Below are 68,862 nucleotides of genomic sequence, written 5' to 3' on the forward strand. Positions count from 1 at the left end.
TTTTTTATTCTAGGATGCACTCAGGAGAGTTTTCCCTGTGTATTTGCAAAGTTTACAGCCTGCCGCTAGTACATATTATTTTGGCATATGTAAGTGATTTTTTACAAAGATCTGTGCGTCGTAAGTTTAACTACCAATCACATAATGGACTGACAGATGTACATGAAATATGAATAATTAATATTTGACAAATGAAAAATAAACAATAAGTGATGTAGTAATAATTCTTCAGTTTCATTTTTATCAGATAATCTGATAATTACAAATAAACAAATACAAGAAATATTACATACAAGAACAGTAGTATGCACATTGTGTTCACTTAATTATCAATCGATCAGAGTCTCATTTTTATATAAGAATTTTCCGAGAACACATCAAAGTCATTAGTTTTGGAAACTTGATTTGGTCCCGATTGAACTGTGTCACACATCATGATATCTTGATATTTAAAACTATTTGTATGTGAACAGCAATAAATTTGAAGAATGGTGTTGTTATATTTTGAATAAACATAATATTTACTGTCAGAAGCCACGTTGATGTCAATTAATGCCAATTAAGATAACTTCACTCTTGACTTTGAACTCGTAGTACCCCTACATGTACCTGATCAATTAACAGTGGCCTTGTGGTTAAGGTGTCTGCCTCTCAACCCGGAGATCATGGGTTCGAGCCATACTCGGGTTACGACCATGTTTCTTCATATGACACCAGTACTGGCTGTGATTTTTTTTCATGCATTTTACAGCTGAATCAAGGCTGTTTCCCCTAGCCCTAAATAGGTATATTTTCCCCTTAAAATGCTACTATTTATCCCCTAAAATGCCCTTTGCACATTTTTCACTAGAGCCATGACTTAACAGCAGCTGTGTTATATCAGCTTAAGACAGAACGCCGTCCCTACAGATAGCCCTTGCATGTATCATGGAATCATGTTAAATTGAATTGAAATTGAATATTCTAAAACATGTGTAGGTAAACCATTCTCAGTTGTTAGAATTTGATTTTCCCCTTTTCTGATTTATCGCGATATATTTTCCCCTTCAGAAAGCCACAGGTTGTTTTAACAAGAGCTGTCGGTAGGACAGCAATGCTCGACTTTTCTTAGTGCTTGATAGTAAAAAAAAAATACTTGATACAGTTACCTCCTCCTGTTTACAGGTTGGGGTCATGATGGTGAACAAGTGTGCACAGTTTAAAAGCCATATGTCAATGGACTTTGAAAATATTTGAACTATTACAAAAACTTTAACGTAAATTCTAAGTCGAAAAAGGGGCATAATTCTGTCAAAATGCTTGATAGAGTTACCTCCTCCTGTCTACAGGTTGGGATCATGATGGTGAACAAGTGTGCAAAGTTTCAAAGACATATGTCAATGGACTTTGAAAATATTTGAGGTATTATAAAAACTTAACTTAAACGTAAATTCTAAGTCGAAAAAGGGGCATTATTCTGTCAAAATGCTTGATACAGGTACCTTCTCCTGTCTACAGGATGGGGTCATGATGGTAAACAAGTGTGCACAATTTCAAAGCCATATGTCAATGGACTTTGAAAATATTTGAGGTATTACAAAAACTTTAGCATAAGTGGTTACGCAGACGCCGACGCTCAGGTGACGTAAGCTCTACTTATTCTTATCGAGCTAAAAATTATAGAAGAAAAATCTCATTCATGTATAATATATTTATATTTAAATATTTTCTGATAAACATTAAGTACCGTGTTATCATAGAACCCCGGGTTAGAGTAATTGTTTAAACATTTACTCTAAAAATCTCATATTGGTGATGAAATCAATTTGAAAATTCACAAAAAATTTACGAAAGTGAAAGTTGAGAGGATCTAATAATTTACCACAGTGTACAGAACAACATCATGTATGAAGTATATATATTAAATAAGTCATAAAAACTATGTTACCATCTGTTGTAAAAATACTATCACTTTTGTACGTAAATATTGATAAAAAAAGTCTTCAATTTCCATGAAAAAAATCACTGACAAACTCCGCGGGTATCGAACGCCACTAAAAAGTTGTTTTATAGGTTGAACACCATCAAATAATTTCATTCTGCATTTCATATATGTACAGTAGATAAGGAACATCTGGGAAATTCTAGTTTGAATGCCCTTCACAATGACCCAATTCCAGGTAAATAATACTTTTGAACAATATATTTCGAGACGACATGGAAAAGGTTGGTCAGTTCTATTTCTGTGATAAAATCATCTCAACATCTCTTACTGCACTGGTACTAATGCCTGCAGGACAGGGCGGACCGTGAGACAGGGCGGACCGTACCAGGGCGGACCGTGACTCTAGACTAGGCGGACCATATTTTGGGACAGGGCGGACCGTCACTCGAGACTAGGCGGACCTTGATTTAAAAAAGTATTTATATGTGTACTAATGTAATAATATGACTCGCCATTAAAACTGGATCGGGTTCCTCCCTGGGAAAAAAAAAGAAATCTGCATGTTAAATGTTGACTTCTTTAACATGGACGAGTAATAATTTCTGCTCCATTTGTTGTCCGTGGGCAATTGGCAAAAAATCATATTTCCAGTTTACCACACCCCTGGCTTTTTCATTAATGGGCTGAGAAACGTGCAATTAAAAGAACTACGCACGTTTATCATGGATATGCAACAAGAAAATACAACAAGGATCAACAATGCTAAGTAACATTCAGAGAATGCAGTCCCCACACTGGACTACCGCAAAGGCACTCAGTAGGGTACCCAACAAAAAGCAAGAGAGGGCACAAAAGCCGGAACATAGAGTATAGTCGTGCAAATAAATGATAAGATTTGAACAGTACAGAAACCACTAAAATTTTAAAGCCGTATAAAACATTTTAAAAGCAAGTGAAATAACACAATGGTATAAAATTGTCAAGGAAAAATCTGTGACTAATAAATATGATCTTCGTTGAATCCTTTAAATAGCAGTTTTATATTTGACTAAAAAAGTAAGAATAAGTTTGCAACCGGAAAATTAATGCTTGAAGTACAAGTTTGCAACCAAAATGTGCTTGAGCAATATACTTTTTAGTATAAAACCTTTGTTAGGAAGCTGAGACCCAAAACCGAGAATGTCAAAAACATTGTCTTAAGGAATAGACATATTAATATTTTTCAAAAGAGCATACAAACCCACTTTCCTGTAGAAAATATGTGCCGGGGTTGTAAATATCCATTACTCGATAACCATTTTGTCAAATTTGCAACTATTTTTTCGCTTGAGCCAAGTGTGCAACCACTTCACGTCCTGCCCCTTGAAATTATACCAATAATTAAAGTACACAATACAGACATAAATTGTTTTTTAAAAGAAGGATTGGGTCCGAAAGTTGAATTTATAAAGGCCTTTTTACAGATTTACAATGAATAAAATACTGTATGACAGCATATGTGACTTGCTTGAAATATAACTGAACTTACATCCTTATTTTTAAGTAATTAAAATCAAAATTGTTTCTAATCTGGAGCAAAAATATAAACAAAGTAAAGAAGAATCGATAGTACAAGAACCTATCATTCTGTTAAATAGAATTAAAGGGAAATAAATTAAATAAAGAGAGAAAGAGATATATAATGAGGGAGAAACTTTCAGAAATATAGAAAAGAAGAAATAACTTAAATGTGAATAAGTCAGATGTATAGGAAGCAACTGTTCGTAATTCAGTTAATGTGACAATGCCACGAAAGGTTGAGGTCAAGATGTTTGTGACTGCTGACGACCGATTACCCCAAGCAGCTTTCAGCTTAAAGAGAAGATCTTCGTGTTCAACTTTATCAAAAAGCTTTACTTATATCAAAGAGTACAGCTGTAATTTCTAGTCCGTCAAATAAAGTTATACAGAATGTGTTGTACAAGACTGTTTACTGGTTTACCTTTGATTCAGCTGGTCTGATTATACAGAAGAAAGAAGTTGTTATCTTCAAGAAAATTGAACAAAAACTTAAATATAATTCGTTCAAAAACCTATGCCGAGGAATCATTCAAAGTTACAAATTAGATTTTATGGATTATTCAATTGGTTGATAATTAAAAATGATAAAGAAAAAAACAAATGTACATGGTTTAAGAATATAAGAATAAACAATATTATATATTGAAAGATTGAAACATATATATTAGAGCTGTCATCGATATCGACAATATCGATGTATCGTTGATATTTTTTTGTCGATCAATAATCGATACACATTTTAAAAAATCGATACATTTAAATTAAATGTCTAGAAATTATACAATTCACCCAAAATATATGCAGAAACAATTATTTATATCAAATGTGATGCTTTTGTTATATAGTGGAATTATTTCATAGCAATGGTGACAAAAAATATTGTCTAGAAAAAATCATGCAGTGGACAAGACACTGTACAGAACATGTTTTTGACTGAAATCATTGAAACTTGTATGAAAGTTTATGACAGACAAGTGAGTATAGGATATTATCAATATATCGGTGTATCGTTGATTTTAGTTACTTGATATCGATATATCGCTGATATGCTTTGCACTGAATCAATGACACCTCTAATATATATACTGAACAAAAAAAAGGAAACTTTCGCAAAGTATCATGTGCCAGTTGTCAAGGGTACCACATAGATGTACACACTTGTATGTAGTAGCTCGAAAAACTCGTTTTGTTTGCACAATCGGTCAGCTAATCCCCGTATAAAAGCCCGAAATGTTTATTCAACGTAAAAATCGAGTTTCAAAAGGATTGAAAAACTGTACTAACATATCTACATTCAAACGTGGAGAAAGTTTCTTTTTTGTTTCAGTATATTAAGAGTAGTTTAAAAAAAATTCTCAAGAAATTATTTGTATCTGCGTCGACTTACGCAAGTGATAATTGGCCAATTATCGGGATATAACAATGTTATTGTTTGTATAAGGCGCTAACGCTGCTAAAATTGATAAACTTTATTAAACAATTAGACACATAAAAAAACATATTTTGTTGTACAATACACGAAATAACAATGATAACGAATAACATCACATTAAAATTATTTGCAATTCAACACAATAACAAAAAAATGAAGTGACATATTTGAAAAACAAAACTATCTTATTAAAATTTACATAATAAGCACAGACACATGAAATAAAATGAACACTGAAATAGAATTTATTAAACAATAAGACACATCAAAGAACTTTTAAAACTTACTGTATTTTATATTTTTAATTGAATATTTGAATTGAAATATCAATACGAAGAACAAAAACATCAATAATTACATTAGTCCACATATAAATACTTTTTTAAATCACGGTCCGCCTCGTCTCGAGTGACGGTCCGCCCTGTCCAAAAATACGGTCCGCCTAGTCTCGAGTCACGGTCCGCCCTGGTACGGTCCGCCCTGTCTCACGGTCCGCCCTGTCCGTAATTCGTACTAATCTATATTCAAAATAAAAAGGTCCGAAAAACTGCTATGAAATTTTGAATAAAAGCGAGAAAAGATGTTACATTCGGGCCTCCTGTATATTCCAATTAAAATTAAAGTAAAAGAGAAACGTTGAAACTATGGTAATGCTAGACAGGTACCTAACTTTGTTCTGTTTAAAAAAAGTTTTATACTCGTCCGTAAACAGATTTTCATTTCATTTGTTAAAAAGTGCGATTTTGGGTCAGAAATTGCTAGGAAACCAGTATGGCACAAAACCACAATTCTTTTTCACACCCTAAAGGAGAAAGCTAGAGCTTAGACATTCGACATGAAACCTAGACTGATAGACGGTCGTAGGACAGGGCGGACCGTGAGACAGGGCGGACCTTATATTTGGACAGGGCGGACCATATTTTGGGACAGGACAAATTGAAAATGTTCTGCGCTAAATGTAGAGGAGTTGTTGGAAAATTTCTCAGATTCTTTTAACTCTTTCACTGAAAAATAGATTTCATCCAAAGTAACCTAATAATTCTCAACACACTTTCAAAAGAGCTCTATCAAATCCTAGAGGTTATATCCTAAAAGTCCATCGATGAATACTCATTGTCATTCCAATGGAAATCTGCACTTGTAGTCCCGATCTTGAAAGGCCATGGGTCAATCCCTGCCAATTATAGGCCAAATTCCTTAACATGTGTTTTGTTTAAGGTTATGGAACACATAGTGGCCTCTTCCATTATCAAACATTTTACCAACCATAACATCCTTTACCACCTCCATCATGGTTTCAGGGGAAAAAAGATCATGTGTTACGCAACTTAATTGGTAAATGACCCAGCCACCTCAGTCTATGAGGAAAACAACAAGTATACTAGTATCTGATTCTCTTAGATTTCAGTAAGACTTTTCATAAGGTCAGTCATGAGCGAGTACTGCTAAAAATACACGATTATGGAGTCAGAGACCAAACTTTAAGAAGTATAGATGCTAGCCCAAACAAAAAAAAGATAGGAATGTATCAGTATAATAAATGATAAACAAATTTACCATTTATTCACAATTTATTATAGATGGAAATGACATGCAAATGAGCCAATACATTATAAATAAATTGTTAATAAATCAGTGAAATGAATTGGTAATGAATTGGGTCTATTTACCAACTTATTATAAATTGTTAATAAATCAGGTTAACAAATGGGTAATGAATTTGGTCCTTTTCTTGACTTAGTCAATGAATTATCAACAAATCAGGCCAATCAATTGGAAATTTCTGTTATAAGCAAGTTATGAACATCTGAAGTACAATGAATATGTTATGAATTGTATTGAATAAATCCTGGAAAATCTCTGATTAAACAACTTGTGAATATCTTAGAACTTTAAAGTGTAATGAATTTGTAATAAATGGTATTAAATGCAGTCGGAAAAAGTTCTATTACCAATAAATCATGAATAAATTGTATACATTCCAGTACAAGTGTAATGAATTTGCAATAAATTGTATTGAATATATTTCATGTTTGTAATCAATGGTTAATAAATCTGTCTTTTGTAATGAATCTATAATAAATGGGGTCTTTACTTTCCAGTAAAAGCACAATTTATGTATGATTCATTTAATGAATCATGAACAAATTGTATTAACAAATCAGGAAAACATGATTTATTCCAGATTTATTCACAATTTTGATATGATTTGTTGATGTATTTTTTTGTTTGGGAGGTTATCCCTTTTTCTAAAAGATTCACTATCGTCTGCTTGCTATCCACATAGAAGAATAAGTGACCGAACATCACGCCATGGCCATCCACTGTGTTACAGATTATTCTCAGCAACTTCAGACTATTATAAATTCTCATTTTTTCCTAGGACTTTATATGCCACTGGAACCACATACCCCCTGCAGCTGCTCTACACCATACTCTTGAGAAGTTCAGTGCAGCCGTACATTACATCAACCATGTCTCACCATAGTTTTCAAGCCCACCCCTTGTTTTTTACCATTTTCAATATTTTTCTATTATTTTCTTTTTTAACTTTGCCTACTATTTCGACGAGCAGACATGTCTAATTTCCCGTGAGGGATTTGATATTAATGGAAAATAGATTTATATAGAAATTAAGCAAATAAATGGAGAATAACCATAATGATTATTTTTGAAAATAAATATTATTCTTTTTTGATAAGATATGCGTACAAACTGCAATATTAATATAAATATAAACATTATATTTCATTCTTTTACCCACTTTCGTCAGAAAAAGTCACTTTCGTATTTTAGTCAAATATAGATGTTATTTTTCATATGAACTTATTATCATATATCTTTTGTTTTCGTATATATAATTTTCATACAGATCTTTTTTATACTGGTTGGAGAGATAACGAGCTGACACTAAATCATATATTTTTGCAATATCTTAATTATCTTCCTGTATATTTTAAATATTGAACCACCTGACCAAAGTTCAGTTCAAAGACTTTACAGTTCAAAGACTTTGCACTACAAAAATAATGTATGAAAAAAGAAACTGGTACTCCTTTAAGGTCCTGAATGAGGTATACAAAACATGGCCTTTTTACCCCACAACAGTAGATAAAGTCGACAAAAAAAATTAAGTTAAAAAATGATCGGAAAATTAGCATCAATAATTTCTTTTACATCTTTTATCTATTTTTTGTTGACAAAAAAAACAAACAATTTTTCAAAAGAATTCCCAAGTGGTCAATACAATTCTAACTACCTTATTGTAATTTGGTTAAAAGAACGTTTTGAAACAGTTTTTGCCAACGAAAAGTTTAGGTCCTTTGAAAAAAATTAAAAAGTTTACCAACTTCCAAAAAAATATCACATTCTGTCTTACTGATATACTACTGGGTGACTATACTGTATGCTTGTTTGTTGAAAAACAAAGTTATAACAATTATATTTATCAAGTGTTATCTATATATATATATATATATGTGCCGTTTTTTCATTTTACTTTTTTTATTCGTTTGGGTTGTCAGACCAAACAAATAATGGTAGCGAAATTTCAGACCCTGATGTGCTTATTTGCAAAAACCGAAAGTAGTCCTAACTCCTCGAAGCCGTTACTTCCCTTTATATGTACACTTACGCCGAAAAATTAAGGGGAGATCACTGCGTAAAGATTGTCAAATGACAGGCGCATTAATTTTCGAGCCTTCTCGGGGGAGAAAAATAGTCGCCGTTTGGATCTTGTGTTATTCTTATAGATATACATGCTTATATTAAGCTCCATGATTATTTACATCAGTGTTAAACAACAGGTTTACCGTGAACGAAATATATCGAAATTAATAAGGGTTACAAACCTTAATTTGGAATAATACGGTTTTATTCAGACTGTTATCTTTAGTCTTCCCCGTGGTCGAGGGTTTTACATGCTCGCTTAGGAAGCGAGAGGTTTGGAGTTCAAATCCAAGTTAAGGCAACTCATGTTTTTTTTTGCTTTTTTTTTTAATTGTTTAAGCCAAATAAACATTGAATTGAATATCAGTGTTGCAATTAGTCTTAAAGCCAATTTACTACAATCATAACACTACAAGATACAAGAAACTTTATTTTAAGTCGGTTTACATATTACAATAAACATTAGCTAATAAGCTATTTACCGACAATAACAAAGGCATAAAACATATTTACTAACATATAACAGTTCTGAAAGTAAAAACATATAAACTATTAGCAGCTTTAAGCATGAAATAAAAGTATCAAGGTTAAGAAGAACTTCACAATAAGATGGTAAATTAAGGCATAGTTTGATGACATGCACAGTACATGTTGTATTAAAAGTAATAACAGTTTCTAAAAGTAATAAATGATTGTAGTCTAGAAATTAAAGTATGATACATAGCAATGTTAAATAAGAATAATAGATCTTATAAAATTTAAAAATTAATAAAAATAGTAATAGTTTTAAGTTAACATCTACAATTTATAAAAACGTAATTGAAGGTTTCCTAAAAAATAAATAAATAAATAAATAGATAAATAAAACTTACTTATAAAAGTGCATAAAAATTTATGATAGAACTAATACAGCATAAAAAAGAAACAAGATAAAGCACATTCAGGATAACAAACAAAGTTAACTAAAATTAAGTTGCATGCACAGCCTAATGGAATGGGGAATAAGGAGTTTTAATATGAACAAAGCATACAGATCATACAACTAAGACTCAGCTACTGTAGCATAAATATAGGGTTTAAAGAAAATTAACACATTTTACACTTGAATTAAACAGCATTGGTGGCACTATACAAAAACAAATTGGTTTATAATCTCACAACCTTCACCTTTCCCAAACAAATTCAGCGTATTCTGTGCTTTGATTTTTTCCCATACATATCTTATTTTCGTAAAGAGGTTATTTTAACAATTGACCTTATTTTCCTATAGATCTTATATGCGTAGCCGCGGTCTTATTTTCGCGAAAATATCTAATTTTCGGTAGCCATCACCGGCCATACCGCTGCTTTATGACAGTTCGCTGAAATATCATTTTTCACAACGTAAAAGTATAATTTATCGCACCGGCATCATGGCCGAGTTTTGAAAAAACATTTTATGTAAAACACAAAAATGAGTAAAATAAAGCGAAAGGTGACAGTTGATCCTGTAAGTGGATCGTCTGATGATAGGAAAAAACCCAGCGTGTTTGAAAGACTCGGTCCTGGAGCTGTCCGACGACAAGTTGGAAGTTACGACGATTCTGATTCTGATGTGAGACTTTTTTTCTAAAAGATATTTTTTTGGAAGTGGCTAGCCGTACGGGCCCGTACGGCTAGCCAAAAGTTCTAGCCGTACGTGAGTCACGTACGACTAGCCAGGACACACTGTATTGGCTAGCCGTACGGCACTTTTCAAAAATATATGGAAGGCGAAAGTGCATATGTTAATTATGACTTTAAGCGAGGATTTTAGTCAAGAATGTTTACTTTTTAGAGATTAATCGACGTGTTGGCTACAGTAAAGAATGTACGTACTTTGTCATCACAAGACGTCGAGAAAAAATAGCGTTTGGTTGCAGTTAAATAACATCAATTGAAATAGTTTACAAAATTTTGATAATAATCATTTTTTGTTTCATTAAGTTTAATTTTTAAATTGAAAAAAAAAAACAAAAAAACAAAAAAACCACCGAAAATAATTGTTGTCGGGCTCTGATAATTGCGTCAAATACCGACGGTATAGAAGTTTGTTCATCGTCCATCATTAAGGAAAGTTTGCATTATTAAATTATTTTTCCTTTTCACCGTTTTTTTAATATTCTTTTTATTTATTTATTTATTCCCCTCCGATCATTATTTATTCGATCCATGTGCTTAATTAACAGATTTAACAATTCATCTTTCATACAAATCATAAGCATGAAAATTAAGGACGTTATAACATGCAACTTTGACACTTAATTTTCTTATTTATTAATTTTATTTTAATTTTTTTTACGCTTACTCGTATTCATTTTTTTTTGTGCAAAATTGCGGAGCATCTTTATTAAAGTGAACACACTAGGACAAATGCGGAGATTTGATTAAAATCGTCGTTTAAAGACACAAAATAACATATGCATTTTCGACTTCCATATAATTTTGAAAAGTGCCGTACGGCTAGCCAATACAGTGTGTCCAGGCTAGTCGTACGTGACTCACGTACGGCTAGAACTTTTGGCTAGCCGTACGGGCCCGTACGGCTAGCCACTTCCTATTTTTTTACACTGAAAACACCCCAGACAGTAGAGTTTTTGCTGTTCTTTGCGTATGATTTGTAGTTAATATTATATACACCACAATCACAATGTGGTGTTTATTTCAAGAGATATTTCTACATAATATGAAAAAGGCAAATAATCAAAGCGAGCTCGATATTCTTTTACCGTAAGAGTTTAAAATAATCGTTCATTTTTATTTTACATTTTCCGTTTTAAAATTGTCATTCGGTATTTTATACACTGCTTCCGTTTATTCTGGTTCTTCCTTTCTAATATGAAATTAGGCAAAGCCTATGAGTATGAGCGGGGAAGTCGTTAAAAATTCCTTTCATTCTTTCCGTTTTAAAGGTGTCATTTGGTATTATATCCCCGTACTGCCTCTTTCCGATCAGCTAACAGATTTTTCAACAATAACTGACAGTGAAATTATATATAAAATAAATTCTCTTTCAATTCTGCGAATATTATCATTTCAGCTAATAAATGCACCAACTTTTTAAAATTTCACTTCAATTATTACTATGAATCGAGGACAAATCATTACTGACCCATTTTCCAGTTCTTCAAAATTTCACAACCACTTTTCAATCAGTTAACAAAATATAAACTGTACCACATAAAAATTGTCATACAATGTTAAAATATAATTAGTTCTGTATTTTGGAGAAATTTTGACAAACTCAACTTCAGATAAATGGTAATAAACAATTTTAACCTAATTATAATGCCATTTTTCAATCTAGATATCTATTTGCAGTGGTAAAGCTGTCACAATTGGGGTATGGATGTACTTTTCAATTTGCTTAACAGAAAAAGCATGTTTTTGTGAAATATTTAGGATCTTGGGGTCTATATGACCCCATTCTAGTGACTCCTTACTGAAAAGTTATCACACTCACAGAGAATGTTTTTCCTTGGTTAAGTGACTGTTACTTTACTGATGTATTACCTTCCAATTAAAAACTGTATGGTAAAATATGTACATATTAAAATTACAGCTTTTGAAGTGTAGCAAACATAATGACTTCATGATATTGAAACAGTTGTCCAACTTAATATCCATTTCTGCAGACTGACAAAAAACTGAGTCTGTAAATCAATTATTTTTAGAAAATTATTGCGATTTGTAACTGGGTAAATAAAGGATTAGTGGAAAACACACATTTTACATATTTTGAACTAAAATGCTAGCATTTTCTTTTTTATCGCCATAATTGACATTGCTGCTGATAAATTTAGTCAAGGTGACTACAAGATGTGCTTACAGTTTGGTTACATGACAAATAAGGTCAAAAATAAAAAAATCCGAGGGATGATTGAAAAGTGGTTGTGATTGAAAACTGGCAGTATGTGGATATGCACCGCTTTCGTTTTCACTCGGAACACTCGACCATAATCATTTATCCGAAAAGTTGAGATTTGTTCCGTTATCGGAATACCCCGCCTATTATCATTGCATTACATTGTAAATGGCGGCGCCCGACTAGAACTGACACTGAAAATTTCATAGGTATAGAATTCTATATATTTTTTAATTGTTTTTTATTTGATTTTCTTTTAAATATACACGTGTAGTCTATAGCCGGGCAAGCCAAAGCCCGGACCCGCTTCGCGGGCCCGGTCTTTGACTTCCCCGTAATATGAAAAAGGCAAAGCCTCAAAGCGAGCTCGATGTACTTTTAACGTGAAATAGTATGAAATAATCGCTCATTTTTATTTCAAATGCAGTGACGAGTGCGTGTGACGTTACACGTATTGTGTTAAATATGGCTCCGCCCCTGTCGTTAAATGAATAACGAGTTTTGAAAACGTTGGTAAAACTTTGTTTAATTTATTTCACTCTATAATTTTTCAAGCAAAATAAAGATTATTAAAAGTGAAATAAATGTAAAACTTAAAACGTTTGCGACATTAAAATAGCGTACTTGATTTGTTTGTTTTGCACGTGCTGTTTGGCGCTACATTGTGACGTCACGTAAACAATACTTTAAACGTCTGTACAGCGTTAACGACTGAATAAAAGATATTGGTGTTCAAATTCATTTTCTTAGTTAGACCATTTTCTTTCATTCTAGATAGTTTTCACAACAAAATTCGACAAAAAAATGTTTTAATTTATCAGATTTTTCAAACAAAATGGCGCCTTCAATTCGATATTTTATCGACAGCTTCCGTTATTCTGGTTTCCTGTCCAATTATGGTTCCCATAGACGTGCGCGGGTGACCAGTCTACACATCCGTTTTCAGTCAGAAATCCTCAGTTTTTATCGTTATCTTTAAATTCGAAAGGTTGCGATGTGTCTAATTTGGTACTTCGAACGAAAGTTTTCAAAACCATCACTTAGCAGGTACTCGCGTTACCGTAAAGCTCGCTATTCGAGCAGGCCCTTCGGGCCAGCTCGTCGAGCTTTACGGTAACGCGAGTACCTGCTAAGTGATGGTTTTGAAAACTTTCGTCCGAAGTACCAAATTGGAAACATCACAACTTTTTAAATTACAAGATAACGATAAAAGCCGATGTACTCTGATTGAAAACGGAAGCGTTGACTGGTGTCCTGCGCACTTATAGCGAGCTCGACGAGCTGGCCCGAAGGGCCTGCCTCGAATAGCTCAAAAGGATTTCAAATGCTATTCAAGCAGGCCCTTCGGGCCAGCTCGTCGAGCTCGCTATAAGTGCGCAGGACACCAGTCAACGCTTCCGTTTTCAATCAAAGTACATCGGCTTTTATCGTTATCTTGTAATTTAAAAAGTTGTGATGTTTCCAATTTGGTACTTCGGACGAAAGTTTTCAAAACCATCACTTAGCAGGTACTCGCGTTACCGTAAAGCTTGCTTTAATAGTATGGAATCATCATATGAAACTAATATGAAATTAGGTGCTACCTATGGCGCGGAAAGCTCTTATGAATTATGATTTTCGCATAACATGTTTAGAGATCTTTCTTTAAACAAAAGAATAAATTGGTGGTGTTCAACCTATCATCGGACGCTCGGACCATTCCATTAATCTACAAACGTAAAGGGGGACCACTGCACATGCTTCTGCGTTTGGAAAATCCCGTCCGCCATTTTTGTTAATCTCTAATCACAGTAGTTGTTTTAACGTTGTTTTTTAATGGGCTAATTTATCAAAAAGGATAATTATGTTAAAGTAACTTTTTATATTTATTATCGTTACTATAGTAATTATCAATGAAATGCATGTTTACTTTCTGATTTTGCACATCATTCTTTCACCGGAAGTGTTATTTAGCATGCGTCTGCTAGCAATAGTCTAAATTATGTAGACGCTTACTAAAAGTGCTCTGAAATCTATATTTAGCTCAAAAGGATTTCAAAATGGCAGCGCCCAGTTAACTAATGATTTTTTCACAGCTCATTTAGTATAGGATATATATTTTTTTGAAATTTTCATTTACTTTTAATTTGATTTCATTTGCATTGATACGCGTCATACATGTTATCAAAGAGTGCTACAGCACACGCGGGGCCTTTGCCCCCGCTCGGAATTTTACGCATATAACAAACCTTTTTTTCCGATATGTCAAATAATGAAAAAAACTGGTGTAGCAGATTGCACCCCTTTTATTTTTGTACAAAGTATTTTCATTGGTCATTTGAAATCTCAGACCAATGGAACTACTCCATACAATGTCAAAGAAGTATTTGAAAGTTTTTAGATATATAATTTATTTAACAAATGCATAAATTGTATTGCAAGTTTGTTATATGCCAGAAAAAATTTCGGGCATATTATGTAATACCTCTGGGGTCTGTCTGTCCATCCGTCTGTCTTTCTGTCTGTCCATCCATACGAACCCAGAGGTACTTGTGTAACTTGGAGAACAATGGGTAACAGTAGATTCTCTTTAGTCCTATTCATTACGTTTTTACTTGTGTGTCTTTTTTTAAGCCTTGTGTGACTAAAAATGGCCAAAATGATCAAAGCCAAAGGAAAAGTCACATAAGTACCATTTTGTGAGTATGTCCGTCTGTCCGTCCGTTAGCAATTTGGTTTCCGAAGCATAACTTAAGTTCCATTTGGCCCACAGTATTCAAACTTCATAGGATGATTGTCCATATTGGGTAGAAGACCCCTATTGATTTTGGGGTCACAAGGTTAAAGGTCAAGGTCACTATGACCCTAAAACTGAAAATGGTTTCCGGAGCATACTTACACAGTATTCAAATTTCATAGGATGATTGTCCATATTGGAAAGAAGACCCCTAATGATTTTGGGGTCACAAGGTCAAAGGTCAAGGTCAGCATTTTTACTTACAAGATAACAAATTGATGGTGGTGCTTTGAAAACAGCAACTGTTTATATATGATGGTTCTTCAGCTATATAGGAGGATGGTAATACTGTATTTACTTCCTATGTTTTACAAATGCTTCATCCTTACTTTCGGGCTTATAATGCTCCTCCTAGCGGTGCTCTTGTTTGATATTTGTTGCGCACATGCAATATTTCAAAATAAGAATAATAAATGGACAAATGAATAGCACATTGCATATAAACAATCAATGAAGGTATGTTACTGAATTCATTATTGCCTTTTACTATTTGCAAGAAATGTATGCAAGCATAATATTCTCATAATGATGTAGTTATATATTTAGTAGATTTTTGTAAATAGTTCGCATAAAGTGCAAAATAATTTTTTAGTGTTCTCATGAACACTCCTTGTTTCAAATAAATATTCTATAAATGTTAAATGTCCATTAAATGAATACACTTAGCAGTCTAGGGAACAACATTTTCTGCATATAAAGAAAAAAATGTTGGTTTCCTAACCTGACCCACGTGGGTCAGGTTAGAGCATTTAGATTTCATGATGGTTATCACAGTGAACTACAGGAATGTAAAAAAACCTGTCAAATGAGCAACTTAGACTTGTTTTAATCTTACAATATTCACAATATCTGTTTTTTAACTTCCAGTGTTTTTTATTGTCAAATGACTTGTTTTAAAACTACTCGTTGATTCTGTCTGCGTCTTCATTTAGTTCAACATAAAATTATGTAGATTTATTTTATATTTTATTAATTTACCTGTCATACTCACATTATATTATAGTATTTATACAGGAAAAAAAACATTCTTGGACTTTTAAAAACTCCATTTTAAAGTGATTTGAGTAAATATGATAAATTTAATATTTTGTCATTCATTTGCCTGAGTTTAAATATGTATTTGTAAATGTCTCTTTATAACCATTATATTGATACAGCGTGATGAATATGTGCAGAGATGTCGTAATTGGGTCAGCACTGGCTCCTGTCCATATGGAAATAAATGCAAGTTTCTTCATGGACCATACACTTCATCATCGAAGCATAAAGGGTATTTATTGTATTTAAACCTTTAATCTGCTATAACTGAAAGTGATATGCCATTGCACAGAGTCATAGTACAGAGCCATTATACCCCTAATATTGATAATAGATAATTCTAGAAATAGGAGCTGGACAAGTCTATTAAAAAAGAGATAGAAAATTCCACTCGTCTGCTCGTAATTACGAGTAGAATTTAAGAGCACTTGATGCAGGATGAGTAGAAAAATGTTACCGCAGATTGGATTTAGAAGCTTATCGTCCTGCAGGACGAGTGACTCTGAAAATATTTTTCGATGCTTGTTAAATCAATTACCACTCAATATTGTGGGTTCAAATCCTACCAGGGCTATGGATTCTTTCATGTGGGCGATCTATTTTGCTAACTTGTGCCTGGTTGTGGTTCTACTCTGGTATATGTGATTGCATCTTCTGCCATCTTCTTTGAAATTGGAAAGTCAGCATAATACCTTTACAATGTTGTTATGACTCAATGACTTACAACTCGACCACAAAACATTTCTTTCAAGTGATTCTCAAATTTCATTTTTAATTTTTTTAATTTTTTTTTTTTTTTTTTTTTAATATTTATACCCACTCTTATTATTAGCTCACCTGTCACAAAGTGACAGGGTGAGCTTTTGTGATCGCTTTTCGTCCGGCGTCCGTCCGTAAACTTTTACTTTAAATGACATCTCCTCATAAACCACTAAGCCAATTTCATCCAAACTTCACAGGAATGTTCCTTTGGTGGTCACCTTTAAAAATTGTTCAAAGAATTTAATTCCATGCAGAACTCTGGTTGCCATGGCAACCAAAAGAAAAAACTTTAAATATCTTCTTTTAAAAAACCGAAAGAGCTAGAGCTTAGATATTTGGCATGAAACATCTTCTAGTGAGTGTCTACCAAGATTGTTCAAATAAAAGCCCTGGGGTCAAAATTGGCCCCGCCCCAGGGGGTCATTGATTTTCCCTGTATGTATATAGTAAAAACTTAAAAAATCTTCTTTTAAAGAGCTCAAAGAGCCAGAAGCTAAGATATTTAGCATGAAACATGTTCTAATGGGTGTCTACCAAGTTTGTTCAAATAAAAGCCCTGGGGTCAAAATTGGGCCCCGCCCCAGGGGGTCATTGATTTTCCCTATATGCATATAGTAAAAAACTTAAAAAATCTCCTTTTAAAGAACCCGAAGAGCTAGAGCTTAGATATTTGGCATGAAACATCTTCTAGTGAGTGTCTACCAAGATTGTTCAAATAAAAGCCCTGGGGTCAAAATTGGCCCCGCCCCAGGGTGTCATTGATTTTCCCTATATGCATATAGTAAAAACTTAAAAAATCTTTTTTTAAAGAACCCAAAGAGCGAGGCTAAGATATTTAGCATGAAACATCTTCTAATGAGTGTCTACCAAGTTTGTTCAAATAAAAGCCCTGGGGTCAAAATTGGCCTCGCCCCAGGGGGTCATTGATTTTCCCTGTATGCATATAGCAAAAATTAAAAAAATCTTCTTTTAAAGAACTCATGGAGCTAGAGCTTAAGATATTTAGCATGAAACATGTTCTAATGGTTGTCTACCAAGTTTGTTCAAATAAAAGCCCTGGGGTCAAAATTGCTCCGCCCCAGGGGGTCATTGATTTTCCCTATATGTATATAGTAAAAACTTAAAAAAATCTTCTTTTTAAAGAACCAAAAGAGCTAGAGCTAAGATATTTAGCATGAAACATGTTCTAATGGGTGTCTAACCAAGTTTGTTCAAATAAAAGCCCTGGGGTCAAAATTGGCTCCGCCCCAGGGGGTCATTGAATTTTTCCCTATATGTATATAGTAAAAACTTAAAAAATCTTCTTTTAAAAGAACACAAAGAGCTAGAGCTAAGATATTTAGCATGAAAACATGTTCTAATGGGTGTCTACCAAGTTTGTTCAAATAAAAGCCTTGGGGTCAAAATTGGCCCCACCCCAGGGGGTCATTGATTTTCCCGATATGTACATGTTTATAGTAAAAACTTAAAAAATCTTCTTTTAAAGAACTCAAAGAGCTAGAGCTAAGATATTTAGCATGAAACATGTTCTAATGGGTGTCTACCAAGTTTGTTCAAATAAGAGCCCTGGGGTCAAAATTGGCCCCGCCCCGGGGTCCTTGATTTTCCTTATATATGTGTATATCAAAAACTTAAAAAGTATTCTTTGAAAAAACCTAAATAGCTAGAGTTAAGATATTAAGCATGAAACATCTTCTAGTGAGTGTCTACAAAGTTTGTTCAAATAAAAGCCCATGGGTCAAAATTGGCCCTGCCCTGGGGGTCATTGATTTTCCTTATAAGTGTATAGGAAAAACTTAAAAAAAACATCTTTTGAAAAAAAACCCAAATAGCTAGAGTTTTAGATATTAAGCATGAAACATGTTCTAGTAAGTGTCTACAAAGTTTGTTCAAATAAAAGCCCTGGGGTCAAAACTGGCCTCGCCCCAGGGGTGTCATTGTTTTTAACTATATGTGTATAGTAAAAACTTGAAAAATCTTCTTTAAAAAAACACAATGAGCTAGAGCTTAGATGTTTAGCATGAAACATCTTCTTATGGGTGTCTACCAAGTTTGTTCAAATAAAAGCCCTTGGTTAAAATTGGCCCTGCCGGGGGTAGGGGAGGGCAGATCATTGTTTTTCATTATAAGTGTGTACATCATGAAACGTCTTCTTATAGGTGTCTTCCAAGTTTGTTCAAATAAAAGCCCTGGCCCCGTGTTCACAAAGATTTAAGGATCAGGATCAAGATCAGGATCAAATTTCAAATCTCGAATATTCTCCATTATTTATCCTCTTAGATTGAATTTCCAGTGTTAACTTGATAAAACTGGACTTGAAATAGCATCTTTATGAAATTTTAGACTGAATTTATTGTTATTTTTACAAGATATGGGTATTTTACAGTTGATCCAAATTTTGATCTTGATCCTAAAGTTGATCCTCATTTTGATCCGATTATTTTTGTATTTTTTCTCTTATTTGTTGATTTTATCCCAAAATAGGATAGTTTCTTTGCAAATAAGCAATTATTTAAAATTTGAATATGTACCATTTAATCATAGCATAGTACGATTAGTTTTAGTTTTATAAAACAATGAAAATAAAATCAGGATCAACTGATCCTGATCCTGATCTTTTCTTTGTGAACACGGGGCCTGGGGTTTAAACTGGCCCCGCTCCGGGGGCCTACATACAGGTGAGCGACCTTAGGGCCATCATGGCCCTCTTGTTTTTGTTAGTGGGTGGAAAAATTTATGAACTTTGAATAATATTATTTACATATTATTATTTTTCGAATAATGTAATACAATTTAAAGGAGGCGTGAAGATGAGGGGCAGGAAGATTTGCGACTTAGAGTGAAACAAAAGAAACACAAAGGTGGTGATAAAAGCGATTCCGATGATTCTGTTGAACGTAGCAGAAGCAGGTCAAAGAAAGACAAAATCGCGGCTTTGAAATCAGCTATCATTAAAAAGAAAGGAATGGTCGGAAGTGATTCGGAGTCGCCTAGTCAGTGGTCTGGAGACGGTAAAAATAAATTTTTTTGTTTTATTGAAATGTATAATTAAGTTGACTTTGTGGACCACAGTGAAATCTCATATTCTGAAAGTATAGTAACCACTGTTACCTTTGAATGACCATGATTTGACACCATTGGCATTTTTTACAGTCTAAGTTTTTATATACTCTTCATTTCACATTTTTCAAACCTCTATTCTAATACAAAATGGAATATAACAAATTTAACAAAAATAGCAGTGAATTTGGGACATGGATATAATGAAATCAGAAATTTTCATTGGGGATTAAATTTCATTGACTAAAGTCACTTTGTGAATTTAAGATTTTGGTGAAAATAAATGTTGTGAGGTACCGGTAGTTTTAATAGAACTGAAAGCATTTACAATTTTTAGTGTACCTGTAATCTGCATGGGAAAATAGTTAAATGTTTACTGAGTATATCAATGTAAATATTGAAAATTTCAGACCTTGACTTTAAAAAAGAACTAGAGCTAGAAAAGAGACGTCAACAGTTACAGCGAGAACTGAGCCGTCTAGAGGACGAGGAAGATCCAGCCAGGGAAAACTTTATCATAGAGAAAAAATTGATGAGACAACAACTTATGGTATTATAAGCAAAGATATGACATTTTGTTTTGTATTTTACTTGTACAGTGTAACTTCTGAAAACGGAACACCTGTGGGTCTAGCCAAATAGTTTAGATTTTGGAAGTTTCCGGAATTCAGAAGTTCGGAATTATCTGAACAAATAGAAACATTAAACATCAGCAGTTTTAGTAAGAAAAGATGAAAGCTTTAAAATTGTTCGGATTTCAGAAGTTTCCGGATTTTAGAAATTCCAGAATTCGTAAGTTACACTGTAGTCAACAATGAGTACGCAACATGTCTGCATATATGGAGTAACTACAGTATTGTCTTGCTGTACAACCACCTCCTTTTCACAACCAGTTCGCTATTACAGTCAATTTCTCAAAGAACAGATTTTTATGCCCCCGGGCATATAGTAATTGAACCGTCCGTCCGAGCAAACATTTTGGGTTTAGGGGCTATGTAATAGTAAAGAGAACAAAAGAGAACAAAAGGTTCATTCCATGATCAAAGGGTTTATGGGCTAGTAGCCCTTAAGAAAACAAAGAAAATAATAAAAAAATAGCCCCTAAACCCAAAATGTTGGTATGTCCGTCTGTCCGTACTAGGTTAACCTAGAACGGCAAGTTGGATTTTTCTAAAGTTCTACCTGTACCAATGGCTTCATAATGTACACACTTACTAATCCATACAAAGTATATGATCTCGGCAAGTAACATAACTATGGCTTCCATTTGCACCAAGTTATGGCCCTTTTCAGCACTTAGAAAATGAATAATGGTTAACCTAAACCGGCAAGTTGGAAATATCTTATGTTCTATCTGAACTAATGGCTTAATAATTTTCACACTTACTTATCAATACAATGTACATGATATTGCCAAGTTATATAAATGTGCCATCCATTTTCCCAGTAATTTCCCTTTTTATCACTTTGAAAATAGGGCCTTGTATGGTTAACCTATTCTGCCAAGTTGGATTTATCAAAAAATTTCACCTAATTACTTAATTTATGTAATGATATCTTTCATATTTGGTAGGTGGATACCTTTAACGGTCCTCTAATTATTTGTGGCGTTAGGCGTCTCTAGGTCAAGGTCACTTGTGTAAAAAAAAAAAAATCTAAACATTTGTGCTCATACAGCCTTTATTTTTAAGTTCATGTCTTTCATGTTTATAATAGTCATACCAAGGGAGGTCCTCTTCCTTTTCCTTTAGTAAGGGGTCATTTGGGTCAAGGTCACCAATGTCTAAAATAGATTTTTTACACTTTTACAGGTGTATTAAACCTTATTCTATCGACAGATGTCTTGTATATTTTGTAGGAACATAAAATTGAGGTATTCTCATTTGGATGGAGGTAGGGTCAGTTGGGTCAAGGTCACCAGTGCTAAAAATAGATTTTTTACACTTTTGCCCATACAGCCTTTATTTTAAATATTGTTACTGACAAGAATCTGAGCCGGGGGCATTTGTGTTTAACAAACACGTTCTTGTTTCTTCTTATTTCAATGGTCTTTCCATCTGAAATCTAGCCAGAGATCATTGGTTCTGAGACTATTGTGACAACCATTAAATATTAACCTCAAATTACACCAGTACATGGTAATTTCAGGTAGAAGCTCAAGAGGGGTTTAAATAAAAGGAGTTATTTTTATAACTGAGCTAGAAAATGAATATAATATTTTGAACTTTAAAAAAAATTGAATTTTGATAGAAATAAATATATCTAGTTAATAGACTAATATTGCACTGCGGGAAATGATTTGTGGGTTTTGTAATTACAGCAACGAGTCAGCAGTTCCGAGTCTGACAGCTCTGATGATAGGAGTCGTAGTCGAAGCAGAAAGGCAGGGTGAGAGTCAAACATAATAGTTGTATAAGATATCTTTTATGGCAGATTTCTTCAAACATTTGGAATTATTTGTACATAAATATTTAAGCTTACCAAAGTGTGTAGAACTCAAGGGTGAGCTATTTGGATTAGCCTGAAGTCTATGGTTCATTGTCTACATTTTTCTACAGGTTATTTACAGAAGTACTTCTTTGTGTCAAACTTCAATTAGTCCATTTTCTTGATGTGTCGAAATAAAATGCAGTCACCAATTTTTACCCTATATATTCTTTATCAAAACATTACTTGTATAAGTTTCGTTTGAGAACTTCAGGGACCTGGTGTCATGTGAAAATCAAATGGATTATTTATTATAAGCTTCCTTATTGATTAAGCTTTTTGTAAAGCATTTTGTAAACATTGACGGCTGAAAATTTTGTCATTAAATTGAGACCGATTCACGAGTCTAAGGCTCGATGTGTCAAAGTTTTACCAACTCTTTGTCTTAGATCAAAATGTCAACAGTTTTTTGGTATCTCCCTTTTATACAATGTGGAATTTTTTTCTGTCACATTGTATTTGTGTGTGTTATGCATTCAGTTTAATATAGCAAAACATAAACAGGTGTATTAGATAGGGCATCATAACATTTGTTTTTGGATGTTGTTGATGTTTCTTGCTGTTGCCATGGTAACTATATATTATGTTTTATTTTGCACATACAGAAAGAAAAAGAAGAAAAGAAACAAACATTCCAGGTCACCAGCCAAGGGAAAGGGAGGACGGAGTCCGAGCCCTGGGTACTGTATTGTTGCATAATTAAAATGTTTGAAATATGTGATATACCATTATTTTTCTGCTCATTAGATTGTTACAACCAGTTGCAAATTACAGGCCTTGGTTTAATAAAAACTCAAATGTTAATTCAATGATACTGTATTGTTAATGAGTAAAATGTTAAAAATGTTTATAATTTATGTATCAAACATTGATTTGTAGCAACTAATAGTGTATAAAGGTAATTTAAACATCACAATTATCCAATGAAAATCTTTGTTACAAATGTGGAATATTATGATCATTTATATATATGACAAAGTCATTGTATTCAAATACAGATACGAGAGTGATGAGCCCCATAAGAAACACAAGAAGAAATCAAAGAACAAGAAGCATAGAGACTCTATGTCCGACGGTGACCGGAGCCCTGAACCGGAACAAAAGACTCGTAAACTTCTCAGTCCTTTAAAATTCAAGAAATCAACAAAAGCCGTTATTTCAAAGACTATCACAGCTTTTCATTCAGAAGATGATGATGACGCTCCCCCGCCTCCAAAAATGAACTTGCCCATGCCGTCGAGGTCGCCAATACCCGTAATTCCAAATTTACCCTCGCTACAAAGGTCGAGGTCTAGCTCAAGCGAGGATGATCACCGAGTTGAAAAACGTAAAGAGAAGAGATCAGTCACACCTGTGAAGAAAAAGAAAGAAAGGAAGGTTTCTCCAGAGTACGTGAAAGAGCCGAAACCGGAAAAGGTCAAGAGTTCAAAAAGGAGGACAAAGTCGCGTTCGGTTAGTATGGATAGGTCGTTGTCATTCTCGCCAGATGGTAAGAAGTGTAAAAAACTGGAGAAAAAGAAGAAACAGAAGAAAGAAGAAGCAATGGAAAGGTCAAAAGATAGTTCATTTGAAAGGACAAGAGGTCGTGACCCTCGCGACAGAGATCTGACTCCAACGTCTGATTACAGAGATTTCTCGCCTAATCAAGAAGTGGTGAAGAAGAAGAAAGATAAAAAGAAGGAGAAAAAGAAGAAGGAACGAGATTTGTCACCAGAGCGTGAGGATGAAAGAAAACATAAGAAAGAAAAGATAAAAGAACGGGAACGATCCGAATCTCCCCCACCAACAAGGAAACAGGAGAAACGAAGTTTAGAAAGAGTGTCACGGAGGGAACTAGGTAGATATAGTTGAATTATTCAAATTATTTTTTATGTTCACAACTTACAGCTAGCTATTTAAACAGGATTTGAGATTTTGAGATATCATTAGATTTATATTAGCCTGGACTTGAATCTACGAACTTTGTGAACACATCAGAAGTATATATGCCAAAGATGAGTATACACTTTGAATTTTTGACTATTACTTATTCCTTTTTTTTCGATACCAAACTTGGACCTAAGGCTGGAAATTGATACCACTACTTTTCCTAAACATGTAACTTGGCATTGCATTTAAGTTTTGTCTAAGCAATGCTGGGAAGCATCTGTTGGTATTCCCGTTTTGTTAATGAATTAAGCAATTCTTGAGTTTTTAAGACTGGACAGGTACATCTACGATCGGAATTTTGTTTACTTAAAGTTTTGTAAAATATATTATAAAATTTGTTTCAGTTGATACAAGAACAAGATCTCCGTCCAGTAGTAAAGGATCGAGGGACACATATCAAGAACGTCGTGCAAGGTCACCAGAGCCTCCTGCCAGAGGTAAACCATTGTAAATTTAATCATTCGGCATCTTTAAAAAGATTTTTACGTTCCCAAACAGAGAGAGTATATAGTCACCATCTTGTCTATGTGCACTACCGAATATGGATAGTGGGCCATCTTACTGTAAACAGAACAATTGAGTCCATTCCTGAACAATAGAGAGAAAAAAAACTGTAATGAGCCATTGTCCCTTTATAAAACAAGATAAAATAACAAAAGAAATGGCCCCTTATGATGTTTGGATCTTGTGTACGGATGTATCGAAGTGGACACATTTTTGTTCATTTAGCCACGTAATAGAGAAAGAAGCCACAAAAGAGCTTACTAAATTAATAGCATCAAAGGAAATTTACTGTTACCTATTGTTCTCATAGACCTCTAAGTATCTATATGTTTGTATGTCCATCCCTCCATCTGTCGGTCACACTCACTCTGATGTTATTGAAACAGTTTCATTTGAGCTTTTTGATTCTTTTGTTCATTTATGGAACTGATAATTTTACAAAATTGGTTGAATGTTACAGATTAAATTAAAGTGCTATCTTTAAAAATTTGTTTGTAGGATGAAAATGATTTTTTCTTGTTTCCAGGAGAACGTGAACGGGACTTGAGAGAACCACGTGAGCGTGAAGGAAGAGATCCAAGGGAGATAAGAGACCCAAGAGAACGTGATACGAGGGAAACACGTGAGGGTCGGATAGAGTCGAGAGATAGAGAAGGACGAACTTTGAGGGAAGCTAGACCAGAACCTAGAGATGCCCGTGATCCTAGGGAACTGAGGGACCCTCCATTAGAACGGGAACTGAGGGAACGTGAATTGAGGGAAAGGGAGGGTAGAGATACTAGAGATCCTAGAGACTTGAGGGAAAGAGATCCTAGAGACTTGAGGGACCCTAGAGATTTAAGAGATCCTAGGGACCGCAGAGATCCCATTGATGACCCTCGAGAGTTGCGAGACCGGAGGGATCCTAGAGAAAGAGATGTGAGGGAACTGAGGGATCGACCAGGATCAGGGAGGGAGTTCGAGAGGGATCTACCTGTCAGGGATCCTAGAGATCCCAGTGGGGACAGGAGAGACAGATATCCAGATGATAGATATAGAGATGATGTCAGGTAATGCAGTCTATATTTTCAGTTCTTAATTTGGCATAATTCTGTGTAACGTCGAGGTTCCACTTTCAAGAAAATAAAAAATGTCCCTAAAGAATGATATCCAAGGAGGGCAGTGATGGTGTTTTCTTTTATTTGCTTAAAACAGCCAAATGAGAAAATATATGCAAAGGACAGTTCTCTTAGTCTGTTAATGATATTTTTAGTAAAGATAGTATGCAAGCTGAACAAAGTTGTTTAAATATTTTAACTGATTATGCATTGTTGTTGTATTTTTCTGGTCCTTTTGGTTCATTGATTCAAAAACTATTAGTGTTGAAGAGCAAGTGTTGCTGATTGGTGCTATGGTTCTGAGAGATATGCCACTTACTATTATCTATTCTGTACAGACTTGATGAAACAAGTCTTTGATTTACTCTATTCATATTGATCTTTATTTAAGCATTGTCCGTTTTCCAGATTTTTTACAATTTATAATTTCAATTTAAAGATGTTTAATACTTTGTCATAATTTATTTACAGAAGGGACAGTAGATATGATGACCCACGCTACCCACCACCGCCTCCAGGAAGTTTTGAAGATAGAGGGCGCTACGGTCGTGGGGACAGGGAAGGGTTTCCTGATGCGGGAGATAGGGGGCCATATGGTCGACCTGACAGGGAGCGTGATCCTGCAGACAGACGAGATCTGGGCGATCGCAGGGATCCATTGGATATGCCGTTTGACAGATACGGGCCATCACGAGGAGATCCAAGATATGGTGATGGTCAGTGGTGCATGGTCTACCCATTAAGCACTCCTTTCACTACATTAATATTCTTATAACATTCACAAAACTTCATTAATTTTCCATATTCTTCCCTATTTTCAATATGCAACCATTTAGTCTATGCTGTCTAAAAAAAAGAAATTTTTATATCACATATCCATGCCGATGTCAACAGTATATGGGTAGTACAAACATAGCATACAGTCATGCTTAATAATATGCTTAATGGTATATGGTTAGATACCTGTTTATTAAAAGAATCTAATATTTCAAGACTACATATATATACGTGTGTAGAGATGGTTTTGGAATAATCCAAATAATTATTTACACAGAATATTTAGTAGATATAGTATATATTTACAGTCATATTGGATCCCTTTATTATTTGGTAAAGTTACATTGTATTTATAATTGCCCATGTATTTTCTGGTTGCTAGGGTAGGCAGGGTTTTCATTTTCTATCTGAGGCAACAGATATGCCAACAAAAACAACCAATTTGGCCAAGAGTCCAGGGGATATTTTGATCCTCGGCTGAAAATACAACTGGTTTTATCAGCATTTCAGCCAATGATATGGATTGCCAATCCTTTAATAATGAAAACCCTGGTACCTTCAGTAACCAAATACACATCATGAAAGCCAATATTATTATTTGGTACTCATCGTTACAATGTATAGATGAGTACCTTTGTACTAGCGTTTTTAATACAAAACCGGTTTTATGTACATTCATTGTTCGCTCGAATGATTCGAGCTGTATTTAATCTGGGTTTTCATATTCGAAAATCAGTTTCTAGCGAGCAACTCTTAGGGACACTCACACATTCAAATTCAATGCCAAAATTATTTTGTGAAAAGTACAATTTTTAAAAGCGTACAAGCTTAGCCTAAATAAAATGTTTTGTTTAATTTTTAACGGAAACATAGTGTAGACACTTTACATCATTTTTGTATAAATGTTAAATGTTTAGCAAGAATGAGGCCCAATATTTGGTGGTATTTGACAGTCTCTTTCCTGTGATGGCAAATGGGCACAGGTTTCCAAGTATTTTTTCTCTTAAATAACACTGCAATCAAATCAAAAATTTTAAAAGGGGTTTTTTGTTTTGGGTTTTTCCTGGACGAGTCGACCACGATTTGCAAATCATTTATATGACAGAGATCAAATTTATTAACCAATTACAATATTTATTGCTTTATGCTATATTTGCACGTTTATTATGTCATCTTGTATATTGTCCCTAAATACAAGCGTTCTCGCATATTGCATTTGAGTGTTTTTAGTTTTTATTTGTAGAAGTTTTGTAGGAAATAAGATGGTACTGTATTTTCTGGTGTTGACAGTACTGAAAATGAAATATATGATAATGTACCAAGTTTAACTTTATGCCAGTAATTTTCAACTCTGTTGAAATTGGTATTGCTCTGCCGTGCATATATTTTGACGTGGTATCATTTGCGATATGCAAACATCGTGCAAAGACGCTCTTAGTAAGAATTACACTATCAGGGTGTCAATGAAAAATGATTCTTGTCCATTTTAAACAGTCTTTATTTTGGGAATGTGATAAAATAGAATATTAAATTCTTGTAGGTTCATTATTGAATTTATTGAACTTCCTGCATGAAATAATATTGTGCTCTCCAGAGGGTTGCATTATATAATTTTATTCAACTTGTTCAATAAATTCTGTATTGAACTTACACTCATTCAATATTCTCTATTTATTTTGCTGTTATAATGAAGATTTGTATTGCAGGTGGTGCTATGCGTGGAAGAGGCCCCTATGATTACAGGGATCAAGGTCCCGGCTGGGATAGAGGTAGAGGTCGTGGAAGAGGTAACTGGGGCAGAGGAGGCCCTGAAAGTAAGAACTTATATTTGTACCAATGTAGCTCTTTAAAAAGATAAAAAAAACTAACAATTTTATTTGGATTTTGTGGACCCCTCTATTGGTATTAGTCCTCCTGATTTCAGGTGTTTATACATAGGCAAGGGGTCAGAAGGTCAGGAAAAATTTGCATTAAAGCCTTAATTTTTTTTTCCAGTATTACAACAAATATAGAAGCAAGAATGATGAAACTGAAAAATTTCAATATCAAGAGTATAATAATCATTATTTCCGACTGTTTTGTTATATATTGCTTACTTCATATTTCATAAATGTTTTTATTATAAAATGACAACGTATGTGTGTATAATTTATAGGAGGTGGGCGATTCGATGACAGAGGTAGGCGTGGTGATTGGGATGGTCAGAGACGTCCAGATGATTTCTACGGCTCTGATCGGCGAGATTGGCAAGACCGTCGAGACGAGGGTAGACGTGGTGACGACCGTCGTGACGGACAGAGGGATGATGTACGAGAGAAACGAGACGAGAAGGTGGACTCGGAGAAGGAGAAGGATGTAAACAGAGACAAGGAAGTTGGGAGAGACATAGAGAAAGATAGGAAGGCTCCGAGGGAGGATAAACGAGATGACAAGTTAGTATTTTCTATTTAGCTCAAGTGGTATGTCTAGAGATGAGTTTTTCTCTGAACTCTTTATAATTGGTACAACTTTATTATCAACTTACCCTCAGTATTTTGTGACCTGTGGTCATATGTACGATGAAGTTAAAAATAGTTGACCTCATTCAATAAAAAATTGTAATGATAAGTTGAATTTGTTCTGCTTCATACAAAATATTTGTTATTAAAACATCAGTTAAATTCAATACAGACATACAGAAAACGTTAAGTACGCCAATGATTTGGGAGTCCCGTGCTATCAACTTTTAAAAAATAATCAAATGAAAAATATGTTTTTACAATATTTCCATAGTTTTTTAAAAAAGTTTGAGAATAAAAATGTGTATAATATTTTAAATGTTTTTATGAAAGTTGTGGAAAAGTGTTATATTCAAAATATGACAAAATTACACACCGGTTATGTACTAGATCTATTTTTATCACCATATTTCTATCACATAACAATAAAGTCATTACTAACAGATTACTGGATTACTATGTTTAAAGGAACTCCACTGAGATTTTTTGACATGATGGGACTGTAAATAATTTTTTCAGATTAATATTCTTTTTGATGTAGGGTTAGTCAGATAACTTGTGTGCAAAATTTCAGATCATTTGCTCACTCCATTGTCACTGAATAATTATTTTAATTTGAAAAATTATCCAAATGGATCTAGGAATAGCACAAAATACGATTTTCAATTTATTTCTGAGTATATTTCTTAATTATCTTTTTCCTATTTTGCTGTTTTAATTAAGTGTCCCAGCTTATTTGTAAGAAATTCAAATTTTATGTTTTTAGGCCTTTGGACCTCAGTGGAGTCCCTTTACATTTTACATTTGAAAGGATATTTTTTTTTGATGTTTATTTTTCGTACACTCTGATGCATATAAAGTTTACACATTACACCAAAATAGACTTAATCTAAGGGTATAAATTTATGAATCTACCCTTATTGACCCTCTCGGACATTCATCAGCAAAAAAAGTGTGAAAAAGTAAAAAATCATACATTACACATTCAATTGCAGGAATTTTAACTATGAATTAACTAGGTGTAGTGTTGGTATATTGATTTTTAGGCTGTAAAAGCGTTATTTTCAGCAGATATTTCAAAGATGTTTTCTTGTCTATTTTAGAGATAGAGAAAAAGATAAGAGGGAAGAAAAAATAGACAAAGAAGATATAAAGCGTCGAGACCAGGATCTCTCGGATGTGGAGAAAACAGAGAAGAAAGAAAGAAAAAGGGACGAAGAAAGATCTAGGGACAGGAAAGATGAGGACAGGAAGGATAGAACGAAGGACAAAGACAGGTCAGACACGAAGAGTAAAGATTCCAGTGGGGATAGAAAGAAGGATGAAGATAGAAGGAGAGATGATGAACCAATAGAAAGAGAGAGATCAAGGTATGTGGTGATAAGTGTTGTTTAACTAGATAGGCGAGATTCTGTTTCAACAATAATATGATTCAGCACCATCTTATTGTCGAGCTTGCTTGAGATGAGCTCGACTTAGTCGCCACTTTTGGCATAAAGTTTGGTGTATGTGCATCTGTGTGGCCGTCCAGATTTGTCTGGTCTATATCTTGCTCATTCTTTGAACATATGAGTAGCAGTAATCATCATTATATTAGAAAGTCTACAATCAAACCTGTGTGAAAGACCACTTTGAATAAAGATCACACTGTGAATTATGACCACTTTTTTAACAAACTTTCATTCTTAAAATAGAACAGAGTAACCTCTCAAATAAAAACCACTTGGCTGTAAAAGACATGTTCATTCTCTCTTTTGGATGGCCTTTGTTTACAGGTTTGACACTGTATTTGTAATCTAAAAATGATAGATTATTACAGAGTACTTAAGCACACAACTTTTTAAGTCACAAAGTTGTAAAAAAAAATCAGGTAATAAGAGAAAAATAAATTTGATTTTTGTAGATGACCTATTTATCTTTTTTAGGAAAAGAAGAGCTTCAAATGAAGGATCAAGGTCGCCATCAATTAAAAAGGCAAGGGATGGTTCCCCAGCTTTATCCACACACAGCAAGAAGTCTAGTAGAGAAATACCTAAAGAAAGGGAACCAGATATTGACAACCATAGTGAAAAGGTAATAGTAACATCCTGAGCTTCCACGGATGAGTGATTAAGGTTGTTGGCTCTGTATTGCTTTCAGCTTTTCTTACAGCTGTCATTGATTCAGTGCAAAAGCAAATCAACAATGTATCAAAATCAGATGACCAGATGCATTGATGTATCGATAATTACTTTATTCAAGAATTAATTACTTATCTGTAATTCTTTTTATATGCTTTCAGTAAAAAAGATGTTCTTTTTATACATGTGTTTTGCTTATAAATGTCCATTGCATGATTTTTGCTGACCATTCTTTTTTTTCATTTCAGCTGTAAATATGCTTTTGCATATGTTTTGGGTGAATTTCCATAATTTCTAGACATTCAATTATTAAGTCAAAATTATTGATTTTCTTAAAAGTTGTATCCATTATTGATCAACAGAAAAATATCAACAATACATTTATATTATTTCTATCGATGACAGCTTTAGCTTTTCTAAGGGGGTATTGAAGCAAATTCTGTCCATAGCTTAGAATAATTCATGATGAGGAAGGTATCTGAAGAAGGTATCTTACTACCTTAAGAAAGGTTAATAGATCTACTCAGGTGCTCACTGATGCCTGAAGCAATGCATGGAGAGGCACTTGAGGTTCTCTTTCACCAGTTAAGCGCTGGAAATTTGCCATATGTGCGTTACTGTGTAGATGTAACTTAAAGCCCATCTTACAATATATGATATTTACTTTCCTTGTTTGTGATTATGTTACATATTTACTTTTCTTGGATAAATGCCTTGTTATAGGTATAAGAATGCTAGAGAAAAGCTTGGGTAAAAAAAAAAAGGACACTGATACTGAATCAAGGTTTTGTTTGTTACTGCATGATCATGTGGTTATAAATGATATATTAATTATGAACAGTAAGATATGTTTGTAATGTCCTTTTTCATTGGATAATTGTGATGTTTATATAATCTTTATACACAACTGTTGTCTATTGAATTAATTTTTTTTCTTGCTAAAAAGTGGAAGTTTGCAGTATTATTAATTTGTTATAAAGATTTTTGACATATTATATGGCCCTATAAAAACTATTGTTTGTAAATTAAACCCAAGTCGATAGCTAATAATATAAATGGCTTAGAAAGTAAATTTCAGCATTGTTTCATTTTGTATTACAGGGAAGTGTTGCAGGCAGTGAGAGGTCAAGGAAAGCTGACAGTGAAAGGTCAAGGCCTCGTAAAAGTAGGAGAGATGTGGAGAAAAGGTCACGAAAGGGCAGTGTAAGTAATCACATTAATTTATGTTGTATTGTGATACATGAGCTAATAACTTTTAACCTTCGAAGTTAGTGTAATGGATATGCCTAGCTCTGTATTTGGAACAGTCCATTCAATGTTTAAAGGATTTCAACTATTAAAGGGACTCCACTGAGGTCCAAAAGCCTAAAAACATAAATTTTGAATTTCTTGCATAAAGCAGCTGAGGAACTGAGAACAAAAAAATATGCAATAGATAATTGTGAAATATATACTCAGATGTTATTTTGTGCTATTCTTAGCCCAATTTGAGTGAGAAGAGTTGCAATGCTGTTCATTATGAGTATTTTTCAAATTTAGATAATTATTCTGGAAAAAACAGACAGCAAATTATCTGAAAAAGTGCACACAAATTATTGGTTTAGACCTTCATCAAATGGAGCTTTATTTTCGAAAAATTATCTACGTTCCCATCATGTCAGAAAAAACACAGCGAAGTCCCGTTATAACTCTTAAATTGTTCTACAAAGGCTTAACACGTTAGATTTCGGAATGTTACAGGTTAAACTACCCAGCGATTAATGTTTTAGTTTTTTTTTCTGCATTATCACAAGTATTAAGTAAATATAATAAAATTTCTATTTTTAGGACACAGAGAGCATAGATAAGAAAAGGTCAAGGTCACGGTCGAAGGATGGTTCAGATAGTGGAGACAGCAAGCGTAGAAAGCTAGACTCGTATCAAGAAGGTGGCAAGTTTAATTTAGTATATTTCTTACGTTTACTTCTCACCTATCTGGATCTTAGCAATGTTTTGCTATCAGTTATTATTTCTATCTGGAATTAGAAATGTGGCAAGTTCTGACAACTTCACTTTTTGCATGACTTTAAAATAAGAAGATTGTTTTTCTGTTCTTTTTTCTAAGGTATTGATCCTTTACTCCGACAGGTAGCTTTTCCTACTTATCTAGTTTCCTGCTAGTGTTAAACAAAAGGGTTGGGGTGGGTTATTTAGATTTGCCCTTGTCCATCGGTCATGCTGTCTTTCTGTCTGTAGATTGTGTAAACATTGGAATGTTGGGGCATCTTTGTCCTATGGACATATTTCTGGTTTCTAAGTTTGTTTCTGTTTCCCTTCACCTGACTTATTCACTAGATCTGTCCTTTTTCAGCAACTTTCTAGTATAGTTTTTAAAGATCTGTCCTTGTTACTCTGTCAAGTTGAACTTTTTACTTTTTTAGGGCGTGTTCATATTCGACTTTCAAGTGAACTAGGTCTAGTTGCGGGTGCTCTGTTAAGGTCAACTCTTGTTCAACAAATTCAGCCTTGTTTTTAATTAAGACTTAAATTCATATTTTATACAGTTATTAGTCCCCTACCGGTTTAACCGGAGGGGACTTTAGGTTTACCCTCCGTCTGTCTGTTTGTCTGTCCGTCTGTCTGTCAGTCCGTCAGTCCGTCCGTCCACAAAACTGGATTCCGCGATAACGCAAAAAGTACTGAAAATATTTTTATGAAACTTGATATATGGATAGATGGCAGTATGGAGATTATGCACGTCTTTTTCTTTTCTTCCTATGTTGAAAATTCTGGTTGCTATGGCAACAAATAGTCTGAAAATATGGCAAATTTAACACATAAACTGGATCCAGTGATAACTCAAAAAGTACTGAAAAACTTTTTATGAAACTTAAAATATGGGTAGATGGCAGTATGCAGATTATGCACATCTTTTTCTTTTCTTTCTATGTTGAAAATTTTGGTTGCTATGGCAACAAATAGCCTGGATTTCAAGATTTCTGATTTAAATTTTTCAGCTTTTTCACTATAAGTTCTTTATTTCTTAAGGTGTTTACTTCAAACTTTAAATATAAGTTTCTGGTCATCAACCACATCATATGTGACAAGGTTTACAACTCTAGCACAAAAATTATCAGTATTACCTCCCTTGAACTTAGAATTTTTATGAAAAAAATGTTGTCTTTTTTAAATAACTTCTTTATTTCCTAATGTATCAACTACAAACTTCATATATATGTTTCTTATTATCACTCAACATTTTTGAGAAGGTTAAATACTCTAGCAAGACTATTTCCAGAATTATGTCCTCCTTGAACTTAGATTTTTTTCGAGAAATTGGTATTTTTTACTCCAACTTCTTCATTCCTGATAGGATTTACTTTAAAATCCCACATCGTAATAATATGACAAGGTTGTATAATCATAATTTCCTTACTAGGCAGGGAAACTATATAACACATTACTGTGAAATAGACAAACTAAGAACTCAAAAGATTTAAGTTCATTCATGTCATTCATTCACTGGTAAAATTGAAATCAGAATGTTGCTGGGGTTCTAACCGGTAGGGGACTTATGGATTGCTTGCAATACTATGATAATTGCTTGTTATAGTAGTTTTTTACTGGAAAGAAGGTGCATTGTTAATTTTCTGCAGTTAACATATCTCATTATAACTTAGGTTCATCATAGAAAGGAAGGTTGACATTGAAGACCTTCAAGAGTAAACATTCAGTGTATAATAACATGTTCTAAACTATCTATGTTTGGTGTACTTGCAGGTGTAGGACAGCTGGCTGGATATGTTATCAAGGACACTGTAGGCTCTGATAGGGAAGGTATGTCAAATATTACATCAACTTTATCTATTTAGTAAATTATGAATTATGTTATCCTTCTTAAAGTGACATTAATGATTATGCTCATTTTAGCTCACCTGAGCTAGCTCAGGGTGAGATTTCAGGATCGTTGAATGTCTGTCGTCTGTCCACATTTGTTCATTAACACTCTAGCGGTCATATTTTTGCCTCAATCATCTCAAACATCTCGGATGAAAAACCAGGTCACAGGAGCTAAATAAAAAAGAAAAATTTTGTTAACACTTTAGTGGCTACTGTTTTGATCCAAAATCCTGGAAATTTGTCTGAAAGTTTGTTTCGATGATTGTCACCAAACTTGGTCAGTAACAAACAATGTATTACAATGTATGTTATAAATATGTCATGGATATTTTTTGTGATATTATAAAGCAGCTAGCTGTAAGTTTATTGGTTGTTCTACATTTTGACGTTACAGATAATAACCTGGAGAATATAGAGCAGAATTTCAGTGACTGGTCGGACAACGACTCCGATGATGATATCTTAAACAGACCTGGTGAGGCGGTAAGTGTGAATTATGATGTAAATCCATATCTTAATATGGGTGAAAAGTATTTTCAGAAACTAGAACTATTTCTAATTTCTCTGAACATTGTTCTAATTTTCCAAACCTCAAAGTAGTCATAAAATAATCATGATTGTCAGCTTTTTTCTGACAGTAATCAATTAAATTATGATTAAACTAATCACAAAAAACAGTGATTAATGATTAATGCATGATTAATGAAAGAAGTAATAGATTAATAATCATGAACATCAATGATTATGATTAACCCATGTCTGGAACTATTAAAAGCTCAGAATGATGTTTAACCATTAAACTACTGAATTTCTTTATTATACATTTATTGTACTTAATTAGGACCAAGGTCTACAGCTGTTTGTCTATACATATTGTATATGTTATTTTACAGTCGCCAAAGAGAGAGAGACAGAGTTCTGGACAAGATGGAGGTCAGAGTCCACATGGCAGCGTTACTAGTAAACATAGCCACCATAGTAAAGAAGGGTATGTTAACTAAATCACTACAATTACAATGCATTTGATGGAATTTTTTGTGACTTAGATACTCATTGAGCAGCAGAAATGGATGTTGTTAATAAAAGAATTGTCTTTTCCATTGTCTATTTATTTTTTTATTGTCATATGATAAACAGTGGAAAACGGAGTTCCTAAAGAAAGCCCAAAATGACACGATTGAAAATGTTGCAGACTCGATTCGATTGGGCTTTTTCATGGACGGTAATGGAAAGTGCAAGTTACTATCCATTCCCCCTAGCACCGGCTTAAGCAGAATTAAGCAAGTTTGTTTAGAGGGTCACCTGTGGTCTTGTTTATTACAGTAAAATATGCTCTTTTTTTATCAATATTCAGTATGTGATTAGTCATTTGATTCTTTAATGTTTTTTTTTTACAGTGTGGAGAAAGAAAAAGACAGAAAGACCTCTGAAGATAAAGGTAAATTGTGTCCAACTTTCTTTTCAAGTCCAAGTATGAATGGTCCTGAAATGAGAACTGAATGAGTATTTTTCAATAAATTTCAAAATGATATCTCAAATAGGTTGAACCTGGATTTTCTTTGTAGACCTACATATATGTACAAGAAATTGGCTGTAAGATGAAATTGGCAAAGAGCACTATTTAAAAATGAAAGTTGGAATATGTAATACCAATGAAAGTTGGATTATTTCACTGCAAGCTTTTATTTCCTTTTTGCTTTTCTACCTTTTAACCTGCTTAATACTACCTTTTCATGTTATCTAACATTGCACAGAAAATTTCCATTTAACATTTCACCATCCATAGAGCCCACACATTAGCACCTCCCTAATGTTACCACACACAGACTCCTCCTTAATCCCACTAGTTCTATTTTTAGTAACTTTATAACATCTTCCATTCACAGTTCACAAGGCACAGTTTTCTTTTTTATTTCACATTCTTCTAAACTTCACCAAAATAAAAGTTCTTCCATTCATGTCCTGTAACCTCCCATATCTTCAGTAACCCATCCCAGTTACAAATTTCCTCTACAGTAATCCAGGTCTGGGTTCACTTTAGCTCCTCCCTCCCACTTCACTTTAGCCCCTCCCACGTCACATCCTGACTGAAATGCTCCTCCCATTTTTCCCCAGCAGTACATTATATACCTGTGTATTTCAGGTCCGGATGAATTGGAGACTATATCATCTGATGAAGGCAGTCTTGTCGAACCTGTTAAACTTGGTAAAACTGTTCATTGTGAAATCTTTGAATATAGTTGCCAGGGGCGTGGCCTATTTGTACGATATACTCTATTTCTCAATTAAGAACTTGAATAGAAACATGTTGGATAACTCTGACTGAATGTCATTTGATCATATTCTAGTCACCAGTGCCCTCCCCTCGTAAAGTCAACCACACTTTTCTCAAAACCTTTCTCCAATCATGTATTTTACTCTTATTATCTACCTGCAATCGCTTTATTCTTCATGTGCTGAATTTCTGTTCCTTTTTATCATTTTGAGCTGTAGGAAAAAGTTAGTTTGTACTTTTACAGAATGTTTTATAATTTTTACAAAAGAAAAGAAAACAATGTCTCATAGTTAGCTTAATTGTTGGCTATAATAACTGAATACTTACATAATAATTATCATGTTTTTTTTTGTCACTAACAGCAGCCGTAGATGCTCTTGAAATAGACTGGGCAAGCATGGTGAAAGATGAGCGTCCGAAATTGAATACAGGGTCTGCGTTACAGAGGTTCAAACCTGGAGCTCTCTTTGCTAAGATGGGTATCTCACGGCAGTTTGCCGGTGAAGATCTTTACAAGGAAGTTTTAAAAGTTTCCAGAGACTAAAGATGAAAAAAAGGTTTTTAAAATTGTTTTTTTATAGAATTAATAAAAAACAAAACGGTAAAAAAAGAAAAAAGAATTTTCATTAAAGGGTTACTTAAATTTTAATTTGCTAGGGTGATATCCCCCAAATTTCTGAGATTCTTGTCATTTCTATGTAGTTGTTTTTCTTTTTTCTCCTTAGTATGGCATTAAAATTATAACCTTTTTATTTTTTGCTATTTTTTTGGGGTCCCCATATTAGTTTTCGGTGGGGTTTGCTTTGATTTTTAACCCGAATAAGCAAAAAAATTTTTTCCCTGTTTTGACATATGTGATTTAAATTGTGAAAGTGATGTTAACCCAATTAAATCAAACCAAATATTAAAACGTCACAGGTGGCAGTATCAGTGTTTGGACACCCCACCCCTATCTGCCCCTGAACCCCTACTACAACCCTGAAAAAAATAGATAAGGGTGGGGTGTCCAAACACTTATACTGCCACCTGTGCAGACAGTGTTGTATTTGATAATTAACCGGAAATGACATTGCTGAATATAATAGCATTTTATGAAGTTAAATATTTGAAAATCTGGGAGGTGGTCATGATAAAACTATTTTAAGCAGTTATTTTGTACTTTAATGAATTCTACTAGAACAGATCATATTCAATGTCCTCATGGTAACTGCTTGTTGGATCCTAACCTGGTATAGTCCACTCATTTCAGGTACCAGTTCCAAATCAAGGGACTCTTATAAAAACACTGTGCACTATCTTAAATTCTCAAGATAATTTTATGTTTTGTACATAAACAATATACTGTATCAGGTATAAAATCTAAAGATAAAAGTTTTAAAAGTGATGAGATATTGTCCTATATGATTCACAGATATCATCAGAGATATGTAAACGTAATTTGAAAAAAAAATTTTGCTGAATTATTTTCAGGTGCTGATGATGAGAAAGATTCTGTCAGTGAGAACATAGTGAAAGTAGAAAAACAAGATGGTGAACAAACTACAGAAAGTGGTAATAATGAACCTAATGAGGCTGAAACTACAGAAAGGAACAAAAATAAACCTAAATTTGAGTTTTTACATGATGTTGCTATGTTTCACTCGTCAGCTCTTCAGAAACTGAAAGAAAGAAAGAACTTGCTTTCAAATATTGGACCATTCAGGAGAGTGTTGTGTGCAAGGAGGGATTTAGAAATCAGACGACAGTTGTGTAAAGTAGATAAGGTATGGTAGAGTTTAAAGTGGATTTTAGAATCGCCATTCATGTACTAGTAATTAGCTTGATTTGAAGACTATTTTTCATTTACCTCTAAGGCTGACGTTGTGGTTATACAGTACATTGTACACTGTGGTTATACTTTACATTGTATAAAGTAAACGTTTCTATTAGAGTCAGTGTCACTACACATAACTACGTTTGGTAAAAAAAATTTTTACCCCTTGCCAGGACTCCTCCTCGAGGGTCTGTTGCTGAGTGATTAATGTTGTTGACTTCAAACCACTTGCCCCTTGCCGCTGTGGGTTCCAATACTGCCAAGGCCTTTTGATTCTTTCATGTGAAGAAGCTATTTAGCCAGCTAAATTTAGCTTGGTGGTTTTACTCTCAAGCCTTCTTTTACTTGATATAACATATCTCTTACTGCTATAAATAAGCATTACATCAGGACCTTTGGATTCTTACATGTAATGAGAAACTATCTAGCTTCAATTATTCTACTTCCTTGTATGCCTGTGTCAGACATTATGTAGAGATGGGCACTTGATTAGATCTTTTGTTTGTCAAGATTTGGCACAAGTTTGGCACAGTGCATAGCCAAGTTGAGGATTTTCTAAAGTAAAGGGACTTCACTAAGGATTTTTTTACCTGTCAGAACTGGGAGCATTTTCCCTGAGATTGGTGTACAATTTGATGAAGGTCTAGGCTAATAACTTGTGTCCAAATTTTCAGTTCATTCCCTCATTTCGTTTTTCCAGAATAATCATTTTTATTGCGCAAAATGACAAGAAAATGAAACACTTTTCAACGTTTTTCACTCAAATTTGGCTGAGAATTGCACAGAAAAAAAATTTCCAATTCAATTCTTAGTATATTTCTATGTTATCCTTTGCAAAGTTTACCATTTTAAATGGTCCACTTAATATTTTTAAGATTTTCAAATTTTATGTTTTAAGCCTTTGGACCTCAGTGGAGTTCCTTTAAAATGATTGAATTAAGGAGCCAATGGTATACAGTCCTGATAGACTGCAAAGGTTGCATAGTCAAATTACTTTTTGCCAATGGAGATTTAAAAGTTGATGTACATATTTTGTATATTTCAGAACTTGGACCAAAGTCAGATGTACACTAGTCAAGATATGGACTCGGACTTGTATAAATTAAGTATTCAAATGTTAAAACAAGCTAAGGATCCTTCTTTGAAGATTGAGCCACCACCTCAAGTTCCTGAAAAAATTCCTGAGAAATGCAGTCCAGTCAGGGATGTAGAGCCATTAGAAAAGACTGTTGTAGAAGTAACTTGTGGATGAATAGTGTCCTTCAACCTTGGACTGGTTCCTACTAATGTTGACTGGTTTCTGTAATGTTTGAAGACTGGTTGTACTCTTTTTAAAAGAATTTATGAAATTCGATTGTTTATTGGTGTTGCAGTCTGTATTAAGTCTGGTTTTTGAATGTTGGTTTTTATAAAAGGAGGAGTTTATTGGGAATAAAGACTGGTTTAGTAAAAGTTTTTAACAGTATTCAAGAGAATATTTTCTTGTTAAAATAAAGATATGTGAGAATGTTTTCCTGTCAATATGTCAACAGTTCTATAAAATCTTTAGGAATCTATTAAATAGAGATCAGTAATTAAGCGTTTTGGAGCAGTATGTCTACAGAATTATTTTCAAAAACTAAAAGATTTCGTTGGTTAGTAAATTCAATTGTGAAGTGTACAAATGAAGTGTTTTAATCAAGTGAAAGTCTCTTTATATCCAAAACGTTATTCATAAAGTGTGAAAATATTCAAAAATATGTCTAACATAATAAGTAATTGGGTAAATATTTAAAAACAAACAAACAAAAAACATTAAAAAACAGTATTCTGTAAAATTTTGCATAAAATATGCACTGTTTAACTTAAGCCTCACATTTTGTGAATGGCAATGTCTCGCCATCTCCATTTATCATTTAGAATTGTTACATCTTTCACTATCATATTTCATTTAAATGATCCATACATTCACCCATTTTATAAATACATGAAATTTTGTATATGTTTTGTCAATTTATTGTGTCAAAGACATAATGCTTTTTGTATTGTAAACATATTTGAGGGAGTATAAAAATCTTGTAATAAATAAAATGAAAAATACGCAAAATGTACTTGTACATGTTCATTTATCATTATATTTCAGTTGGTTGTAAAGTGACGATATATAAATTTAGTTTGCTGGTAATTTTTGTAAGTATACATATTTGCTTACATGTTATGTTGATCTCTTGTATATATGAACCACACTTACACATTCGGCTTGCATATAGGTCTATAATTGTTCCCATGTTTAAGAGAGCTTTTAGCAGCTGTATAAACTTGATAGCTTTTGGTGTACATCATGTATATTGAAACATATGTTATGATATTGATTAAAGATTAAAATATTGAATGCACACACACCATGTAATCCAAATAAGAACAAAAATTAAAGGAGGAACGGAGATTGTTCGATGTACATATGTATCTTTTACTGGACACTACAAGAAAAGTCTTCTTAGGCGCGTCCGTGACCGAGTAGTTCAGATCGCTAACTTCAAACCACTTGCCCGTCACCTCTGTGGGTTCGTATCCCAACAGGGACTTTGGATTCTTTTATGTGAGGAAGCTATCAAGCTAGCTTGAGGAACGTCGGTGTTTTTTCTCGTGTGGAAACCGTTGTGCCTGAATTAATAAAGAGGCTGAAGGGCACCTGAAGTCTTCTTTCCCAAATAAGTGGAATGTTTACATATGCCTATACTTGATACTGTGCATAAAACCAATAAAAGCAACAACAAAATACAGGACAAATAAAAGACGTCAATTTCTAAAACCCAACATGGTAGGGATGTACATTTGTATATGAATCTAATTCTAAAACTGTGAAGAGTCTTGAATATATGTTATCTATTTGGCATACATTATATGTAATCTATTTTGCAAATTCAAAATTTCAACAGGACCATAGAACTGTCTTGAAATCAAATTGTTTAAGTAGTGATCTTTAATACTTTTCTTTCATCATAAATGTACTTTTCATATTATGCTTTATCTGTGGAAGAACCATTTCTTTATCTGACAAACCCATTTGGTTATTGTTGATACATTGTCACATTGTAATTGATATAGTACTGGTCCTTGAGGATTATTTTAGGAAAACTGTCGGAGGTTACATTTGCACATCCAAGTCAATAGTCTTATGTGAAGAACATTTCAGTTCCTTATGAAAATCAGCGGTGATTTATTTCGGCACTATAATGAATCAGGTCTGTGTTGAGAGTGCTCGACACAAAAAGTTACCTTTGTCGTTAATTACGTTTTCGGTCACTTTTCCTTTAGATTTTTATGACATTTCCGCCAAGAATGCTATGGTTAATGGATAAGTAATATAAAAATTGTTGACTAATAACACTTAAACTGCCGGAACCGAAAGAGATTGATATATTTTATCAGTATACATCCAGATCGGCATGCATAATCGACCTTTTTTTTTACGACGCGGTCCATTGGCGTTGCTATGAAAATCGATCGAAGTAGTATTTTCTCGCGCATGCGCAATCTGCCCATTCGCTCTTTTTTTCAAATTGACTGTTCTAAACACAAGAAGAAGGGATATCCATTATACAGATTCAGTAGATGAAGAGCTATACTTATACAATTTATGGTAACTTTTTTTCAAAGGAATACTTGGTCGAATAAAATTCTCATGCGAACTGAACTGTATACTGTGATGACTAGTTTTAATTCTGGTCTACTTCTATGACAACGATTATTTCTAATATTGTTGGGTTTACTACATCACGACATATATTTTCAACTGTTCATTTCTAGTGTATACTTGAAAGGTATATCTAGCCCTCCAAGTACATCATTATAGAATTTGTCAAATCTTTCATTTTGTGACACAGTAAAATGAGTCTTCCAATCACCAACCGTTCCTGAAATGGAAAAAAATAACGACATTTGGGTTAGGGGCGAATAGTCCGTGGTCCGTACATGAAATAATGCATACAGGGTCACGTGATGTCTTCATCAACAATGTGCCATACTACCTTGACAGTGCGGTGACTGCCAACTTGTGGCATAATATGATATATTCATACTGTTTCCGTTAAAGTTACTTGGTGACATTTATATATTTTCACATTTCTGCCTTATTTTAAGGAAAGACTCCGGAAAATTAAACCAGACAATTTAGCAGACTCTTGGGAAATCTTGGACGATATTTAATTTGGTCATTGTGACAGTAAAGTTCTCCACGGCTATTTCTTATTTAGTTTTAGTCCTATGACAATAATATTCTAAGAAAATATGGAATACAATACAAAAACCTTTTAATATAATAAAATGCTATACAGTAAAATCATTGTGTAATACTTGTGTTATAAACTTAAAAGCAAATTTACTATATCAACATACCGGTGGCAATATGCATACAACAGTAACAAGCCAGGCCAGTTTGCAATCGGTGAACGCAGGTTCGAGCCCACGCTCCACCATTTACAATGACAATAATAAGTATCCCTAAAGAATATCAAAAACAACAAAATTGAAAATGTTGCAAGCTCGGTTGCATTGAGCCTGTTCATGGACGGTACAGTCAAGTTCAAACAACCGTCCTCGTCCCCTAGCACCGGTTTAAGCAGAATTTAACATTTAAACACCAAAATGGTGACATTTTGAATTTAAAAACATCCGCAGATGTGTTCATAAAATCTTAAAAACCTAGATTCCATGAATCGTTATTTGACAACTAGATAGTAAAAGAACTGATATATTCATGCATTCTGAAAACTAAAACAACTGAAAGTCTTCTGGGGCGTCGCAGATATGAGTAACTGAAATGCGACAGTGAATAAACTGAAAGAAATATGTGCAGTGACGGTATGTTAAAGGGACTCCATTCAGGTTTTTTACATGATTGGACTGGAAATTATTTTTCAAGATAAGTGATCTATTTGATGAAGATCTACATCAGTAACTTGTGTGCATAATTTCAGATTATTCGCTTACTCTGTTTTTTTTTCCAGGATTATTATTCTAGTTGTGAAAATGGCCCAAAGTTGAAAAGCGTTGCAACGCTTTTCACTTTAAATCGGTCTAAGAATAGCACAAACGTACGATTTTCTATTTATTTCTGAGTCTGTATCTTATTTATCATTTGCAAAATTATCTTCCTGTTTAAGTGCTGCAATTGGTCATTGTAAGAATTTAAGATTTTATGTTTTTAGGCTTTTGGACCTCAGTGGAGTTCCTAATGAAATTCGATAAAATGATTTTGGACGGTTTAAATTTTAAAGGCGAATTCGTCAAACACAATATGGGCAGGACACGCAATATGTGTAAATGTACCGTTTCTACACATATATGAACCAGTACCTTTTCTAAGAAGTGGCGAGACTTTTGCGTTGATAGAGTACACATCTAGATGGTTGGTCATCGGATTTCTTTTCATACTCTCAAACTGACAGTGTTCCACAATTCTCGTTAACAAATCACCGGATAGATCTTTATCAAGAAATTTACATATTTCTGTAACCTCCCTGTGCAGGTCTTCTTTCATGTCCTCGTAAAATATAATTTTAACGTTTGACCGATCTCGTAATTCCCACCAACTCTTAGTGTAGTCAAACCAGGACCCGTGGTCAACTAAAGTTTGAGATGGTAGACGATTAAGATTGAAAATGTATATAGATATGGATGCACAAATAGATAATTATCATGACAAGAAACATTCATGAAAAAGGTTTGAAATACATTACGAAATTATAAACAAAACACTTACACATGTATTTGTGATATATTTGTGTTTTATCATGCTCAAAATTAAAATCTCCGCGCCTCTGTGTCAATTTAATTACTGCCATACTTTACAACTTTAAAAATTAATTAAGTCAAAATTTAGAATGATTTTTGAGTCTGCCTGCAAACCACTGAACATTAATGCATCCGCGTTTTGTCAATATTTTTAAAACAATTTGTTATACCATTGTAATTAGGTTCTTTAACAGGAAAACGTAGAAAAAAATGCAAACTTTATGTAAACAATGCCCTAATAACATACAAGTATTTGGTAGGACTAAATTATCTTACCATGTCCCTCCATAAACATGTCAAAGAAATCTTCCAAAGTTCCCGTAAACTTTCCAAACGATGAACTAGATCTGTAGAAATGGTAGTAAGAAACGCACAAATCCTTTGGGTTCCGGAATAAAACTATTATCTGTGAATAAATTTGATATATGATACATTACTACTGAAACAGTGTTTAAAATTTATAGACACGTTACTTTAAGCATCTTTCATAACGAAAACATTTCCGTGATGGAATTAAGACGCTTGATAAACAAGCCACATATATTCAAACAAAGAGCGTATTTTAATTGCTATTTATCTAGTTTTACAAATGGTCTATTTGATATCTATTGTATTATGGGAACACTTGATGAAACACTTTCCATTAATAAGCCTAATTACATTCATGAATTTTTATCAACAAAGTCTATTTTTTCTTGGAATTTAAGTTGAATCATCACTTTAAAGGCCCGGGTCACATGGCGACTTTCCACCTTTACTGGCGGAGAAAGACCTCAAATGCCCTTCCGTGCATAATTTCAGGCACAAACGGGCACCCGTGTAGAACCATCGACGTTCCGTTAGCTAGCTGGATAGCTTCCTAACATGAATCATGTCGGGATTCGAATACAGAACGGTGAGGGGCAAGTGCTTTGATAAGAACATAACCAAAATTCGCAAAATTTTTCACTCCCTTCATTTATTCCAATTGTTTCTACCTTACAGTCTTTTTCATGAATTTGTTTTGGCATTAGTTTAACTGGTAAATGGCTCTTGATCACCCTTGGTGACGTCATTGGATTAGCAATGTCAAGGCCAACCTCGTTTAGAACTTCGTCCTTGAACTCTAAAAATGGTGACCGGAAGTAGACAGGTTTCCGGTAAGCGCCATCAAAATCCCCATCATGCATTATCAGCCATGCTATTTCCTGCAGCCATGTTGTTCCTAGAGAATACATGTCAAATGTAAGAAGTCTCTTACTCAACAGATTGAAATAATTTTGTTTCTAGCTAGACTGTAGCCTACTAAATTGTATTGTTGAAGAATAAGTTTATTGAGAACATTTAACTTTAATTTACGGATAAATTTAGATTTGTTTTAATATATTAAGTTGCTTTTTTCAAGAGAAATTTTAGATGTATTGTTTTACAATTTCTAATAATGAAGTTGCAGGCAACTGTAGACAGATTTAAAATCTATAATAACCCATAATCAGGTCGCTTTGTTACATGCTTTGATAAGCTTTGATAATTCCATCAATGACTGATATCTGGGGTGTCCCATTATTTTTTTTATAAACAACATAGCAAATGCTCATGTTAACATTTGACATCGATACATTTAACTGTTTTTATTGGGATTTTATTGAAACAACAACTATGAAAGCTTCAAGGAGCTTAGACAAGTAAAACCCATTAGACTCGTTGCAGTCACATTGATTTCTCGTAATGTTCCTGTATTTTGATACATGTTAATGGAACATTGATGGAAATTTATTGAAATGAAGGCACTTTTGGTATAAATACAAACTATTCTAAATCAAGGTCCTGCAAAAGATTAGGAACGTGCGTTAAGTCTAAATAAGATAAATGTTACAATGAGACGAACTTAACTACATGTGTAATTTTCACGATTCTTAGCTAATCATAGATGTACAATTCTCTGTTTATTTCTCTTTTAACATTTGAATCAGTGGTAAATTATATCACTCGACAAGACAAAGAATTATTAAATTAACTACATATCTAGAAACTGCTGAGAGGCACGAATTATTAAATTCATTTTTGTTGTTGATAGATATTGATAATACATGTATATGCATTGTAAAAACTATAGTTTGATGCACTACAAAAGGAACAGAAGTCAGTCATTTTGTTTGTTTAGTTTTACTGCGCTCCAACACAGTATATAGGTCATATGGCGCAGGAACAGGAAATACCATTTTGGCTAACCTAGGGTTTTAAAAACTTCAAAGCAACACCAGGGGTCAAACCACCACACCTGCTGCAGCTAAGAGATGCATAGACGCAAGTTATTCGAACCCATTTACGTCGACTCTGATAAATGGTGGCTGCAATTATTATGCAAAAAAAAATAAATAAAGGCAACCCCTCAGCCACAGGGGGAAGAAATTGGTATGTCGTCAATAATGATATGTTTTCCTTTATAATAAACATTACCAAATAAAACAGATGCCAAGGAGTGACAAGAATTATGCGGTTTCTAACCGTATGATACACAAAGAAAATGTTCAGTCAGAAATTTCAGTTGTTAACTTAATGCGAAATTGACCTACATATTTACTTACCACAAAATAGAAACAATGACCTGAAATAGGTTTACATGCACACGTTTGAACTCGACAATTTTCACTGCATGAAAGGTTACATATTGATCTAACATTGTAATTTGCACGGGGTTATTGTTTACGTTTTGTTGATGATAATGAACTAGAAAACGTATTTTGCACGCATGGTTATATAATTGCTCACGTGACGCGCTCGAAAATAATTTCCGGACACATACGTGCTTCCCCGTACTATTTTTTCATAAATTAACGCAAATTTAACTCATAGCCGAGGAATATTAAAACAACACAAACTATATATAATTGTCAAGATTACCGGCTTTAGGATACGTTGCTATGATGACGTCATCGTTTCTCACTTGGAAGTCTTTCACAGCGTCCAGAATGTCGGCAGGGGTGTAACCGAAGAACAGAACATCTTCGTAAACGTGTTCCCCTTTATTAAATAAGAAAAGAAACCATTTACTGTGCAAAATTAGTATGCAAAATGTATGAAAGTTTGATATCTCTATAAACAAAATCAAATTCATATATTCTGCGAATAAATAGATCAGTTTGTGATTTACTTTTATGCTTTGAAAAACAAAAGATTTAAATAAAATCAAGAAACAGAAAAATGGCATTTAAAACATAATAAAACAAGGAGAATAAACACACAAAACCCAACAACAACAAAATCTTAGACACCCATAAGAAACCTTGTTTTACTTTCCTTCAATTTGTACCTTTACAAACATCAATAGAGTAAATTCGGTAAAAAGATTAACTGACCAAGCTATACTTTATATGTTAAAACACCTATTAAGAATTTAATGTAAAACACATTTTTACTCATCAAATTAATATTTTCTTCTTCATTTATGATTATATTTAAAAAAGTAAAATTCAGGAAATATTTACCTGGTAAAACATGTCGGTACGTTTTCTCAGCACACTCACATTGTTCCTGATATTTTTCACCCATTTCTAATAACTGCGTGCCAGTTTTGATTTTAGAAATATGTTTTGACACGATTTATTCATTAAAATCACAAACGTCTGCTTACATTGATCACGTGCAATCACTGAATCAATGTTTTAATAAAACACAATGGACTAATGCATTTTCTATATTTATAGACAATTTGTTCGGTTTGTATCATTTGACAGTGAAATAATTATATCCAATCTGACTAAAGTTCAGATCAACTTAAGTAATTTCTTGCCTAATGCCTAGCGTTAATTAGGAGCTGATTTTAATTAGATTGCTTTGATATATTTCTATTATCAACATTTAAAACAGTTGTTAAAATGAATTCATTATTATAACTCGATGAATTTTCAATTAAACAACTTCATCTTCATAAATTTACAATATCGGTATCATGAATAGTAAATTTCATATATTTTCTTTACGCATTCACGATTTTAATTCATTAAATGTAAACAATCAATCTGAGATGAAATCGTTTCATAAAACTGAAACCATGATTTCAATAATTATTTTTCAATCCTGAATTATTGAAGTTGATATTCATTTTTCTTGAAGATGCAATGTTCAATACAAACAAAATGTATACGAATTGAAGGTGTATTGTTACATACATAAAGTTAATATGTAATGTTGAATATATGAAATAAGTTAAGATGTAATGTTGAGCATATAAAGTTAAGATGTACTGTTGAATATATGAAGTAAAGATGTACTGTTGAAAAACTGAAGTTAAGATGTAATGTTGAATATCTGAAGTTAAGATGTAATGTTGTATATATGAAGTTAAGATGTAATGTTGAAAAACTGAAGTTAATATGTAATGTTGAATATATGAAGTAAAGATGTACTGTTGAAAAACTGAAGTTAAGATGTAATGTTGAATATATAAAGTAAAGATGTAATGTTGAAAAACTGAAGTTAAGATGTAATGTTGAATATATGAACTAAAGATGTTCTGTTGAATATATGAAGTTAAGATGTAATGTTGAATATATGAAGTAAAGATGTACTGTTGAAAAACTGAAGTTAAGATGTAATGTTGAATATATGAAGTAAAGATGTACTGTTGAAAAACTGAAGTTAAGATGTAATGTTGAATATATGAAGTAAAGATGTACTGTTGAAAAACTGAAGTTAAGATGTAATGCTGAATATATGAAGTAAAGATGTAATGTTGAAAAACTGAAGTTAAGATGTAATGTTGAATATATGAAGTAAAGATGTACTGTTGAATATATGAATAAGATGTTATGTTGAATATATGAAGTAAAGATGTAATGTTGAATAACTGAAGTTAAGATGTAATGTTGAATATATGAAGTAAAGATGAATTGTTGAAGAACTGAAGTTAAGATGTAATGTTGAATATATGAAGTAAAGATGTATTGTTGAAGAACTGAAGTTAAGATGTACTGTTGAATATATGAAAGTAAAGATGTACTGTTGAATATCTGAAGTTAAGATGTAATGTTGAATATATGAAGTAAAGATGTACTGTTGAAAAACTGAAGTTAAGATGTACTATTGAATATCTGAAGTTAAGATGTAATGTTGAATATATGAAGTAAAGATGTACTGTTGAAAAACTGAAGTTAAGATGTAATGTTGAATATATTAAGTAAAGATGTACTGTTGAAAAACTTGAAGTTAAGATGTAATGTTGAATATATGAAGTAAAGATGTACTGTTGAAAAACTGAAGTTAAGATGTAATGTTGAATATATGAAGTAAAGATGTAATATTGAATATCTGAAGTTAAGATGTACTGTTGAATATATGAAGTAAAGATGTACTGTTGAAAATATGAAGTAAAGATGTAATGTTGAATATATGAAGTAAAGATGTAATGGTGAATATCTGAAGTTAAGATGTACTGTTGAATATATGAAGTAAAGATGTACTGTTGAAAATATGAAGTTAAGATGTGATGGTGAATATCTGAAGTTAAGATGTACTGTTGAATATATGAAGTAAAGATGTACTGTTGAAAATATGAAGTTAAGATGTAATGGTGAATATATGAAGTAAAGATGTACTGTTGAATATATGAAGTTAAGATGTGATGGTGAATATCTGAAGTTAAGCTGTACTGTTGAATATATGAAGTTAAGATGTACTGTTGAAAAACTGAAGTTAAGATTTACTGTTGAATATATGAAGTAAAGATGTACTGTTGAATATATGAAGTAAAGATGTACTGTTGAATATATGAAGTAAAGATGTACTGTTGAAAATATGAAGTTAAGATGTAATGTTGAATATATGAAGTAAAGATGTAATGGTGAATATCTGAAGTTAAGATGTACTGTTGAAAATATGAAGTTAAGATGTAATGTTGAATATATGAAGTTAAGATGTAATGTTGAAAAACTGAAGTTAAGATGTACTGTTGCATATATGAAGTTAAGATGTAATGGTGAATATCTGAAGTTAAGAAGTCCCGTCTTATTTATCAAATGACACATATTTCAGTGTAGTTATTGGTATTGATAAAATTTTACCAGGGAAATAAAAACAAAATAACATGAAGAAAAACACCGTGTATTACAGCGTCAATCGAAACCACTCACCGATAACCAACAATCGTAAAAGTTTGACACTTGATTTAAAGGAGGGTTCAATGACATTTGCTGTCATCGACAGATTGCAAAAATTAGCTTCTTCTGAACTTCAAAAAATAAATAAAAAAAGGAAGAAAAACAGAAGAAATAATTGGTTATGTGGCATAATGCCGAGAAAAGATTACATTGAAAGGCTGTATATCGCTTCAAGAAGGCTTTAAAATTATATTTGGCCGTATTTAACATTAGTTTAACCGTTGCTTGGACTTTCTGGGTGTCTTTTTAATTCATGAGCGTTATCAATGCTAGGGTTAACATACCACACTGAAATACCCATCCTGTTTAATCAGTATTTGTTTTAACATGTTCCTTTTTTTCTGAGATTGGAAATTGGCCTTGTTGTGCCCAGAGTTGGAACATATGACTGTTATGTTAGGTGTTTGGGTAAAACAACAGATAGAACTACAGGTATATAGACAATAAGACTCTGCTATGGTACATTAACAAATCTATATACTATATAGTGATATAAAATATTAAGTTTTACTTTTGTAAGAGTTTATTGTTAGCAGTATCTATAGATATTTCTTAGTTTGTTAACACACACACGCACACGCACACGCGCACGCGCACGCACACGCACACGCACACGCACACACACACACACACACTAAAAACAACAACAAAAACAATCAAAATAAGAACAATGTTGACTTCATTTCAATGTTCGTCATATTTTCTGTTGTAATGACAGATCATACAAAATACATGTCCGGCAAGTATCGGAATTATAATGGCATTAGCATGGTCATTTTCAGACGGTCGATTAACATTGGCTATGTGTTCAAAGGGCATGATATAAAATTGATCCAAGTGAACATTTAACACGTCAAATAAACTAAACATTAATTACACACGTATCATATAACATTGACCAAAAAATCAGAAAATATTCATCATGTCACATTAAAAAAGTTCAAGAACTTATATTCATTCATTCATTCATTCATTCATTCATTCATTCATTCATTCATTCATTCATTCAATACATTTATTCTATTAAAATCAATTTCAGAAAGTACATTCAAAGCACATTGTGTAAACATTCACGAGACATTTATAATAATGCACTGGTCCTAGATTAAGGAAACAATAAATCTCTTTATTAAATACGAGGAATTAAAATAGTCCAAATATTTGAATCTTTTGTGAAGTGGGCGCCGCCATGATTGATCTTATCGAAGGTTTCTTAAACTTGTCTTTACCGCGGGAGCGTCCAATCAATCAATCAATAATTATGCCCTCTTTGCCACATCAAATAAAGCTATAAATAGGGGTCACCACCCACAATTTTTTATAAAAAATGTTAACGAATAATATACGTCATAAATAGATAACCTTGCATCTATGAAAATATGATTTTCCACAAAAAACAAACAATAACAAACAGTCGTGCCTAGAAGAATAATAAGTATCTACATAGGCAGAAAAAACACACGCACTGTTTGTACAAGTACTGCAATACATGTTAAATTCTTTGATGTTGAATTATCTTATCTGAACACAGACCACAAAGTGTTCAGAGGTGACCTTTTCACGATTTATCAAACATTTCTTTAAATAAAAACCGCTAAGTAGTTTTTTTTATTAAATTTCACAACAACGATCATCACACAGCCCTCGACTACATTATCATATTTCAAACTGATACGTAGGAAGGTTAGACACTTTAAATAACAATGTACTCCTTCTATTCTTATTACAAGAATTTGAGGATGTGTATATAGTTATTGTCTTCTGTATCATTTTCTTTATAAGACCGGGTGCTTGTGTACAATGTGCATGTTTCAGTAGACCAATAGAGAGCATTAGAACGTCGTGTATCCTTTACAACAACCCGTCCTTTAGTGCAGTCTCCTAATATCTCTTCTATGATCATATTGGTACTGTAACATACAAACACAGAACTATCTTCTGTCATTGACAAACCTAATGGCGTTTCTGTACAAACATGTTTACCTTTCACCTCACCATGCCAATTTAACTTGGTAACTGTTTTCATCTCAGAATCGGAGACATAGATACAATTGTCATTTGATGTAATATAGAGTGGATTTTTGAAAATATTTTCACCTCGAATTGTCAGTAATACAGTCCCGTCTATGAGAAGAATTTGAATTTTACCAGGCCTCGAAAATGACACCACCATTCTATCTTTATGACAGTTAATACCAAAGCAGTTTCCATCAACTTTCAAATTGTGCTTCTTCGTGAGGGATTTTCTAGAGACAGACACGAATTGAATAGTTTGCCTGAGTGGAAGTGTCACAGCAATTTCATTTTGTGATACTAATGTGACATCCCAAGGTTTACTCCCGGGGAGAGGCAGATAATTCTGCCTGAGTTGAAAAGAAGGTTCATGTTTTGAAGATGATGTGAGATTCCAGTTGTCAAGACGAAGACATTGTCGAACTAAAACAGACTTTTCGCTTAAATCAATAATTTTTATGGCAATGTTTTCATAATCTGTAATAATAAGAAGATCAGGTGCAAGGAAAGTCATTCCTGCTATTAGGCATGATTTGTTATCCCGTGATGTTTTGATACAGATCTTTTCCTTATGTGAGTACTGTCTAGACTTAGTATGAAGGTTTAATGCTGTACCTTTCAATATTCCTATTGACTTCTCTTTGTCAAAAAGACTTGATATGGCCTTATTAGGTTGAAAGGTGTATGTTTTCACTTCAGATTCCGAGAGCTTAGCAACGCTCTGGTCATAATGTTTAATCATCTGTTCTGCATGTTTTAATTCTATGAACAAATCATTGGCTTTTTTGGATGTATTGAAATGTTTGATATCATCCGAGAATGATTTTAATGATTTTGACAAATCTCCATATACTGTTTCTATTTCAGTCAAATTCTTGCTGTTGTCATTTTGAATAACCTTTGCAGCCTCCACGACTTGTCTTTCCAGTTCATCTATTCTTCGGTTGATTCTTGTTCGGAATTTCTTTATGTCTGTCAATACATCTTTCAAAGATTTGTTTGATTCTGCAAAACATTTCTTCTTGTCTTTAAGTGTTGTGTCAGATCTCTCTGTCAGATCAATGATAGCCTTCAATATATTTTGATATTCTTTGCTATTGATGGTCTCGCCAGAAATATCAGGTATGTAATTGACTTTGCAAGAAGTTGCCGAGTGCTCAAGGGTTACGCAAACGCTACAAATTAGAGCACTATGATCATGGCAGTAAAACTTGATCATTTCTATGTTGTGTTTAGGACATGGCTTTGTGAAACTATCTAGCTGTCCTGGATTTGCGGGTGACATGGTCTGAGGCATGCTAGTTTTGTCTTGTAAAGTATGGTGTCTGGACAATGTATGTCTTCTATGAAATGTAAAGCATGTTTCACACAGATGTTCTGAGCAATTTGTACAATAGCCATGAGCAGGAAGTCTAGGACCATCCCGATCACATGGCTGGCAGTAAACTTTAAGATCTTCCTCAGAACATATGGAGGTTGTTGACAATGTAAATTGTTTAGTGGCTTTTTTACCTGGGACAGCCATGACTTTCCTGAAATATAAGATACACTTTCTGATTTGAAATATAAGTAAGAGTTTACGCTTTATGTTCTTACTATATTAATTTAAATTTGACTGATATTTTTGATATTGATTTTTGGTTGCAAATTGCCTAAAATATAGCAAGTATTTACAAAATGAAGTTTCAACACTAAGTTTCAGAATAGATAAGCAGTCAGAATATTTATTTACTTCATTTCATAAAAAAGAGATAAAATTCACCAAGACTTCTTTTCAATCGATAAGAAATCTTTGACTACACAGGTCAAAATGCACCACATGTTTAACGTATGTTTGGCAAACCTAATGTATCTCATATGTTTTGAAAAAAATGTTTTGATAAATTGTGTTGTTTTCTTTTTATCTATTTATCCTATGTCATTTATTATATGTACGTTTGTTGTGTATATATGTTTTGTTAATCACTTTGGAATAACTGTTCATTATAAAATGTTTTTAACCTTTAATAACCTTATACATATTATACATGTATATCAACCTTAACTTCAACAATTTTTCACCAAATATAAAATCTTGGTACCACATGTATTAGGAATTATTTACTCTTAAAGGATTACAATGATTTCAAGTAATATGTAGATATTTAAACTAGAAGTCTCCGCAAGTGTGAAAGAACTGAGATGTGACCGCTGGGATTTTGTAAAAATTGGGGATTTAAATGAATTAAACAGGTGCTGTAAGACGCATTTACTATACACCTTTATGTTTCTATCACTATATAAGATGGGGCTATTTTTTGGTGTTTAATGGACCTAGCTCTTTACAATGTGTTACATTTTCAAAATGGACATTTTTTACAGGCATGGTTACTATGACGTCACAATGGCGTCTTAGTTAGAGCACCTGTTTTATTCAATTAAATCGCCAATATGACGGCAATTTTCATTAAAGACTTGGCAATCGCAACTTTTCGGCCCTTTCCGACAGTCTTCGGATAAGGACATCGAACACAATAGTATGAATACACAGAAAGGATACGGTATTTAGGTCTAACCTACGCTAAGAAACTAAATATGTAAACAAATATTAATTTTTAGCTTGGAGTTGTTGACAAGTTTATTTCCAATATATCAAGTAAAAGTCCGCCTAAAATAAGTGAATTCATAGATACAAAAGCAAACATTACATTATTCATATATTTATTATTATGGTTGTAGAAACCGAAAGTATAAAATGCAAACCTGTTGACATTAAGTCGGATTTGTTTAAAAATGTACATCAGTGGGCATTTATAATTTAAAAGTTTTGTCAGTCATATTTTCAATCATAATTGTACCGAAACATACTTTATTTTCCTTTGGATGTAAAATAATATATATACATTCGTTTCAAATTTAACTCTAGCTGTTTCTGTTTACATCTGAGACCACGTGGAAGAACTATTTCACTTCGTATTGTTTCCGAGGTTATTATAGATAATAGCCAAAGACGTTCCGATTGCATTAGCTGGTATTGATTCATTTTGTCTGGGGTTTACATTTGAAAGACAAGTGAAAAGGCACAAGAGAGGGAAAACACTGAATATATTTCTTTTTGCTGTTTCTGTTTCATCAAATAATTATATTGTGATAAAACAATTATGATGTATGAAACTCGTTAGTTACCAGGATATAACACAGGCCGGGCGACATCTTCGGATATTTCTAAAAATAAAAGAAAGAAACAGAAAAATAAGATTGCATTTGTAAAAAAATGCTACGCCAACGCATTATATAATACAACAAAAATAGTAGTATAGGAGGAGAGAGTGTGTTTTTTTTTTGTTTCTATAAAATTGAACTTTGCAATAATGCAGTTGAGTCTAGTAAATTTGGTGGTCAAAAGGTCATATTTCACATGACCTTGATTTCATGACTGTACATCAAATGACAAGAAAGAAGGTCATATCATCAACATCTAGGCCAGCTGATATCAAAGTTCAATTTTACATCTAAAACTGTGCACATGGTCAACATTGCATATCTGTATATCGAAGGACATGCAAGAGGGTCACATGTTTAACTCTAATTTAAGTCAGCTATTAATATAATTCAATTTTACATCTCAAACTTTGTACATGGTCCAAATTTCATGGATGTACATCAAATGACAAGAAAGTAGGTCACTGTGACCCTTGGCAGGGCAAAATGTAGACCCACGGGTGGAATTCGAACAATCTTGATACAGGTCCACCAGACAATGTCAAATATCTAAGCTCTAGTTTTCTCCTATTCAGAAAATATTTGTTAAAATTTCTGTTTTTACAATTTTTACATAGTGAAAATCAATGACAGCCTGGCGGGGCCAATTTGACCCCAGGGCAATGATTTGAACAATCTTGGTAGAGGTCCCCTACGCAATGCTTCATGTAAAATATCTAATTATAGACTCTAGCCTTTGTCAATTCAGAAGAAGATTTTTTAAGTTTTTACTATATACATATAAGAAAATCCTATGACTCCCGGGGCAGGGCCAATTTTGACACCAGGGGCAAATATTATATACCAAATATCAAAGCTCTAAGCCTTGAATTTTCAGACGAGAAGATTTTGAAAGATTTTACTATAATATTTTTGTACACAATTCTGACCCCAGGGCTATAATTTGAACAATCCTGGTAGAGGTCCACTACACAACGTTTCGTGCAAGAAAATCTAATCTCTTGCCTATGTCAATTCGGAGAAGAAGACTTTAAAGTTTTTACTATATACATATATATGGAAAACCTATAAATCCCTCGGGGCAGGCCTAATTTTGACACTAGAGGCAAATATTTAACAATTTTGTAGAGGATCTATAGATGATATCATATACCAAAAATTCAAGCTCTAAAACCTTCAGACAAAAGTTTTTAATAAATTTTTAAAACCTAAATTTACATATGAAAATAAATGCCCCCCCGGAGTGGGGGCCAAATTTTGGGACCCAAAGGACTTCATTTGAAAAAACCCTTGGTAGGGGTCTACCAGGAAAAGGGTTTAAACGAAAAATATCTAGCTCTGGCCCTTTGTGTGTTTTTAAAAAGAAGATTTTTTTAAATTTTAATTTTTTAAAAATTCCTTTTGGGGTTGCCATGGCAGATAGTTTTCCGGGCATGAAAAAAAAATTTAAAAAATCTTTAAAACAATTTTTGGAACCCTTAAACAAAAGATCAATCTTTGCCAATTTGGGTTTAAAAATTTGGGACTAGTTTTTTTTCCCCAAAAAGATTTTTTTAAGTTCATTTAAATAATTACAAAACCCCCACCCCCAAACCCGGCCGCACGCACACATACGTGTTCATGGGTAAAAGTCACTACACCAACTTCTACCCGGAATATCACTACAGTACCTTCCGCTCAACGTTGGACGTGTATAAATTCGGCAATGCATTCAAAAGGCATAAATAATAACCATTGTGGGTGATTCGTCTTAGAAATGATCAATAGAAAATAATTTTGATTTCACAGGAATGTCACTACATGGTCACGTGGTGAATCATTTACACACCCGAAAATCACTACATGGACTTTAATAACGATACACACTTGAAAATCACTACTGCTTGGATTACACACTGGAAAATCACTACATTGTCACGTGATAAATATTTTACACACACGGAAATCACTACATGAACTGTAATAAAAATACGCACTTGAAAATCACTACTTCTTAAAAATCACTACTCCTTTAAACTTTGGTATGATAAAAACACTAATTAAATAAACAGCATAAAGAGCATGGGGATTTCCCCTTTTTCCCCCTTTTGAAAAAACCCCCTGGTATTGAATTTTTTTTCCCTCAAACAAATTTAAAGGGATCAAACCAACTTTTTGTTAACCCCTTGGGTGGGAAAACCCTGCGTACAAAACTAGCTAACCAAAAACTGTCAAATAGAGAAAAACCAAAAAATCCCCAAAGAAAAACCCAACATTTGGGGAAAATTTAAAATGTTGCAGGCTCGGTTTTGAAAATTGAGCCTGTTTAAAGGACGGTAAAATGGAAAAAACAAAATTCCCTCCACGGCCCCCCAGTACCGGCTTTAAATAAATTACCCAAAATTTAAAAAAATAAAGGTGAAAATTTTGAAAATTTAAAAAAACCCTTGCCAAAAATGTGTGTTCATACGGACAATTATCATGAAACCTTCAATGTGACACAGTAGTGCCATTCCATGAAAAGCGGCGTATGGTCCCCAATTGAAAAATGCATGTGCCCTGAACGGGAAAACAATAGGCAGAACTAAATAAAATGGAAAATTAAATGGAGATCTGATATTATGAAGCTTGCATATCACAGATAAAACGTCTAAGCTTCTGTTACCTATTGATGAAAACTTACGTACATCGAGCTAACAATACTGTCATGTTTATTTATTTTTGAGCTGAATATTTGATGGTTTGAATTATTTATATGTTATATAAACCGGAAAAAATAAACAAGACATAAAAACTCTACATTTTAATTTGATATGAAAGCAATCTTTTTTTTATATTGATGAGGAATTCCTCGATTTGCGTTAATATGTTTTCAAGGGTGTGAAACTATTTTCAAGTATCATATACCATACATATATACAATTAATCATGTGAAATCAAAAGATATACGTAACTAGCCACATTATTTTTTAAAGTACCGTATTATTAACCTTCATATACTCATTACGATTGAATAACACTCTTTCACGATTGACATCACCTTACGTTCACGATTACATCAACTGATGAAATGACAATCTTTAACACCAGAACTTCTATTGCTATATAAACAGTTTCAACTGATTAATAGAGAATTTCGCTATACATGTACAGACGTGCATTTGTGTTTTCGTCCAAAGTTACAATTAAATGATGCAAAACACTCAAAATATTATAAAAACTTGCAATATAAATATTACATTGTTTATCCAATATTTTTCTCTATTACTTGAGACCAGATATGGGCCGTTATATCTTATAAATCACATGCTGAATTATAACATGTTTCACACACAACGATCCCAACAAATCTTTTATTTATAACATATTTTTTCTATATTATTGTGTAAATATAGTAATAGCCTCAGACCGGGGACTTGCGGCACGTCAGCAAAATGCGCTTTCCATAATGTCATGAACAGACTATATCAATCCAACCTGCAAAATTTTAATATGCCTGTTGAGTTCAGTTATTTCAAAGTCATTTTCCATCTGTTTAATTATCTAAATTACACGAAGATTTAAGGGATTTTATTTCACATCCAAGCACGTAAAATTGACAGTTTACTTGAAACGTGCATATCAAATGAACAATGCATCAACTGTGCGTTAATATTTACACTTAATTATATGACAAAATTATTAAATATGACAATTTTCAGTTCACCCGGTATTTACCATCCTAATCCGTTAGATACTGAAAATGCCTCAAGGCTCAGTTTATTGATAGTCCAAGAAACCTGTATCCTGAAAGATGTCAGTCACTTAAGGATTCTGAATTAATCATTTGTTCCTGTATGCAATGGACTTTTCTCTCAGTTTAATTAAACGGTCAAAGAGAAATTCCATTAAAAGTTCGAAAATATGTTACCACAACCTTTCCGATCAGCAAAAGATGTGTATAAATTTAGTAATGCAATTAATAATCATTACGTATGTACAATAGAAACAATTCGATTTTCACAGGAATGTCACTACATGGCCACTTGATGATTATTTTACACACTCGAAAATCACTACATGGACTTTAATTAAAGATACACACTTAAAATCACTACTGCTTTGATTACACACTGGAAAATCACTACATTGTCACGATTTAATATTTTACACACACGGAAATCACTACATGAACTATAATAAAGAATACACACTTAAAAATCACTACTCCTATTAACTTTGGTATGATATATTCCACTAATTACTATTAGCATAAAGCACCTATGGGATCCCGTTTTTCTCCTTGTGAAAACACTGATATTGCATCATCAATCCAACTTCTGTTTCCATTATGAAAACATGCGTTACATCTAAGCTAACAATACTGTTCAAATAGAGAAAAACGAATCCCTAAAAGAAAGCCCCAACATGGGAAAATTAAATGTGCAGCTCGGTTATGATTGAGCCTGTTCATGGACGGTACTGGAAAATGCAATTTACCGTTCCACGCCCGCCTAGTACCCGGCTGAAGTAGAATTCAACATTTAAACACTTAAATAGTGAAATTTTGAATATAAAAACATACGCAGATATTGTTCATACGGCAATTATCATGAAATCTCAATGTGACACATGTCAGTAGTGCCATTTCCATGAAAAAAGCGGCGTTGGTCCCCAATAAAAAGCGTGTGCCTAAAAGGGAAAACAAATAGGCCAAACTAAATAAAAAATGGAATTTTGAATGGGGATCTGATATTATGAAGCTTGCATATCACAGATAAAAACGTTCCTTAGCTTCATGTTTACCTATTGATGTAAAACTTACGTACATCGACGCTAACAATACGTCATGTTTATTATTTAAGCTGAATATTTGATTTAATATTTTAATGTTATATAACCGGAAAAAAAATAAAAAACATAAAAAATCACATTTTAATTGAATGAAGCGTAATCTTTTTTTTTATATTATGAAATCCTCTATTTGCGTTAATATGTTTTCAAAGTGAATATGATTCTTCAAGTAATTCATGATACCAGACAGAATTTAACACCATAATGATAAATCAAACAATATACGAACTTAGCGCAAATTTATTTTTTTAAGTATCTGTAATATAACTTTTCATACTTCATAAACGATTGAATAAACACTGATCACGATTAATCACATTCACGAATTAATCAACTGAGAAGAACATCTTTAACACCAGAACTCTTCATTCTATATTAAACATTTCAACTGCATTTAAGAGAAGTTTCGTAACATGTACGACTGTGCATTTTTATGTTTTCGGTCCAAAGTTACATAAATGATGCAAAAACACTCAAAGGATAATTATAAAAACATTGCAAATAAAAATACATGTAATCTATCAAAATTTTCTCTATTTTAGAATCACCAAGATATGCTTATTCTAGTAAATCAGTAATTAACAGTTTCACTACATCCAACGAAATCCACAAATCTTTTATTTATAACATATTTATTCTATATTATGTGTAAATATATAATACGGTCAGACCGGGCTTGGCGCGTCACAAAAATGCGGCATTCCATAATTTCATTGAACAACTAATCCAATCCAAACCTCTCAAAATTTAATATGTTTTGAGTTCAGTATTTTCAAACTCATAATTCCATCTGTATATATTATCTAAATACACGAAGTATTTGAGGATTTATTTCACATCCAGCACGTAATTACGTTATTACTTGAAACTTTCCATATCAAATGTAACAATAGCATCACTGCGCTTAATATAGTTAACATTAATATATACAATAAATATAATAGGCATTTGTGGGTGCACCCCAGGGTATTTTACCATCCTAATCCGACTATAACTAAAATCGTCAAGCTCAGTTGATATTGTAGTCCAAAGAAACTAGATCCTTGAAAGATGTCATCACTTAGTATTCTGAATTAATCATTGTGGTTCCATCTATACACGTATCAATGTACTCTCTCTCAGTAATAAACGTCAAAGAGATATCCATTAAAATGTTCAAAATATTTACCACAGTACCTTCATCAGCAAAATAAGTGTATAAATTATAGTAAGCAATCCATAATTCATACGTTATTACAATAGAGAAACAATTTCGATTTTACGAGAATGTCACTTACTATGCCACTGGGAATATTTTACCACACCCGAAAATCTACAATTACTTTAAAAATTTAAAAGAACACACATGAAAATCACTATCTTTTGATTACACCACTGAAAATCACTAACTGTCACTGATAAATATATTACCCACACGGAAACTACATGAACTTTATAAGATATACACTAAATCATCATTTCTAAATCACTACTCCTTTAACTTTGGTTATATATCATTCCACTAATTACTATTAGCATAAATCACCTATGGATTTCCGTTTCTTGCCTTGTAAAACACTGATAATGAATTTTATCCATCATCCAGAAGCAATCAATCCACTTCTTGTTCCATGATGAAAACATCGTACATTAGCTAACCAATACTTTTCAAATAGAAAAAAACGGAACCAAAAGAAAGCCCACATGGGAAAATTGAAAATGTTGCAGGCCTCGTTAATGAGCCTTTCGATGACGGTACTGAAAAATGTCAATTACCGTCCACGCCCCCCTAGTACCTGGCTTAAGTAGAATCAACATTAAACACGTTTTAATAGGAAATTTAAATATAGAAAACATACCAGATGTGTAACGCAATTATTATAATCTTTCAATGTGACACGATAGTTACAGTGAGTGCGCATTCTATGAAAACTGCCGTTGGGTCCCCAATAAAAATGTACGAGGCGTGATGCGCTAATAAGGCGAAAAAACAATACAGAACTAAATAAAATTGAATTTAATGGGATCTATATTATGACCTGCTATCACAGATAAAAATCTTAGCTTCTGTAACCTAATTTATGAACACTACGTACATCGAGCCTAAAAATACCTTCACTTTTAATTATTTTAAGTGAAATTTGAGGTTTGAATTATTATATGTATATAAACCGGAAAAAAATAAAAAAGACATAAAAATTCACATTTAATTGGATATAAAGCAATCTTTTTTATATTGATGGAGAATTCCTCATTTGGTTAATATGTTTTCAAAGGTGAAAGATATTTTAAGTATCATATACAAGACAGTTATTTACCCATAAATGTGAAATCAAAAGATATACGTAACTAGCGCATCATTATTTTTTAATATTATCTGTATATAACTTTCATACTCATTACGATTGATAAACTACTGTTCATAGAACACCTACTGTTCACGATTACACCTGAGGAAATCGACAATCTTTAACACCAAATCTTCATTGCTATTATCAACATTTGTGCAAATGATTTAATGAGAGAGTCTAACATGTACATACTTTCATTTTTTGTTCGTCCAATTAAATGAAATATGCAAAATCACCAAAGGAATTACAACATTGCATATAAAGATATTACAGTATATCAAAAGTTTTCTCTATTTTACTGAAACCAAGATAGGCCTTATATACTTAGTAAATCACCATGTGATTATTAACATGTTCACACATCCAACGAATCCCACAATCTTTTATTATAAACATATTATTTCTTATATATTGGTTAAAATAGAATAGCGCTTCAGACCGGGCTTGGCGCTCAGCAAAAATGCGCATTCCATAATTCATGAACAGAACTAATCAATCCAACCGAAAATTTTAATATTTGATCATTATTTCAAATTCATATCCATCTGTTAAAATATCTAAAGACACGAGTATTTGAGATTTATTTCACATCCAGCACGTAAAATTTGACAGTTTTACTTAAAACGGTTGCATTATCAATGAACATATGCTCACTGTCGTTAATATGTAACATTAATTATATTGACAATAACTATATAATAGGACAATTTTAGTGGGGCACCCCCGGGCTTACCACCTAATCCGCTATATACTTAAAATCTTCAGCTCAGTTTCATGTAGTCCAAAGAAACCTGGATCCTGAAAGTCATCACTAATCTGAAAATCATAGTGCGTCCATCTACCACTGTATTGCAATTACTTCTCTCTCAGTTAATTAAACGGTTCAAAGAAATTCATTAAAAGTCAAAAATGTTACCACAATACCTTCCATCATCAAAAGTGTTATAAATTTAGAATGCAATAATAATATTACTAGTACAATAAACAAATTTCGATTTTCACAGAATCCTACATTGCCACTTGTGAAATTACCCACCCGAAAATCACTAATGACTTAAAAAATACACACTTGAAATCACTGACTGCTATGATACACACTGGAAAACACCATGTCACGATATAAATATTACCACACACGAAATCACTACATAAACGAATAAATAAACGACTTGAAATCCACATTCTAAAACACTACTCCTTTAACTTTGTATGATATATTCACTAGATTACATAGCATTAAAGCATCCTATGGGATTCCCTTTTCTCCTTTCTAAAACATGATATTGAATTTATTCCATCATCCGAGCAGGCATCAATCAACTTCTTTACCCATTGAAAAACATGCGACATCTAGCTACAAATTACTGTCAAATAGAGTAAAAACCAGGGAATCCCTAAGAAAAGCCCAACATGGAAATGAAAATGTCAGCTCGGTTTGATAGCCTCTCATGACGCGTACTGAAAGAATGCAATTTACCTCCACGCCCCCTAGTACCCGCTTAGAGAATTCAACATTAAACACGTAAATGGTGAAATTTTTAAATATACATGTAGAAACATACGCAATGTTCATACAGCAATTATTATTATTTCAAGTGACACATTACAGCTAGCCATTCCAATGAAAACTCGTGGTCCCAATTAAAAAATGCGTCTTCCCTAAACGGGTGAAAACAAATAGGCAAACTTAATAAAATGTAATTTTGATATTGGGATCTGATATTATGACGCCTCATATCACAGAATAAAACTCTTAGTTCTGTACCTATAGAAACCTTGACAACATCAGCTAACAATACTGGCAGTTTATTATTTTGAACTGATATTTGACTGTTGAATTATTTGTATATTATAATCACCAAAAAATAACAGACATCAAAAATCTCATTTTTAATTGTTATGAAAGCAATCTTTTATATGATGAGGAATTCTTGATTTACGTAATATGTTTAATGAAGAATTTCATAGTATCATATACCAATCAGATATTTAACACCATAATGAAAATCAAACAGAATACGTAACTAGCGCACATTATTTTTAAAGATCTTATATACCTTTTCAATACTCATTACAATTGAATAAAACACTGTTCACATTGTAATCACCTACTGTTCAGATATCAACTTGAGGAAATGACAATTCTTTAACCCAGAACTCTTCATTTCTTTATTAAACATTTTCAACTGATATTAATGAGAGATTTTTCTTTAATACAGTCTACCAGTCACTTTGCATTTTGTTTTCGCCAAATTTACAATGAAATATTGCAAAACACTCAAGGATATTATAAAAACTTGCAATATAAGATATTACAGATTATCAAATATTTCTCTATTTAATGAAGACCAATATATGCCTTATATCTAGTAATCACATGTAATTATTAACAGTTTACACATACACGAATCACCAATCTCTTATTAATAACATCATTTTTCTATATTATTGGTGTCAAATATAGAATAGCGGTCAGACCGGCTTGCGCTTCGCAAAAATGCGCATTCCAAATTCTATGACAAACTAATCAATCCAAACCTCAAATTTAAGTATGTGTTAGTTCATTTATTTTCAAAGTCATTTCCTATCTGTTATAAAAATGAGTCTAAGACACGAAATATATTGAGGATTTATCACCATCACAAGTAAAATTTGACAGTTATTCTGACGGTGCATATCATAACAAGCATCACGTGCCTTTAAAATGTTAACACTTAATATATACAATTAAATATACAATAGAAATCTTTAGTTGGGTTGCACACTATATTCATCCAATCTGTAGATACTTAAAATCTTCAAGCTCAGTTTATTGTAGTCCAAATAAACCTGGGATCCTTGAAAGATTCAGTCACCTTAAGGATCTAATTTAATATTATGTCCATCATATTACACTGTTAGCAAGACTTCTCCTTTCAGTTAATTAAACGGTCAAAGAAACTTTCATTTTAAAGTTCGAAAAATATCTGTTACCACAGTACTTCCATCAGCAAAGATGTGTATAAATTAGTAATGCAATTAAATAATCATACGAGTACAATAAAACAATTTCTTTTCACAGAAGCACTTCGTGGCCACTTGTAAATATTTTACACACCAAAATCCACTGCATGACTTTATTTAAGATACACACTTGAAAATCATGTACTGCTCATGACACACTGGAAATCCTACATTTACGAGATATATTTTACACACACGGAAATACACATAACTTCATAAAAATACACACTTGGAAAACAAGTAAGATTTGATGTAAAGCATCAAGTCGCCATAGAAAAGAATTTATTATCATAAATATAAGAAAATATAAGTTTAATGTCAAGTATAAAAATAAAGAGAACATGATTGAGTAATGTTTTCCACTAGCTATGTAAGGCAATCTATGCGGTAATTCTTCTTGTAAATTTTACTTTTACATATACTGCTGTACGCAACTATTGAAAGTCCGTATAGGTACTAGTTCAGATATCAGAACATTACCGACAACATATTACCGATCATCGAATATGCAAGTACCGATAAAATATATATGTATTAATTATTACATAAACAATACAATTTATTGTAAAAGTGTTGTACATCATTATTATGTGCTATAGAAAAAATATATAATTTAGTTGAAATCAATACACGTATTCCAATCGTTACATACGATATATAAAATTAACGTTTAATTCCTTTCAGTGCGATAAACTATCAAACACAAAGATAGTTTTATTTTTTTTCTATGTATCTAATACGATTCCGACCCCTGACGTTCATACCGTTTTGGAAACCTGCGTGACGGAAACCGACGGAATATACCGAAATCCAACGAGTACCATTATATATTTCAATAATGTGCCTCTTAAGCATAACATTATTTTGGGATGTTCAACCTAAATTAAACAATTAACTTTCTTGTCGAAGTTTGACAGAAAGGGCAAAGTTAAACCCTTTACCAAGAAGAAAGGAAAAGTTTTGAAAATGTATTTTAATGTAAACAGGTTTCTCTAATGGATATAAAGTATTAACCTGATTAATGAAAAATTAACTTATGTAATTATCTGTACAAAATTACAATGATTTACATCTTATCCAGTTACCACCATTAACAAGTTACCTGTCTTATCAGCAATCTTAACTATTAATAGATTTTTATAACGATATACAACATATATAAACATGTAGTCACGTGATTCTTACGAAAAACCAGGGAGCATTTGTTTACATATAGATAAAATAAAAGTAATATAAAAGGTCTCATAAAAAATAAACAACCAAATAATTCTAAAGTGTCCCATTCGAATATCATTCATGATTTATATATTATAAAATAGCAATGCTTGACACACAGAAAAAGTAAAAAGTATCTCTAATATTCAATGACTGATCCTTGGGGCATACGTTATTGATTTCATTTTATGAAAATTGTTAATGTTGCTTTTTAAGACGGTCAATATGTGCATATTCATTCCACTGAGCAAAGTTATCATATGTTTGATTTTTTGTGATTACTGAAAAATAATTGTTGTCTTTAACTGTTCAATGTTTGATATGCTTTTATTTTCAGATTTTAAGGGCTTCTCCTACCATTGGTATAATATTAAACTATTACAAATATAGTCGCCGGTTTCTACCGGCGACTAATCACTACTTCTTAAAAATCACTACTCCTTTAACTTTGGTATGATATATACCACTAATTACTATTAGCATAAAGCACCTATGGGGATTCCCGTTTTTCTCCTTGTGAACACACTGATATTTAATTATTATTCCATCATCCAGCAGGCATCAATCCAACTTCTGTTACCCATTGTTGAAAACATGCGTACATCTAGCTAACAATACTGTCAAATAGAGAAAAACGGAATCCCTAAAGAAAGCCCAACATGGGAAAATTGAAAATGTTCAGGCTCGGTTTTGAAATTGGAGCCTGTTCATGGACGTACTGGAAAATGGAATTTACCCGTCCACGCCCCCTAGTACCGGCTTAAGTAGAATTCAACATTTAAACAGGTAAATGGTGAAATTTTGAATTTAGAAACATAGCAGATGTGTTCATACGGCAATTATTATGAAATGCTTCAATGTGACACATGTACAGTAGTTTCCATTCAATGAAA

At 33.0% G+C, this 68,862-nt stretch overlaps 5 protein-coding genes across 7 annotated transcripts in view; 2 read left to right on the plus strand and 3 right to left on the minus strand.

The window, feature by feature from the left end:
* The window catches only part of LOC132749843 (RE1-silencing transcription factor-like), a 23,111-nt gene extending 21,041 nt beyond the window's left edge, over positions 1 to 2,070 (minus strand). The window contains exon 1 of one of the 3 annotated variants that reach the window (XM_060739753.1): positions 1,928 to 2,070. The gene's annotated coding sequence lies outside the window, so the exon portion shown is untranslated. Of the gene's footprint in view, positions 1 to 1,726; positions 1,832 to 1,861 lie in introns of those variants that run through there. The other 2 variants (XM_060739754.1, XM_060739755.1) reach the window with 2 other exon arrangements.
* Positions 2,071 to 9,959: 7,889 nt separating this feature from the next.
* Positions 9,960 to 38,214, plus strand: LOC132749844 (zinc finger CCCH domain-containing protein 13-like). Its single transcript, XM_060739756.1, has 22 exons — positions 9,960 to 10,179; positions 16,402 to 16,514; positions 19,844 to 20,055; positions 20,515 to 20,654; positions 22,425 to 22,492; positions 23,197 to 23,271; positions 23,590 to 24,428; positions 24,865 to 24,957; positions 25,551 to 26,073; positions 26,593 to 26,837; positions 28,605 to 28,712; positions 29,054 to 29,330; positions 30,500 to 30,766; positions 31,322 to 31,469; positions 32,618 to 32,719; positions 33,344 to 33,446; positions 35,276 to 35,332; positions 35,790 to 35,878; positions 36,289 to 36,383; positions 36,793 to 36,833; positions 37,539 to 37,601; positions 38,033 to 38,214. The coding sequence occupies exons 1-22, from the start codon at positions 10,039 to 10,041 to the stop codon at positions 38,212 to 38,214; spliced, it is 3,981 nt and encodes a 1,326-aa protein (XP_060595739.1). The 5' UTR covers positions 9,960 to 10,038.
* Positions 38,215 to 38,833: 619 nt separating this feature from the next.
* On the plus strand, positions 38,834 to 41,560 carry LOC132749845 (uncharacterized). The gene is made up of 3 exons (XM_060739757.1): positions 38,834 to 38,873; positions 39,141 to 39,433; positions 40,529 to 41,560. The coding sequence occupies exons 1-3, from the start codon at positions 38,834 to 38,836 to the stop codon at positions 40,733 to 40,735; spliced, it is 540 nt and encodes a 179-aa protein (XP_060595740.1). The 3' UTR covers positions 40,736 to 41,560.
* Positions 41,561 to 43,191: 1,631 nt separating this feature from the next.
* LOC132749838 (sulfotransferase 1E1-like) lies at positions 43,192 to 48,819 on the minus strand. The gene is made up of 6 exons (XM_060739747.1): positions 48,726 to 48,819; positions 48,142 to 48,261; positions 46,236 to 46,462; positions 45,535 to 45,664; positions 44,821 to 45,090; positions 43,192 to 43,379 (listed from the first exon to the last, which is right to left on the minus strand). The coding sequence occupies exons 1-6, from the start codon at positions 48,787 to 48,789 to the stop codon at positions 43,255 to 43,257; spliced, it is 936 nt and encodes a 311-aa protein (XP_060595730.1). The 5' UTR covers positions 48,790 to 48,819; the 3' UTR covers positions 43,192 to 43,254.
* A 3,676-nt stretch (positions 48,820 to 52,495) lies between these two features.
* Positions 52,496 to 54,936, minus strand: LOC132749839 (E3 ubiquitin-protein ligase TRIM71-like). Its single transcript, XM_060739748.1, has one exon. The coding sequence runs from the start codon at positions 54,931 to 54,933 to the stop codon at positions 53,119 to 53,121; it is 1,815 nt and encodes a 604-aa protein (XP_060595731.1). The 5' UTR covers positions 54,934 to 54,936; the 3' UTR covers positions 52,496 to 53,118.
* Positions 54,937 to 68,862: the final 13,926 nt, after the last annotated feature.

The sequence above is a fragment of the Ruditapes philippinarum genome, unplaced genomic scaffold (genome assembly GCF_026571515.1).
Source record: "Ruditapes philippinarum isolate M1 unplaced genomic scaffold, ASM2657151v2 ctg5986_1_1_1_1, whole genome shotgun sequence".
Lineage (NCBI taxonomy): Eukaryota > Metazoa > Mollusca > Bivalvia > Venerida > Veneridae > Ruditapes > Ruditapes philippinarum.

What these genes read in the sequence shown, in the direction of transcription:
- LOC132749839 (XM_060739748.1), bottom strand. Translation starts at nt 54,933, where the DNA reads ATGGCTGTCCCAGGTAAAAAAGCCACTAAACAATTTACATTGTCAACA.
- LOC132749844 (XM_060739756.1), top strand. Translation starts at nt 10,039, where the DNA reads ATGAGTAAAATAAAGCGAAAGGTGACAGTTGATCCTGTAAGTGGATCG. An exon ending in AGTCGAAGCAGAAAGGCAGG is followed by an intron (nt 22,493 to 23,196) that starts GTGAGAGTCAAA and finishes TTGCACATACAG; the next exon opens with AAAGAAAAAGAAGAAAAGAA. An exon ending in ATAGAAAGAGAGAGATCAAG is followed by an intron (nt 30,767 to 31,321) that starts GTATGTGGTGAT and finishes TATCTTTTTTAG; the next exon opens with GAAAAGAAGAGCTTCAAATG.
- LOC132749845 (XM_060739757.1), top strand. Translation starts at nt 38,834, where the DNA reads ATGAATTCTACTAGAACAGATCATATTCAATGTCCTCATG. An exon ending in TCATATTCAATGTCCTCATG is followed by an intron (nt 38,874 to 39,140) that starts GTAACTGCTTGT and finishes AATTATTTTCAG; the next exon opens with GTGCTGATGATGAGAAAGAT. An exon ending in AGTTGTGTAAAGTAGATAAG is followed by an intron (nt 39,434 to 40,528) that starts GTATGGTAGAGT and finishes TGTATATTTCAG; the next exon opens with AACTTGGACCAAAGTCAGAT.
- LOC132749838 (XM_060739747.1), bottom strand. Translation starts at nt 48,789, where the DNA reads ATGGGTGAAAAATATCAGGAACAATGTGAGTGTGCTGAGAAAACGTAC. An exon ending in GTACCGACATGTTTTACCAG is followed by an intron (nt 48,262 to 48,725) that starts GTAAATATTTCC and finishes TATTTAATAAAG; the next exon opens with GGGAACACGTTTACGAAGAT. An exon ending in TTCATGAAAAAGACTGTAAG is followed by an intron (nt 45,665 to 46,235) that starts GTAGAAACAATT and finishes ATTTATTCACAG; the next exon opens with ATAATAGTTTTATTCCGGAA.